At 38.4% G+C, this 72,089-nt stretch overlaps 2 protein-coding genes and 1 pseudogene across 5 annotated transcripts; 1 reads left to right on the top strand and 2 right to left on the bottom strand.

Moving 5' to 3' along the window:
- Positions 1 to 658: 658 nt before the first annotated feature.
- Positions 659 to 33,770, top strand: MRPL42 (mitochondrial ribosomal protein L42). Of its 4 annotated transcripts, none has more exons than XM_042992892.1 (7): positions 659 to 733; positions 3,766 to 3,924; positions 8,849 to 8,912; positions 10,574 to 10,658; positions 16,845 to 17,008; positions 19,774 to 19,942; positions 33,602 to 33,770. In XM_042992892.1, exons 2-6 carry the CDS (start codon positions 3,855 to 3,857, stop codon positions 19,895 to 19,897), a joined length of 507 nt encoding a protein of 168 aa, XP_042848826.1. In that variant the 5' UTR covers positions 659 to 733; positions 3,766 to 3,854; the 3' UTR covers positions 19,898 to 19,942; positions 33,602 to 33,770. The 4 variants fall into 4 exon arrangements, with proteins under 4 accessions (XP_042848826.1, XP_042848825.1, XP_007085680.1 ...); XM_042992891.1 differs by having other exon boundaries at positions 724 to 767; XM_042992893.1 differs by lacking the exon at positions 659 to 733 and adding an exon at positions 1,116 to 1,137.
- LOC102952937 (peptidyl-prolyl cis-trans isomerase A-like) lies at positions 29,788 to 30,361 on the bottom strand. Its single transcript, XM_042992890.1, has one exon. It carries the CDS (start codon positions 30,313 to 30,315, stop codon positions 29,788 to 29,790), a length of 528 nt encoding a protein of 175 aa, XP_042848824.1. The 5' UTR covers positions 30,316 to 30,361.
- A 22,036-nt stretch (positions 33,771 to 55,806) lies between the features above and the next one.
- Positions 55,807 to 58,657, bottom strand: LOC102953998 (annotated as a pseudogene).
- Positions 58,658 to 72,089: the final 13,432 nt, after the last annotated feature.

Here is a 72,089-nt window from a genome sequence, read left to right on the forward strand (position 1 = left end):
CCTTCATGGAGCTTGCATTCTAGCATAAGAGACAGACAAACAAGGAAAAAATGATAATAGAATGTTAAATAATGATAAATGTTATAAAGAAAAATAAAGGAGGGCAATGGGATAAGGGTAGATGAGGCTCTTTTAATGATGAGGTCCTCTCCGAGATGACATGTGAACTGGACCTGTATAAAGTAAGGCAGTGGTCATGAGAAGTGGTGAGAGAAAAGCCTTACTGTGGCAGTGAGAGCAGAAAGTGCAAAGGCCCAGGGGCTTCTCTCTGCACTAAATATAAGGCAAGGTCCAGGATTCTGCACATTTTCTTCTTCCGTAATGAATACTCAGCACAATTCTCAGAACACAGTGCTGGGGTTTCGGGTGGAAGGGCCTCCCCACTTCCCCATTTCAAACGCCAGATCCAAGCCACCAGCCGTCAGAGCTTCTCTGAAATACCTCTTCTCCAGGAAACCTTAACTCATCCACCTAGGAGCGATCTTGAGCTCATCTATTAATTTGTATGAACTTTAAAAAAAGGTAGCGCTTGTTTATTTCTAAGGATGTGTGCGTAAGGCACTAATTTTGTTTTTTGGAGGCGTAACGCCGCTGAAGTTTAGCCAAACGTCTGAAACTAAGCCCGGGAGCCCGTTCGGTGGAAACGCGTTCGGCCCTCGGAGACTACATTTCCCATACTGCCCCGCGGGCCAGGGAGGTGCGTGAAGCGGTGTCTCCTAAGACCCGGATTGAGGTAAGATGGCGGGCTCGTGGTGAGCGTCTGTCAGGTAACTGCTGCCTTCTCCTCCTGTGGTCAGGGAGTTCCTAGAAGCTAGACAGGCTCAGAAGCTTTATGGGGAGATGTTGAGGTCCCCTACCTGTCGTTCTCGGTAGGATAAAGCTGGTATCACCAGTCGCGGTCCATCCTGCAGAAGGGTTGGCATAATGGCCGTGCGCTTGTGGGGCTTTCCTCGTGCCTGGGTGGGTCACTCGGGAACCCCTCCAGTCCAAGTCATTTGGATCTGTCCCTGGGTCCTAGTCCCGGTGCTCCTGGTAGCCTGTTTCTCAGACCGCGCGTCCTCCGAGGCTCTCCGCAGCTTTTGTTTCGGGGTTGAAGTATGGGCCAAGGAATTGACTACCTGAATTTCTCGCCCTGGAGTGAGTAATCTGGCTTCCCGCTGGGGGTGCTTGTCCCGGATTGAGGGGACCTGATGTTCCTCCAGATATTTTGTTCCTTGGTTTGTGGTCAGAAAACATGGCATTGCTTTCCATCCGTGCCACCTATAAAGCAGGGGTAGAAGTGGACAAGTAAGTCGTTTGACCTCCCTGAGCCTCGGTTCTCAGCGTATAAAATGGAGATGCCTACTTCACAGACTTGTGATAGAACATATATTGTATAGAGAAACGTGAACTGCAAAAACCACAGTGTATGAACTCAGGGAAAGTAGACACATGTACTAACCGTGCAAGGCATCGCCCTGCATAGGTTAGTCCAGCGTATAAAACTATATCCCCATTCCATTTTATCACTGTTGGGGGAAGGGAACCAACAGTTATCGAGGCCATTTAAAAACAAGGGATGTAGCAATGGTTAGAAGTCATTTACTTACAAAAGCCATGGAGGTTGTGGTGGTTTTCCCCATTTTACCATCGAAGAAACAAAGGGTCCAAAGTTTCCCAGTTTCTAAGTGACTGATAATAAAGTTCTTGTAAGCAAATCATTTAAATTGTGTACTTTAGTTTCCTCATGAATGGAAATAAAGATACCTGTCGTGATTAATAGAATAAAATGGCAGTGAAAGCACATTGTTAAGTTAAAAACCTTGTACATGTATAAGAGGGTGAAATTTTACTTGGGACTTCAGAGAGTTTATATGTGTTCCCCTAAATCAGTATTTACTAGGCCAAGGATAGGACTTGTTTAAATTTAATCAGTAACAATCCTACTTCAAATGATGTAGTAAGATCTTGCGTATGGCACCTGAGAGGCTGTACACAGACACAATAATATGAGGGAGGACGCTCTGTGTAGCATGTGTGAGTGACTGTTTCTTTTCTTTTCTTTTTTTTTTGAGACAAAACTTTCTATTATTATTATTTTTTATAATTTACATCCAAGTTAGCACATGGTACGCCAATGACTTCAGGAGTAGATTCCTTAATGTCCCTTACCCATTGAGCCCATCCCCTGGGTGGGATGGGAGCACAACCCTTCCAGTAACCCTCTGTTTGTTCTCCATATTTAAGAGTTTCTTATGTCTTGTCCCCCTCCCTGTTTTTATATTATTTTTGCTTCCCTTCCCTTATGTACATCTGTTTTGTCTCTTCAAGTCCTCATATGAGTGAAGTCATAATGATTTTTGTCTTTCTCTGACTAATTTCACTTAGCATAATACCCTCCAGTTCCATCCACGTAGTTGCAAATGGCAAGATTTCATTCTTTGTGACTGCCGAGTAATACTCCATTGTATATATATACCACATCTTCTTTATCCATTCATCCATCGATGGACATTTGGGCTCTTTCCATACTTTGGCTATTGTTGATAGTGCTGCTATAAACATGGGGGTGCATGTGCCCCTTCAAAACAGCACACCTGTATTCCTTGGATAAATACCTAGTAGTGCAGTTGCTGGGTCATAGTGTAGTTCTATTTTTAATTTTTTGAGGAAGCTCTGTACTGTTTTCCAGAGTGGCTGCACCAGTTTGCATCCCCACCAGCAGTGCAAAAGAGATCCTCTTTCTCCGCATCCTCACCAACATCTGTTGTTTCCTGAGTGATTAATTTTAGTCATTCTGACAGGTGTGAGGTATCTCCTTGTGGTTTTGATTTGTATTTCCCTGATGATGAGTGATGTTGAGCATTTTTTCATGTGTCGGTTGGCCATCTGGATGTCTTCTTTGGAGAAGAGTCTATTCATGTCTTTTGCCCATTTCTTCACTGGATTATTAGTTTTTTGGGTGTTGAGTTTGGTAAGTTCTCTATAGATTTTGTATACTAACCCTTTATCTGATACGTCATTTGCATATATCTTTTCCCATTCCGTCTGTTGCCTTTTAGTTTTGCTGATTGTTTCCTTCACTGTGCAGAAGCTTTTTATTTTGATGAGGTCCCAATAGTTCATTTTTGCTTTGGTTTCCCTTGCCTCCAGAGATGTGTTGAGTAAGAAGTTGCTGCGGCCGAGGTCAAAGAGGGTTTTGCCTGCTTTCTCCTCGAGGATTTTGATGGCTTCCTGTCTTACATTGAGGTCTCTCATCCATTTTGAGTTTATTTTTGTGTATGGTGTAAGAAAGTGGTCCAGGTTCATTTTTCTGCATGTCACCGTCCAGTTTTCCCAGCACCATTTGCTGAAGAGACTGTCTTTATTCCATTGGATATTCTTTCCTGCTTTGTCAAAGATTAGTTGATCATACGTTTCTGGGTCCATTTCTGGGTTCTGTATTCTGTTCCATTGATCTGAGTGTCTGTTTTTGTGCCAGTGAGTGACTGTTTCTAAGAGGAGTTATGCATTTGCTGAATGCTCACTAAATGGAAAGAACTATAGTAAGTTCCAAGAAGTTTGCATTTAAGAAAAATAGTAATGGACATAGTTCTAAGGCTTTAGGTCTTATATTTTGGTGTTGATCTTTGTCCTATATCACAGGGAAATTTAAAGTTGTTTAAAAGTTTCTCTTGTGACTGTAGTTCTAGGTAGTGGTTCCTATCTTGTTCTTATAGTGTTCAATATATTGTACCACTTTAATTTACCATAGGTAGCACTAATTTTTCTTTATCTCTTACGCAGGGATGAAAATAGGTATGCCTGGAAGCAGATTTTAAAAGCAGTTTCTCCAGGTCATCTTTCACACCACCGGATAAGCATCTTGAGTCACCATGGTATTAGCAGCAGTAAAACGGGTGATATCAAACAGAACCATCTGGAAACATTTATTTCCGATTCAAAGTGAGATTTTTTTTTTTTTAATGTTTAAAAAGAGTTTTAAAATTTTTCAAATATTATAGAAATCCTTGTTCACTGTAGAAAATTTAGTGTCTAGTTATTAATAAAAAAATGTTTATTGTATATGCACTTAATAGCAGGAATGTTTGCAATAATGGAAAAGGGGAGAAAGTCTAAATGTCTATCAAAAGGGGATGGATAAATTATGGCATATCTTTACTATGAATATCATACAGCTGTTACCAACATGAAAAGATCTCTAAATAGCAGGGGATAAAAGTAGGTCACAGAACGGTATCTATTGTATGATCCCATTTGTGCATTTTAAAGAAGATCTACCATATATGTGTGTATGTGTATGTATAAATACAGAGTAAAAGATGTGTACCAAAGAGATTATCTGTGTAGACCACTACTGGGATTTAGCTGAGGGCAAGTGAGGGATTGACAAAGAGGAACTTTCTCTGGTCTGAATCACTTACGTTTACTATGTTTTCACACATTACTTTTTTACTAGTTCTTAAAATTAACAAATAAAGGGCAAATTTACAATTCCATCTTATAAAAATCATTGCTAATATTTTGGATTTCAGTTTGTGTTTTCTATGTACTAAGCCATTTAAAAAATATATTTATGTATAATATAAAATGTTTTATGTATTATAATACATAAAATATTTATAATTTATAGGGGCACCTTTCTGACTCATTGGGTAGAACTTGTGACTCTCAGTCTTGAGGTCATGAGTTCAGGCCTCATGTTGGGCATGGAGCTTACTTTTACAATTTTATAATTTATATAATATATAATTTGTACCTTTTTTTCCTAAAGACATGTGGGTAGTCTAATATTTTCTTCAGAGCCTATTAATACATGTTTGATAGTCAAAATATTGACCCATATAAATAAGTAGACTATTAAAATCTTATTTCCCAACTGGTCTTGCTTTCGCTCTCCCTTCCTTCTGTCTGTGAACTCTCTTCTTCCATTTCTAGAACAAACGTAGTTATAGTGTTATAATAGGTTTGCATTTTCATCTTTAGCTATGCTAGCCAAATTTTTTTTACACATCTCTGGTTGACCTTAATCTCTTCCTTCATGTTTCCTATTGATTGCAATTTGTAATTGAACAGTGGTTTATTGAGTTAGGGGGAAAGAGTTGAAGACTAGGGTAAAAACTGAGTAAAAGTATAATTAACCAAGTAAATGAAGGAGGAGATTGCTAAGAGACTTTAGATATAAACTAAAATCAGAATGAGAACAAAACAAAACTATAGTTTGCTCTTGATTACTTAGGAGCATTTTAGTTGTTGAGAATTGGGAGAGACCTCTGCTGTTTACCCTCCCCTTTGCCTTGACTAGAACCCAGCCTGAAGGCTGATGGGAAATCAGACCTAATCCATTTTTCCCTGGTCTATGTGCTGAAAGAGAGCCCTCACTGAGGTTAGTGTGAAAACCAGTTAATATGCTCCTCGATAAGTGAAAATTTTCCATATATACTTTATCCACTGGATTATAAATTTGTAGTATCTAATTTATTTTGGTTTCCTCGGTACCTCTCATACATGGTAGATGATAAGTGGTTGAACTGATTTGAATGGATTGGAGTTGTCAAAATGTGTAGTTAACTAAGAATTAATTTGCATTACCCCAGTAAATGAATCCATTTCACTCAGTCATCCTAGTATTTAGTGAATACCTCACTTCTTGCATTCTGAAGCCTCTTATTCTGCACAAGTTCTATTATTACTATTATTGAAGGTAAAGTATTACTATTATTGATATTTTATATGAAAAGGAAGAACATTAAGATTAGAGGCAAAGCAAAACCATGATTAAGGGAGAAAGTTCAGTGAATAGAAATAAAAAGGCCTCCCCATATGCCAGAAGGAACTTTTAAAACCTTTAAAAATATGTAGTCAAAATGGGAATGTATAATATTTTAGTTTTGTTAAGTGTACTAAGTCATTTGATCTTTACAACTTTGAATTTTACAACTTTGAATAATGGTAGGTATTTAATAAGGGTGAAGGAAGTTGAGTTCTCTGACCTCTCTGAAACCTAATCAAGTTTGTATATCTGATAGATGAGAGCCGTAATCAAAACTTAGGTCTTCCCATCTTGTTTAGCCTGATACACTTTCTCCTGTACCTTCTTTCCTGTACTAACTTAAAATATTGAGTTTTTGAAAGTTAGGCAAGACTATTAGTTCTTATAGATCTTAGCAGAAAACAATTGAACGTATGTATACATAACAAGAATAGCTTATAAGTTATGGAGAGCTGACTCTCTGAAATTCTTTTTAGTGCATTGAGTTGATTGATGTTAACTTTGGCATTAATTCTAGTTACATGTTAAAAACCTCTGATATTTACCATATCTAGAGTTTTTCTCTTGACAAAGTGTCAAATTAGTTTTTTAAATTATGTACTAATTAAGAAGTTAACATTGAGAGGCAGTTTGGGGATCACTTTTTTATTAGTAGTCTCTATAGGGGACAGAGTAATGATCAAAATTTGGTTCCTGGCCTTAAGGAACTTATTAATGCTTGTAGGTGAAATAGACATCTATGAAAATAAGAAATACCTGGAATATGAGGTAGAAGGCAATGTATGTCATGAGGGCACAAACAAATGTCTGCACAAGTGTAGGGTAGAAATTTAACAAGAGTTTCTTGTTCACCTGAAATACCATTGTCTTGAGTTTCCCCTTTGCCTATTTTTTTTTTTTTTTTAATTTTTTAATGTTTATTCTTGAGAGAGAGAGAGTGTGAGCAGGGGAGGGGCAGAGAAGGAGACAGAATCGGAAGCAGGTTCCGGGCTCCGGGCTGTCAGCACAGAGCCCGATGCGGGGCTCAAACGCAGGGCTCCAACGCCCGGCTTGAATGCGGGGCTCGAACTCACAAGCCGAGAGATCATGACCTGAGCCGAAGTCGGATGCTTAACTGACTGAGCCACCCAGGCGCCTCGTCCCTTCCTGCCTGTTTTAAAAACACTTAAGTCTGTCTGTCCTGCCTCTGCCACCCAACCCTATTTGTTTCACTGAACGTATATATCACCTAGCTCGTTTATATTCAGAGAATACAGACTTCTTTTAAAATTAATTCATATATGATTAGGAAGACCCCCAACAGTGTCAGAGAAGAAAATAGTGTAAGTGGTTTTTATGTTGTCCTCTGATTTGTCTTTTTGAATGCTTCTCTATATTAGCACAGATAATTGAAAATCAAATCTTTTGAGAGGTGAGGTTAAATTTCTAATTCTTTGTATTTTATTATTTTACATCAATAGAATTTTGGCATTGACATTTTGCTGAGCAGTCTTTTATGATAAAAGAGAGTTTTGCTAAGGTACTTTTTATGCTTTGGAGTAAGAATTTATATTTAGATCTATAAGTATATGCAGTCTTCGGGGAAAGAAGTATACAAAGATGGAAAATACACCTTTTTTACACATCTTTTGTACATATAAATAACTGACGCAGAAAAAAACAAGAAGGACCTCACAGAAGTTATAATAATGTCATATGAAACGTAGGTTGTGGGACATGCAAAATAGACCACTCTTTTCTCTGTGTTGGGGGTTGTGGGGCAGGGAGAGGAAAAAAGATTTCATGAAAGAGTATCATTTGACTTTGAAGGATGAGTGGTATTTGAACAAAGTGGGGATTTCACTCCATACTGAAGATCCAGAGGCGGGGTTGAAAGAAGTTGATCTTGGCTTTAACCAAGATACACAGTAGTTCACCCTTATCCCCGAAAGATACATTCCAAGTGTCCCAGGGTTGCTTGACACTGTGGATAGTACTGAACACTACGTTTTTGCCTATACATACGTGCCTGTGATAAAGTTAAACTTCCTAGTTAGGCACAGTAAGAGAGGTTAACAACCATAATTAATAATAGAATAATTTTAATAATATACTGTAATAAAAATTATGTGAATGTGATCTCTCAAAATAGCTTATTGTATTGTACTCACCTTTCTTTTTGTGAGGATGTGAGATAAAATGTGTATGTGCTAAGATGAAGCAAGGTGGATGACATTAGCATTGCCCTGTAGCTTTAGGCTACTGTTGACCTGACACTATGTCAGAAGGAGGATCATCTGCTTCTGGACCGAGGTTGACCTTGGGTAACTGAAGCTGCAGAAGGCAAAAACACGGATAAGGTGGAGGTGGCGGGAGGGAGGACTACTGTGTTCAGAACTGTTTTTAAGTTTACTGAGCTACATTTACATTTTTTCTTTATATTTAAAAACATCATTTCTCTGAACATACTTAACAAACTTAAAGTAGTTATGGCTTTTGAATTTGTAGGTTTTCTAAAAAAGGGAAAATATTCTATGAAATGTGAGCATTTTGATTAAGAAAAGTTAATTTTGAACAATTTATTTTATATTTCATCGCTAACACTCCCCCTTTGTGAACTGTGCACTTGGTCTCACAAAAGCTTTTATTTATTTATTTTTTTTACAGACGTTTTTTAGACTACCTAAATACTTCATGTTCTTTCTTACCTCTGTCCTTAGTACTTATAACTCTCTGCAAAGATCATTGTACTCAACCCCTACCAACTCCTGCTTATTCCTCCATCCTTTAGAGCACTGTAGACATCATCTCTACTGGAAGGGCATTCTTAAACCTGCACAGTCCTATTCTGTAACCTGTCCGGGTGCCCCTCTCGTGGTGCTTACCCATTCTAACAGGCTTATCGTTTATATTGGAATTGTTTGTTTATATTGGAATTATCTCTCACCAGACTTGTACCCTTTTTGAAAGCAGGGACTAGATCTTGTTGCTGAATCCCTGGTCTCTAGCACAGCCCTGTTTCCTGTCAGTGCAGTAAGTGTTGGCTGAATGAGTGAAACTAGCTTTACATTTATGTGAGAACGTATGCTGAAATTAACTAAATCCATTTTTTTGCAGACGGAGCTTTATATTGTGTTTGTCATAAATCTACGTATTCGCCTCTTCCAGATGACTATAATTGGTATGTATTTAAATTCAATTGAAAAAATAACAGTCTGTTTGTTGTATCTGAAATGATTTAATTTTATTTCTCCTTTTGGTATTTTCTGCTTTCTTTTCTGATTATTCTTTCTTTAACTTTGTATTTAAAAATTATTTCAATGGTCTTATTTACCCAGTATCTGGGCTCATAAATATTTTAAATAGAAATCATTATCATTGTGTTTCAGTGAATACTTAATTTGTTGTAAGACATGTTGTTAGAAATGCTGTCTTTTATCCCAAAGCCTTCCTTAGCTTTATAGAAAAGTTAATTAGTTTTTATAGTTTTTTTTCTCTTGGGGTTCATAGCTGTTAGCTTAAGCAATTATTTATCTTTTGTTTGATGAAGAATAATCCTAAATTACAAATAATTTAATGCAGTCACAATTTATTTGGTATTTATTTAATTCTTGTCACTATGTTAAGAACTAGGAATAACGTGAATAAAATGTTGGCTTTTTTTCTCTGTGGGAGAGTCTGATGTACAGAAACCGCAACATATCTTCTTAAGCTATGTTTTTATTGCAGATTTTGGTAAAAATGTATTTTCTGCCCTCTTGACGCTAGTTTTAGTTTTAAGTATATATTTAGTAAGTACTAAGATAGTGATGAGATTAGAGTAGGTAATAGGTTATACTTTCTGAACCTGAAAAGATTCAGTCTTACAGGTGTTTTGTATTATGTAAAACTCCATTCTTCATCAAAAATCATTGGGTAGATGCAATGTTCGTTATAGCTGTGTTACGTTATTCCATCTTAAAATCGTGGTGAAACAACTTGATACCCTATACTGTGTTAGCTAAAAGACGTTGTAGTGTCTAATTGCCACTCTGGTTCAAATCTGCTTGGTATTGAAGTCCTAGAAACTTATATTTATAGATGTGTAGAAAACATATAAGATTAATGAAAGCTGAAAGTTGTTCTCTTTAGAATGTATATGGATCTAAGTATAATAGTAGTTGCTGTGGTCTTTGACAAACCAGCGTGGTCAGTTGGTACCTGAATGAGATCCAGCCACAGCACTCCTGGAAAAAATATTTGGAGGAGTATTGCCCAAAATGTGTTTTTCTAGGAATATTAATGGAGGAAAGTGATACTATTCAGTAATTATGAAATTTATTTGACCTCAGAACTCTTTATGGGAGGCTACTTAGAGTTGCACTGTTCCACCAAAGGCACTTAGAGAAATGCTAATCCAGAAAAAGTGCTCAGCTATAGACTTTATGATTGGAAATTCAGGTGATCCTTTACCTGGAAGATTATTTACTTTGTTGATCTTTAATAATTCAACCAAGTAATGTACTTCTTACAGCTTTTTGAAGGTAGTTTTTAGATAAGGGGAAAAAAGTTCTAATAATAGTGATGAGTAAACATGAAAATCTCTTCCAAAGATTTGGATAGTCTACAAATAAATAATCTGAAGAATAATTTTGATACGATAGTGGGTAACGCATTAAGGGTTTGTTGTGGTAGTTAAGCTGACATATTTCGTGGGATGGTCAAGTTGTCCTCTATGATTTGGGTACCAGGTGCCATAGCATCATTCTTCAGGGGTTTAGGATTAATTACTTTTATCTTTAAGAAAATCATTCTGCCTTGAATACAGTATAACTCTTTCTAAAACATTTTTTTTTTTTTTAGCAAAGTAGAGCTTGCTTTGACATCTGATGGCAGGACAATAGTATGCTACCACCCTTCTGTGGACATTCCATATGAACATACAAAAGTATGTATGAGAAAATGTCTTGTAATTTTTAATTTGCTGTTAGAAGTATTCACACTTCCTTACAGTATCCAAAGAGAATAGAACTGTTTGATTTCCTTTATATGGTGTAGATCTTTTTGTTTTTTTAATTTTACCATTTCAATTTTTCTCATTTCTTTTCCATCTTCTTTCTTTAAAAGCTTTTTTCTATACACACAGTGAACCATTTAAATGCAATCATGGCATCAATTTTCTGGTCTAAAATCTGGTAGATTTTTGTATAGTGTAAATTTACAAAATACATTGTCCCATACTACTTTGTATTGTCATAAGTCATGAAGCACTATATTTTAGAATGCAAAAGTTTTATACCTTTTATATTGAATAGGATCTGATAATCCTTTTAATGTTTGGTGAATTTCCTTTTTTTTTTTTCCAGTTAGCTTTTTCTAATGGGACAACATGGACATGTATTTCAAGGACTAGTTTTTTTTCCATATTTCTTCAAAAGCCACACACTAGGTAGAGGAGGTTTTTTGTTTTCAATACAATTTATTAAAAAAAATTGTTTTTAATGTTTATTTTTTTGAGAGAGAGAGATCGAGCGTGAGCAGGGGAGGGGCAGAGAAAGAGAGAGACAGAATCTGGAGCAAGTTCCAGGCTCTGAGCTGTTAGCACAGAGCCAGATGCGAGGCTCCAACTTCCCAAGAGCAAGGTCATGACTTGAGCTAAAGTCGGACGTTTAACTGACTGAGCCACCCTGGCGCCCCTCAATACAATTTATTTTAGCTTGACCCAAGTCTTTTTGTTAATTTATCTTTATTTGAAATGCTTTCTCCTATGTCTCAGCCTTCTTTTACCATATTTGATAATGTTTGGTTTACTTTTTGAGGAGAAAATAACTAGATAATTCAAATCATGATGTGATGCATCTAGTTGTGCCTATTTTTAAAAATCATCATTAGGGCTAGAATACTGGTTGATTTGACAAAATAGATTGTTATTTTGCTAGTTTTTATTCCCTTTTTAACATCACCATTTTGTCTGCCTGCTTTATACTGCTTTGTATTCTAGCCAGGTATCATAGGCGATAATCCAGTGCCTCTTTTGTTTCATTTCTTGGGGCAATGTGTAGAAAATAGGTGTAAGTCACTGACTTTTATCTTGTAAACGCTCCAGCACATGCTATTTTGTGCCCGCCCTCATTGTTATTTTGAATTATATTTCTGGTTATGTGCTTTATCTCTGTTTTAGCAGTTCTACCAAGACCATGACTGCAAAGTCATTTCTCAACCTCAGACTCTCATCCATATATAGCTTTTTACATCCCTGAATCTGACACTTTTCCTTTCTTTCCTAACTCTCAAAACTTTGCACTGTACTTTTAGAACTTAACAGCATCATTAAAATCTTTCATGGTGTTAACTTCATCCAGAATTTTGCCTTCACCTCTGGCTCTACCAGAGACCTGGCTGTACCTGGGGTCATTGCTTTGCCAACCGTTTTTGTTTTTTTTTTTTTTCCAGTGATTGATGTTTTCTTCCCTATTCCCTTTTACTACTGGACCTCCAGGGGAAGTAGAAGTCCCTGTAGCTCCTTGTTGTCATATCCAGACCATTTTCCCTCCTTTCTAACAATTTCTAGCTTTGTAGTTTGTGTCATTAAACTGTAGCATCTACTCCCTTTTTTTGTTGCTGTTATCTCCTGTCTTTCAGTTCACTTCTCCTCCCCCCATCCCTTCACTCTTCCTTGAAGATTTTAGATATACTGTGACACCCTCCAATACTGTTTCTGTTCTAATTCTTTGTTATTTCAGTGTCTATATAGATAATCTAATATCCTGGCCTCTGTCTTGTCTTTTTCCCAACATCATCAGCCCCACTCCCATGGCTGCACTCTAGAGATGTTCTAGTCACAAATGCCTCCTCCTCCTTCTTGCCAATTTAGATTTCAAGAATTCCCCCAGCTCCCAGCTCCAAGAATTCTTCATCCCCTCATTGAGACCTACATCCGTTGATTGAACCCCTTTATCACAGCTGCCACACACCTCACACATCCTCACTTCTCTTACCTGGTGTAGATTCTGTGGTCCATCCTTGCAGTCACTCCTTGCATACATGTCCAGCTCCCGCCTCCTTTTTTTCTGTTGCAGTCTCTGTGTGGTAGCAGTTGTTTCCCCTCCTGCATCCTCAATATTCCTCTCTCATCTAGAAGATCACTCCTATCAGTTTACATGTAATCACTTCACTGCTAACCACACTGCTCCCCTGCTGTTATTCAAGTATATTAGGCTCCTACCTCTGGGCCATTGTAGTTCCTGCTTCCTCTACCTGGAATGCTTCCCTGCCAGAAACCTCATAGTTTATTCCCTTTCCTTATTTGTTAACTAGTGAGTAACTTTTGCATTTAAAGTAGTACCCCTGCCCCTGGACTCCTATTGTCTTTTCTCAATAGCTTTTATCATTTTTGGCACACTAGATATTTTCTTGTTTGTCTGTCTCCCACCACCAAAATGTAAGCTCCATGAGGGTAGGGCTCTGTGTGTTTTGTTCTCTGCTATACCCTTAGCATCTGGAATAGCACTCGTATTTGGTAGGTGTATAATATTTGTTGATTAAATGAATACATTTGTTTCTCCCTCTTCATGCTTATGGGTTTCCTGTTTTAAGGCTAAGAGACATTCATAAAGGGAAACATGGAATTTTTTTGTTTCTCAAGTGATAAATTATAGATTGGGCTGCATAGTAAGAAAACATTCTTGAAAACGTGTTACTGTTAGAATACAGTGTGTTCTTTTTGAATCTAGATTTACAAATCTTATGCAGGTAGTACATGATAGTAAATAAATATCTTCAAACATGACTTCAATTTTAGTATTGATTTTTTTTCTTTTCTCAAGGAGGTAGGGCTGCAACTCCAGCAGGCCCTTTGGTTCTTTAGGCCCTGGAAAGCATACTGCATGCAAAGATCCTAGTCATGTGTAGATATGCCTACTGAGACTGGCTTTAAGAAAGTTAAGTTGATTTGCATCTTTGGTGTTCTGGTAATCTATTTGAATCCAAAACATGTTGATTGTTTTCCACAGATCTAAGTAAAAAGATCCTTTTTTCTTCTTTTGCTGAGTATATACTTTATTAAAAGTACTAATATTCTTAAAATGTTTTTCTAGAATTTAGGATTGATTTCTAAATTTCTAAAGTTTAGGAAAATAAAGATATAATTCCAGGGGTAAAAAAATAAAGACTTGGAAAAATAAAGTAAAATGTAAGTACTAGACGGTTCTTTTTAGTGGCTGATTTAGTGGCAAATTTCAAAAGTCAAATTTTGAAAATCCTTAAGAGAAACAAGGGAAATTCAGGATGATAGTTCTGAATAGTTTTCAAAGTTGACATTCAGTTTTATTTTAGTTTTTCTTTTTTACTGAAACATTCACATATCCTTTCTTTGGTTAAGGAGATCAGATACTACCTAAAAATCAATTCTGAGTCAGCCAGAGGCTCTTGGTGTAGACTCGAAGAATCCATTAATTCCAATGTCTTTTATCTATGTGCCTGGTAAAGAAGTGTTTTTAATCATACAGAGCAGAGAGAATTTGTGATATGTTAGAATTGAGCCTGCTTGGGAATAGGAAGAAAGACCGTGAACATTCATTAACACTTGAAAACAACTTAACTTTTGATAATACTAAAAACATTTAATCTTTAGCATCAAGTATAGTAACCTAAAAGAAAATTATTATAGGCTCTAATCCTGTGTTTGCTAGATCCCTGAGGGTCTGATAGTAGCTTGCAAAGATGCTAATATTTTACTTTACATACAAGTGATGATCTTTTAAAATTACTTTAAATGTCTAAGGAGAGCTTTTTCTTTAAATTATAAATTTAAAGTTTTCTGTTTGAGGCCTTAAATCTTAGTAGCTACCTACCATTATTGAACTCTTAAGAGTACAAGGGACAGGGCCGTCTGGGTGGCTCAGTTGGTTGAGCGTCTGACTTCGGCTCAGGTCATGATCTCATGGTTCATGAGTTTGAGCCCTGCCTTGGGCTCTCTGCTGTTAGTGCAGAGCCCACTTAGGATCCACTGTCCCCCTCTCTCTCTGCCCCTCCCCTGCTCATGTGTGTGCTCTCTCTCTCTTTCACTCTCAAAAATAAATAAACATTAAAAAAAAAAAAAAAGAGGACGAGGGACAGCTAAGCATACTATATATGATTATTTCATTTAATCCTCATTAAGCCCTTATTGGGTAGGTATTATTTCTCTGGTTTTACGTAAATAGAAATTAAGACCTTAAGTAACTTGTTCAAGGTCAGGAGCTAGTAAGTGGCAGAATTAGAGACCGAAGCTCAAGTCCTTAACTTCTTTTATTATTCTACTTCCTAATTTTCTCCTACACTATGTAAGTGGTTCCTTATTTCTGCTTACCTCAAATTGTTACTGGTAAATCTAATTTGAAGACCTTTCATAATCTGGTTTCTCAAGATCCATTTTTAAAGCTTATCCCTATTGTATGTTCTTACCTACTTTCCTTTACTCATAATATTTGTTATACCTTGTAGAATATATTCTGCACTCTGACAAAGTTCTGACTTTGGCTCCTATTCTACTTCTCACTGATATCTTTGTTACTTTGCATTTCTGTAGTACTAAGTCAATTGTGTCACCTTCATGCCCATACATACTGCTTTTTAAAGAAGTCTTATTTTGTCATGTGCATATACCAAATAAATATAAGTATATACTGTAACATTTAATACAATGGTAGAATGTTGTAGTTGACATTAATAGTGTATGAATGTGAGGACTCTTACGTTTGAATTGTTTCCTTTCTGGTTGTAAATTCAGATTTTCATTGTATTGTAATATATATGGTATCTGTAAAGCAAGGCAATGTTCCCACCTCTGTTACATACAGTGTCATTTAATATTTAAAATATACATGACTTCACTTTCCAAAACAGTGCCTTTTTTTTTTTTTGAGAGAGAGAGAGTACACTTACAGGTTGGGGAGCGCAGAGGGAGAGGGACAGAGAATCGCAAGCAGGCTGCACACCTAGCACAGAGCCTGATGGCGATTCAGGGCTCAATCTCATGACCGTGAGATCATGATGTGAGCTGAAGTCAAGAGTTGGACACTTAACTGACTAAGTCATCCAGGTGCCCCCAAGACAGTGATTCTTTAAGGCTTTAATGAGCTAGTGTTACTGATGGGAATATGTCATATCACTCATAATGTGTTGTAGAGGAGATGAGATTTTAGTAATTGATGTCTTTGGGCAAAAAATTTCTCAAGTTACCATAAAGCATCATTTGATGACATTTCAGTCACGTAAATGAAAACATTGAAATTTTAAAAATTTCCTTTGGATATAAGAAATACCATTTCAATGAAATGTTTTTCACCGTGGGGCACCTGGGTGGCTCAGTCAGTTAAGTGTACAACTTCAGCTCAGGTCATGATCTCGCAGTTTATGAGTTTGAGCCCTGTGTCAGGCTCTGTGCCGATAGCTCAGAGCCTGGAGCCTGCTTCAGATTCTGTGTCTCCCTCTCTCTCTGACCCTCCCCTGCTCGCACTCTGTCTCTCTATCTCTATCAAAAATAAATGAACATTAAAAAAATTTTATTAAATGTTTTTCATTGTATTTCACTTTAATGATAAGCAAGGTTAGAGACTATAAACTTTTTTTTTAATGTTTATTTATATTTGAGAGAGACAGAGCATGAGTAGGGGAGGGGCAGAGTGAGAGACACATAGAAACTGAAGCAGGCTCTGAGATGTCAGCACAGATCTCAACGTGGGGCTCAAACTCACATACAGTGACATCATGACCTGAGCTGAAGCCAGATGCTTAACCGACTAAGCCACCCAGGTGCCCGAGACTGTAAACTTTTAAGTTAAAAAATAATGGGTACAATTTATAGTTTTAGGAATAGAAATTAAAATAATAAGTACTTTATTACTGGGGGAAAGTAACATTAAATAAAGAAATTTATTACTGGAAAAGAAACCCAAAACTTGATAGGAGAGGAAAAGTATTTCTGATTCTTTAGTGGATAATGCAACTAAAGCAAAATTCTGTTCTGAAAACTTATCTACCTTGAGGTACTGTAATAGATTCCTGAATATGGGTATTGTTGTATTGTGAACTCAGTGTACTGCTGGCTAACATTCCTACCTTTTGATGTTGTTCGTTACTTATTGTTTTGTAGCCTATCCCACGGCCAGATCCTGTGTGTAATAATGAAGAAACACATGATCAAGTGCTGAAAACCAGATTAGAAGAAAAAAAGGAACCCTTGGAGCAAGGACCTATGATAGAACAACTTAGCAAAATGTTCTTTACTACTAAGCACCGTTGGTATCCTCGTGGACAGTGAGTTCTATTTTCTTTTCTTAACTCCCACTCGACAGCTAAAAGAATACATAACTTTTCTTGCATTAACGAACTTCTGAGGTTATATTCTGTGTGGTGAAATTAACACCCAGTATGATCACCTAGTAAATTGTAGTTTTAGATGTACATACATATAAATGAAATAATACTTCTTTTTTCTTTTATTTGAGTGGGGGGATTTAACCAAACTTTCAGTGAATTTTGTAAGAATTCTTGAAACTTTTTCTATTCTGTGATACAGTCATTTGCTGTGTTGTTTTTATTCATCCTCCTGCCAAATAATTAATTTTGTCCTTGGGCCTTTATCCATTTATTTAACAGATTACGAGTTACCATTAAAAAAATTGGGGTACAGCAAATGATTGGGCAGTGTATATGGTTCTCAGTTCCTTTAGAAACTAGTTGTCCCTCTGTTTGCTAGTACTCATATTTTATTACATAGATTTTTTTTAACCTCCTAATTGACTCTGGCTTTAGTTTTTTTTTCTTCTTTTGATTCTTCTTTCTTTTATATCTGTCTTACTCCCTATCAAAACTGAGAGGTGACTGTTTTTAATCGTTTATGTTTGAGCAAATTTTGTTCTTACTCAGTCACCAGTCACCCATCACCCAGTAACTAAGTATATTAATGAATATATAATATATATTCATGTTCATTAAGTATATTAATGAATATACATTCATCTACCTGCTCTACTAAGTAAGTGCTGGGAGATCACAAACACAATCCTTGTTTGCGAGTTATTTATAGTCAAGGAGAGAGGGTTAACAAAATCGAGTGATTGAGCCTTGAAGAGTGGTTAGGAGTTAGCCATGAGGAATTCTGAAAAGGTTCTGTAGGCAGAGAGAACAGGATGTCATAGAGTATGCTGGGGAAATTGCAAGTAGTTCAGCATGGAGGGGACCCAGAATATGAGGGAATGTAGGAAGGGTCTTATAAAGGATTTTGTATTGTGCTGAGGAGTTTAGGTTTTATTTTCATTGCCATATTTTAAGAAGAAAGGTTTATGCATTAAAAAATCAAGGCAGGGGGTGACGCCTGTGTGTCAGTCAGTGAAGCATTCGACTTCGGCTCAGGTCATGATCTCACAGTCTGTGAGTTAGAGCCCTGTGTCAGGCTGTGTGCTGCCAGCATGGAGCCTGGAGCCTGCTTTGGATTCTGTGTCTGCCTCTCTCTCTGCCCTTCCCCTCCTCGCGCTCTGTCTCTCAAAAATAAATAAGCATTAAAAAAAAATTCATTAAGTGAGTTCTGTATTGGGATAAGGTGATCTATGGAAAGTTTGGAGTCAGGGGGCCTGTTTGGAAACTATTATAATAGTCTAGGTGAAATTTGTTGAAGGCCTAAATGAAAGGACCAGCAATGGGAATAGAAAGGGGGAACATAAAAGAAAGAACTATAATAAAAGGAGGAAATAAAAGGAGGAAGGAGGAAAATAAAAGAATTTTAATTAGCAGCACTAGGTCACTGATTAGGCATGGGAAGAGACAGGTGGCCTCTCAAGTTACAGACAGGTGTTTGGGTGGATGGTGGTGCCATTCATACACATGGGGAAACAGGTTTGACAGTGAGGAAGATGAACCCATTGTTGGTCATACTGAGTCTGAAGGGTCAGTGGATCAATCCATTTGGTAGGGAGCAAGTCTGAAAGCAAATGAATGTATGGATCTGGGGCTTGGTTTACTTTTTTAGTTTCTCTTTAGAAGATCCTCCCATTTTCCTAGTTAAAATAGAGATTCCTTGAGGCTTTGTCTCATACTCCATGTCTTGCTGAAAATCATTGCAAGAGCTTTAATTATATTCATTATACAGATGACATGCAACTTGCTCCATTATACATTCATTTATTTCCTTGATCTTATTCCCAGTATTTGTCCTTAGAAATTTCAAATTAAGTATCTTGTCCAAAGTTTTAAATTCATTATAACAAAAACACAGCTCTTCTTTTTCTGTCTTAAAAGAGCTCCTCTTTTAATAATCATTCTATAATAAAAGTGATCTTTCTGTATCAATTTCTCAAGAAGAAATTTGCAATATTTTGGCCACCATGCTGTCTTTTAATTCCTGCTTCTGTTCTTTCTTTCTTTCTTCTTTCTTTCTTTCTTTCTTTCTTTCTTTCTTTTTGTTGAAGTTTTGGGGTGCCTGGGTGGCTCAGTCAGTTAAGCGTCTGACTTCAGCCCAGGTCATGGTCTCACGGTTTGTGAGTTCGAGCCCTGCATTGGGCTGTATGGTGACAGCTCAGAGCCTGGGGCCTGCTTTGGATTCTGTCTCTTTCTCTCTCTGCCCCTCTCTGGCTCATGCTCTGTCTCTTTCTCTCTCTCAAAAATAAATAAAATAAATTTAAAAAAAATTAAAGTTTATTTATTTTGAGAGAGAGAGAGACGGCACGAGGGAGGGGGGAAAGAGAATCCCAAGCCCATGTGGGACTCCATCCTACAACCGTGATAGCATGACCGGAGCTAAAATCAAGAGTTAGACACTTAACCAACTGAGCCACCCAGGCATCCCAACCTACTTCTGTTTTTTATCCTCTTCTTTGGTTTTTCTTTTCTTATTTAGTACCTACTTTGTTTATACACTCTCTCTGGGTTTTTTCGTGTCTTTGTAATTGTAATTTAGGGTATGTGGAAACAAATTAGCAAACCATTTCTTAGCCCCATATGTATGCCATTACTGTATTCTAAGATTTCTTTCCATGATTCATAATGTCGCTCATGTTTCTCTTTTATTTTGTCTCATTATCCAGATATTTTAGTTCAGGCCCTATCTTGAAATTCTTCTGTAATGGCTTTCACTACCTGTTTTCTCCCGGCATGTTCCATACTGCTGTAATCTTTTGGCATCTTTTGTTTATAACCAAATTACTGTAGTTATGAAAATCTTGTAAAGGGGACTTAAAGGGGACAAAATTGAAGGTAAGAAGACCAGTACAGACTCTTAAAACCATGCATGTTATACTCATACTTTTATGTCTAGTATCCCACCTATATTTAATCTTATTTACTTTTTTAATCATTACTGCTAATTAGCTTTTGACTGCTAATTAATTTGATCTCCTGGTATGTCATGTCCCATCAGGATTACTAGGTTCTGCAGTTGTAAGCAGACTTCAATTAGATGCAGTTGATTATCCCAATATCTCTCCTGATAGTTTAGTTTTTGTTTTTTTTTTTTTAATGTTTATTCTTGAGAGAGACAGAGCATGAGTAGGGGAGGGGCAGAGAGAGAGGGAGACACAGAATCCAAAGCAGGCTCCAGGCTCCAAGCTGTCAGCACAGAGCCCGACATGGAGCTCGAACCCACAAGCTGTGAGATCATGACCTGAGCTGACATTGGACACTTAACCAATTGAGCCACCCAGGTGCCCCTCTCCTAATAGTTTAGCAGAAAAACTTCAGATACTAGCTTATGTGTATAAAGAAAATTTTTACTTGTAGGCATTGTCCTTGTGTGATGCATCATCTTTCAGAATTTTAAATAAGCTGAGGTGTGATCACTAATCATTCAACAAGTATTTATTTGTTGTCTAAATATTTATTTTGGATTAACATAAGCCATTTTTCAAGTGTTGATTTCTAGATGTCATTGAGCTCTTCTTAAACATTAGGCATGTATAGAAGGATATTTTACTAAATATTTCACAATTTTTAGGTTATGGCAATCAAAAGACTAGGACCCGTTATGAATTTAATAATTGGGGATATATAATATCTTTTTAAATAAGTGTGTATTAACAGATATAAAATGTTTGTTTAAAGTATTTTTAAACAATGCATTATTTTAAAGTATAAGGTAGAAATTTTCTTTATACTTACTCATGTCCTGTGTCCCATAGGTAAGCACTGTTAAACCCTTCTTATATGAATAGACCTATCTCATACTCAATATTGTGCTTTTTAAACTCTAGTAAAGTAAAACTCTTTTCTGAGTGTATGGCTTTGTTTTAAAGGGGCCTGGGCTTACTCAAATCATCTTCCCTCTGCTAGTTACTAGCTCTTTATTTAATCTTGTTATTTATTAAAGAAAATAGAAATAGTGCCTAATTTGCCTGGTGGTTTTTAAAAGTTAATTAATTTAATTCCAGTATAATTAATGCATTGTTATATTAGTTTCAGGTGTACAATATAGTGATTCAACAATTCTGTACATTACTCAGTGCTCATCATGATAAATACACTTTTAATCCCCTTTATTTCATCTGTTCCGCCATCCCCCTCCTGCCCCGCACTCCACCTCCCCTCTGGTAACCATCAGTTCTCTGTTTAAGAGTCTGTTTTTTGGTTCGTCTCTTTTTTCTTTGTACGTTGGTTTTGTTTCTTAAATTCCACATAATGAGTGAAATTATATGGTATTTCTTTCTCTGATTTATTTCACTTAGCAGTGTATATCCTGTAGATCCATCCATGTTGTTGCTATGGTTGAGTAATAGTCCATTGAAAATATATATACTACAAAAAAAAAAAAAAAAGAAAATATATATACTACATCTTTACTCGTCTGTATATACGTAGATATTTGGGTTGCTTCTATAACTTGGATATGTAAGTAATGTCACAGTAAACATAGGGGTACATATATCTTTGCAAGTTAGTGTTTTTTATATTCTTTGGGTAAATACTGCATGGTGGTTTTGAGATAAAATATGATCATATAAGTTAAACACCTGGCATATAATATATGCTTAGTGATAATATGGTAATGACAACTATTAATATTGTCTCCTACTCATAGTTTTCCTCTTAACTCTTTTTAAAGCACTTTATCTTAGATAAACTCTTTTGAGGTATAATTTACATACAGAAAAATTCACTGGTTTTAAGTATACACTGTGATGAGTTTTGACAAATTTATGTACAGTTGTATGATTACTACCACGAGCATAATAAAGACTGTTACATCACCCCCAAAAAGTTCTCATGCTCTTTTGCAGTCAGTGTCTTCCCTTTAATCTCCACCCTGGCAGTCACTGATCTCCTTCCTATCACTTTTTAAAATTTCCTGAATTTGTAGAATTTCATGTTTGCCCTTTCTAGAATTTCATGTAAATGGAATTATACAGTCTGGAGCCTTTTGTAAAGTCTGGCTTTTTTCACTTATTATAATGCTTGTGAGATTTATCTTTGTTGTTATGTTACCAATAGTTTATCCCTTTTTATTTTTGAATAACATTCTCGTATGGATAAACCACAATTTTTTTATCTATTCACCAGTTAATGGACATTTTGGATTCTTTCCATTGGGGCTGCTTTGAATAAAGCTGCATAAATGTTCAAGTACAAGTCATTGTATTGACATATTTTCATTTCTCTTGGGTAAATACCTAGGGTTAGGATTAGTTGGTCATAGGATAAGGACATGTTTAAATTCATAAGACACTGTCAAAGTAGCTGAACCATCTTTCATTCCCACTGACAGTTCTAGTGTTCCACATCCTCCCCAACACTTGGTATTACTAGTCTTTTTAACTTTAATCATTCTGTTGGATAAGTAGTAACATTTCACTGTGTTTTAAATTTATGTTTCCCTAACTGCTAATGATTTTTAGCATCTTTTCATGTGTTTATGGGCCATATATACATTTGGCAGGGTTTTTTTTTGTTTGTTTGGGGGGTGGGGGTTTATTTGTTTGTTTTTGGTGAAATATCTATAAACAGCTTTTGGCTATTTTTAAAAAGCAGATTAATTGTCTTACTATGGTATAAAACTTGTGGATCAAAGTCCTTTGTGAGATGTCTTGCAAATATTTTTGTCTGTGGATTGCTTTTTTATTTCTTTAATAGTGTTTTTTGAAGATCGAGTTTTTAAAATTGTGATGAAATCCAGTTTACAATTTTTTCCATTTAATTCAGGCTTTTTACATACTACTTAAAAAATCTTTGCTTGACCCAAGATCACTAATACTTTCTCCTGTGTTTTCTTCTAGAAGTTTTATAATTAGCTCTAATATTTAGATGTATTATCCATTTACAGTTAATTTTTATATATGGTGTGAGGTATAACTTGAGGTTCATATTTTTGGCGTGTGTGTGTGTGTGTGTGTGTGTGTGTGTGTTGCTCCAACACCATTAGTTGAATATACTGTCTTTCACCACTGAATTGCCCTAGCAACTTTGTTGCAACTCAGTTGACAATATATGTGGGTCTTGGCATCTCTTATTTTGGTCTGTTGTTTGTCTTTTCAATACCACTCTGTTTTGGCTAAATAGCTTTAAGGAAGTCTTGAAATCAGGTAAAGTCCTCTAATTTTGTTCTTTTTTTTAAAGTTGTCTCAGCAATCTTAGGTCTCTTAGATTTCCATATAAATTTTAGAATCAGCTTATCAGTTTTGATAAAAAGCCTGCTGGGATTTGAAGGAGATTGTATCCTGTCTCTAGATCAATTTCAGGAGAATTCTTGTCATAATGGTATCGAATCTCTTTATCCGTTAAAATAGTGTATTTCTCCATTTATTTAGGTCTTTAAAATTTTTTCACTTAATAGTGTTTTATATAATTTGCAGTGTATGAATATTCTACATTTTTGTTAAATTTATTTCAGATATTTCATAGTTTTAATACCATTATAAATAGTATTGGGTTTTTAATTTCAATTTCCAAGGTTTTTTGTTTGTAATACAGTTTTGTTGTAGAAGTGTGGTTGATTTTTGTTTACTGATGTTGTCTCTTGTGATCTTGAGAAGTTCTAGTAGCTTTTTAAATATATTCCTTAGGATTGTCTATTTAGATGATCATGTGTCATTGAATAAAGACAATTTTACTTTTCCTTTTACAATCTTTATGCTTTTTATTTCTTTTTCTTGCCTTAGTGTGCTGCTTAGGATCTTATATACAATGTTGCGATAGAAGTGTTGAGAATGGACATCATTGCCTTTTTTCCAGTTTTAGTGAGGGAAAACATTGAGCCTTTAAACATTAAGTGTGATGTTCAGTATGGGTCTTTATAGATGCCCTTTATCGGGTTGAGAAAAATCCTTCTTTTCCTCATATGGAGAGATTCTATCGCGAATGGGTGTTGAATTTTGTTAGATGCTGTTTTCTGTACTTATTAAGATGATCATTTGGTTTTTCTTTTTTAGTCATATAATGAATTATATTGAATGACTTTAAATGTTGTACCAATCTTTCATTCCTGGGCTAAACTTCACTTGGTTATGGTTACTTTATCTATCTATCTATCTATCTATCTATCTATCTATCTATCTATTTATTGTTTGTTTATTTTTGAGAGAAAGACAGACAGACACAGAGCATTAGCAGGGGAAAGGCAGAGAGAGAGAGAGAGGGAGACCCAGAACTCAAAGCAGGCTCAGGCTCTGCGCTGTCAGCACAGAGCTCAATGCTGGGCTCGAACTCACAAACGGCGAGATCATGACCTGAGCCGAAGTTGGACGCTTAATCGACTGAGCCACTTAGGCGCCCCGTGATATATTATTTTTTTTTAATGTATTGTTTGGATTTGATTTGCTAAAATTTTGTTGTGGATTTTTTACATCTTTGTTTATTAGGGTTACTGGCCTATAGATTTATAATATCTTTGTCGGGTTTTGGTTTCAGAGTAATGCCTGCAACAGAGTGGGTTTGGTAGTATTCCCTCCTCTTCAGTTTTTGGGAAGAATACCTTAGAATAGGTATTATTTCTTTTCTTTTTTTTTAACTTGTTTTATTTTTTATTTTTTAAAATTTACATCCAAATTAGCATATAGCGCAACAATGATTTCAGGAGTAGATTCCTTGATGCCCCTTACCCATTCAGCCCATCCCCCCCTCCCACATCCCCTCCAGTAACCCTCAGTTTGTTCTCCATATTTATGAGTCTCTTCTGTTTTGTCCCCCTCCCTGTTTTTATATTATTTTTGTTTCCCTTCCCTTATGTTCATCTGTTTTGTCTCTTAAAGTCCTCATATGAGTGAAGTCATACGATTTTTGTCTGACTAATTTCACTTAGCATAATACCCTTCAGTGCCATCCACATAGTTGCAAATGGCAAGATTTCATTCTTTTTGATTGCTGAGTAATAGTCCATTGTGTGTGTGTGTGTGTGTGTGTGTGTGTGTGTGTGCGCGCGCGCGTGCGTGTGTATACATACACCACATCTTCTTCATTCATCCATCAATGGACATTTGGGCTCTTTCCATGCTTTGGCTATTGATAGTGCTGCTATAAACATTGGGGTGTATGTGTCCCTTCAAAACAGCACACCTATATCCCATGGATAAATACCAAGTAGTGCAATTGCTGGGTCATAGGGTAGTTCTATTTTTAGCTTTTTGAGGAACCTACATGCTGTTTTCCAGAGTGGCTGCACCAGCTTGCATTCCCAGAATAGGTATTATTTCTTAATGTTAGAATTTACTAGTGAAATCATCTAGATATGGGATTTTCTTTGTGAAAAGATTTCTCACTGCATTCAATTACTGTGCTTGATAGATAGGGCTGTTTAATTTCTCTCTTTTTGAGTAAGCTTTGGTAGTTTGTATCTTTCAAGGGATTTGCCCATTTCACCTAAATTATTGAATTTATTTGCACATAGTTTATAATATTCCTTTATTATACACACTGCTACACTAGTGTGGTGATGTCACTTCTCTCATTCCTGGTATTGTTATTTTGTTGAGGTTTTTGAGAGTCAGCTTTTGGTTTAATTGATTCTGTTGTCTTTCTGTTTTCTATTTTTGACCCTTGTTATTTCCTTCCTTCTGCTTACCTTGGATGTAATTAGTTCCTTTTCTAGTTTCTAAAGGCTTGTTGTTTAGAAACCTGTCTTTTTTATAATTTTTTTTAATGTTTATTTATTTTTGAGACAGAGAGAGACAGAGCATGAATGGGGGAGGGGCAGAGAGACAGGGAGACACAGAATCCAAAGCAGGCTCCAGGCTCTGAGCTGTCCGCACAGATACTGACGCGGGGCTCAAACTCACAGACTCATGAGATCATGACCTGAGCTGAAGTTGGACGCTTAACCAACTGAGCCACCCAGGCGCCCCACCTGTCTTCTTTTTTAATTTAATCTTTTAATGCTATAAATTTCCTGTTAAGCACTGCGTTAGCTGCATCCCACAAATTTTGATATGTTTTCACTTTCATTTAGTTCAAAATGTTTTCTAATTTCTCTTATGATTTCTTCTTTGAACCATGGGTTACTTTTCTGTTAGTGGTTTCTAGTTTAATTCTGTTGTGATCACAAAACATACTTTATATGATTTCAGTCTTTAAATTGATTAAGATTTGTTTTATGGCCCAGATTATAGTCTGTCTTGGTGAATGTTTCACATACATTTGAAAAGTAGGTGTATATTCTGCCATTGCCGCTGGTAGTATTCTAAAAATATCAGTTAGGTCTACTTGGCTGGGAGTGTGGTTCAAGTTTTCTATACCCTTACTAATTTTCTATTTAATCAGTTATTATTAGAATGATATGGAAATCTACAGCTATATTTGTGGATTCTTCTATTTCTTCTCCTGATTCTATTTGTCTTCATAGATTTTGAAATTGTGTTATTAATTGTATATACATTTGTTATTGTAGCTTCTTGATGAATTGACACCTTTATCTTTATGAAGTCTTTTTTTTTTTTTGTAATGTTTACTTATTTTTGAGAGAGAGAGGGAGAGCAGAGGAGGGGCAGAGAGAGAGGGAGACAGAGAATCCCAAGCAGGCTCTGTACTATCAGTGCTGAGTCTTATGTGGGGCTTGAACCCATGAACAGTGAGATCATGACCTGAGCTGAAAGCAAGAGTCGGACACTTAACTGACTGAGCCAACCAGGCACCCCTGAAGTCTTCTTATTTATTGCTGGTAATATTTCTTATTCTGAAGGATAATTTGTCTAGTATTAATATAGCCTATCCAGACTTATTTTGATTATCATTTACATGATCTGTTTATGTTCCTTTACTTTTTTTTTAAGTTTATTTATTTATTTTGAGAGAGAGAGAGAGAGAGAGAGTGAGTGCAGGAGAGACAGAGAGAGAGGGAGAGAGAGAATCTCAAGCAGGCTTTGCACTGTCAGCAGAGTCCAATGTGAGGCTCTAGCTTATGAACCATGAGATTATGACCTGAGCCAAAACCAAGAGTTGGATGCTTAACTGACTGAGCCACCCAGGTGCCCCTCTTTTCTTTTACTTTTTTTTTTTTTTTAATTTTTTTAAATTTTTATTTAAAAAAAAAATTTTTTTTAACGTTTATTTATTTTTGAGACAGAGAGAGACAGAGCATGAACGGGGGAGGGGCAGAGAGAGAGGGAGACACAGAATCGGAAGCAGGCTCCAGGCTCCGAGCCATCAGCCCAGAGCCTGACGCGGGGCTCAAACTCACGGACCGCGAGATCGTGACCTGAGCTGAAGTCGGACGCTCAACCGACTGAGCCACCCAGGCACCCCTCTTTTCTTTTACTTTTAACCTATCTGTGTCTTTATTTTATTTTATTATTATTATTTTTTTAACGTTTATTTATTTTTGAGACAGAGAGAGACACAGCATGAACGGGGGAGGGGCAGAGAGAGAGGGGAACACAGAATCAGAAGCAGGCTCCAGGCTCTGAGCCATCAGCCCAGAGCCCGACGCGGGGCTCGAACTCGTGGACCGCGAGATCGTGACCTGAGCGAAGTCGGACGCTTAACCGACTGAGCCACCCAGGCGCCCCTCTGTGTCTTTATATTTCAAGTGGGTTTCTTAGAAGTAGAATTTTACTTTTGGGTTTTACTTTTTTGTCCAATCTGACTTTTCATTTCAGTCAAGCCATCTTAAATGCTGTTTCCTTTGATTTTTGGTACTTTCATTTTTCTGCCATTTGCTCTTAGCTTACTTTTTCCATGAAATTTAACTTGATTATAGTCATTTTGACTATAGCACATAGTTATACACACACACACACACACACACACACACACACACACACAGCTAATAGTTTCCCTGTTAGCACAACTGTATATAACCATAGATGGCTGGATATATGTTAATGTTATATTTGTATTTATGAGTAATTTTTTGTCTACATCTCCTGCTCTAGACTATTTTCTCTTCATCAGGAATACATCTTTTGTAGTTTTCCACATGATCTCTAATACAGAATTCTTAATACAGTGTGTGGGTACTCAGTTGCTGTCTGATGAAATATATCTTACTAATTATGTCCACAGCTTCTTGAAGGTGTTCAGTTTTTTTTTGAATGGTACTTTATTTATGATAGTTTTGGGGAAGGTCCACTGGTAAATTTCTCAGTGATTCTTAGAAGTTTTATTCCCAGAGTTTAGCTATCAAGTTATGTGAGTTTATTCAATTTTCATTTTATTTGATAGGGTCACAGGTAGAGTAAGTTGTTTCTTATTATCAAATTCTTAATCAAGGTCAGCAGTGGCTTTATGATCCCAGGGTGTTGCCTCACTTCATTCACTCCTGAACCTACATACATTTAATTAATGGCCTCCCCCAAAGTGGGTGGGTTGGAAGTGTAGGTAGTGTGACTGTATGCATTCGATGCCGAAATAGCCCAGTGGCCAAAAACATTGGTGATTAGATTATCTCAAATCTGGAAATCTAAAGTTAATATTGTTACTGTGAAATTTGTGAATTGCTTTTTGCCTTTTCCTAATCCTGGTGATCCTACTTACTTTGGGAAGGCAATTCAAAGATTCTTCCTAGGTTTGAGCTTAATGCTGAGATCGGGTGCCAGAACTATTTAAATTTTTAGTGTGAGAGGTAGATAATGAGGAAACCCAGGACACTGGGTGTGCAGTTAAATCGAACTTTTAGTTCCTTATGTTTTGCCTTTGCCTGAATGACTATTTTTATATTCATTTGTGCCGAGGTTGATTTTAATAGATAACCATGTGGTTCCTGCTACTTCCTGTTTGATAATATTACAGGTATGAAAACAAATTAAACTAGCTTAGCTATTACATCATATTCACCTGACGTCATGGGGCTTTGAACATGTTCTTTGAAGGATACCCATTATGCAAATCCATTTTTTTTCCGTATTCTCAACAGCAGTTTGCATTAGATATCTCCTTCGTAAATAGTTGTTGAGGACCTGATTCTGAGTGGCTTTGCCCTGCACAGCAGCCCCTACAGTATCTCCTGTTGGCCTTTAGGGTTGCTAGTACTCAGGAAGCAAGTATATCATCTGTGCCCTTATGTATATATAGCATTTGTGTACAGGATGTTTTCCCTTTCAGTCTTCCTCAGTTGGCATGAAAAACATCAGAAGTGATGGAACATTCTTTCTGTTATAACTGTTTCCAAAACACATCATTTTAGCAGTGTTACAGAGTCCCTAATAGTTGTATTTGGGTTATCTGTTATTTTTCTCATTAATTCAACCTTAATAGCTTCATTGAAACTATTTATATATATCTAAAGTTCATATACTAGCCTAGTTTCTCCTACTGATTCCTTTTCATATCCTTTATCAATAAATTTTGGAGTGCCCAAAGATCAGTCCTTGGTTCTCTCTTCTTTTCTGTCCCGTTTTCCAAGATAGTGATTTTATCCAGTCTCATGGCTTTAAATATCTTCTGTATGCTGATGGCTCCCAACTCTCTTTTTTGTTGTTGTTGTTGTTGAACTTTTATTTCATTATCATAATCTTCACTCTGAATCCAGCTAGACTTGGAGGGGAGTAAGGAAAACATGGAACCCGTGAAACTGCTGCAAGAACACAAACATTATAGGAGATTTTGACAGATGGAGGTGGAGGGGTGCTTTCCCAAGCTACAGAAGGAATGGTCTAGTAGTTAAGGTAAAACACAAGTCAAATTTTTTAGATTTGTCCACAGTCAGCAGTGGTGATCTTCTTGCTGGTCTTGCCATTTCTGGACCCAAAATGCCTCATGGCTTCCACAATATTCATGCCCTCCTTCAACTTGCCAGACACCACGTGCTTGCCATCCAACCACTCAGTCTTAGCAGTGCACGTGAAAAACTCGGAACCGTTTGTGTTGGGTCCAGCATTTGCCATGGACAAGATGCCAGGACCTGTGTGCTTCAGGATGAAACTCTCATCATCAAATTTCTCCCCATAGATGGACCTGCTGCCAGTGCCATCATGACATGTGAAGTCACCACCCTGGCACATAAATCCCGGAATAATCCTGTGAAAGCAGGAACCTTTAGAACCAAGTCCTTTCTCCCCAATGCTTAGAGCATGGAAGTTCTCTGCCATTTTTGGAACTTTGTCTGCAAACAGCTTGAAGGAGATGGAGCCCAAGGGCTCACCATCCATGGAGATGTTGAACATGCTGGGGTTGACCATGGCTGGGCAGCATGGGTGGCTCCAGGGTGGTGGCATCTGCAAAGCCCCAATTCTTTTTTTTTTTTTAACTTTATTTATTTATTTTGAGAGAGAGCTAGAGAGAGCACCAGCACCTGTGTGGGGGAGGGGCAGAGAGAGGGAGAGAGAGAATCCCAAGCAGGCTCCGTGCTGTCAGTGCAGAGCCTGATGAAGGGCTCAATGTCACAAACTCAGACCTGAGACTCATGACCTGAGCTGAAATCAAGAGTCTGACCTTAACTGACTGAGTGACCTAGGCATCCCTGATAGCTCCCCGTTTAATCTCTGGCCAAGCCCTGTTCCTTGATCTCCAGAACTGTATATCCAGCTCCAACTGTATATCCACATGTCTAATAGGCAACCCTAACTTAATATGTCTCTAACTGAGCTTCTAATGGTCCGCCACAAACCAGCTTCTCCTGCAGCCTTCCCTATCTCAGTTAATGCTAGCTCCATTCTTCTCATTGCTTGGGCCAGAAACCTTGGTGCCATTCTTGATTCTTCTCTTTGTCTCACACCCAGCGTATGGTCTCTCAGCAAATCCTGTTAGCTCTGTCTCCCAAAATGTGTCCACATTTGACCATTTATCACCATTCCTTCTGCCACCATCCTGCTCCATGTGACCACCCTTTGCCTGGTTTTTTGAAGTCACTTCTTAACTAGTCTCCCTGCTTCTGCTTTGCTTCCCTACTGTCTGTTGTTAGCACATTGCCAGAGTAACCCTGTTAAAATTTCACTTAGTTCTTACAATTTTTCTGTTGAAAACCTTCCAACAGTTTCCCATCTTACCCAGAAAAAAAGCTAAAGACCTTAACTATTACGTATAAGAACGTGTGTGATCTGATCCTCCATTACATCTCCATTCTCATTTTCTTTTGTTCTCTTCCTTGTTCACTCTGTTCCAGCCACGTGGCCTTTTTGCTGTTCCTTGAACATGCCTTTCCTTCAAAGCCCTTATACTTGCTGTTCAGTCTCCGTAGAATTCTCTTGCTGGTATCAGCAAAGCTAGCTTTCTCACTTTGGGTTTTTTCTTTCTGAAACCTTCCCTGGCTAACTTACTTGTTTTCCTGTCTCCTGCACTGGAATGTCAGCTTTATGAGGGTGGAGATTTTGTCTTGTTTTGTGTACTACAGAATTCTGAGCACCTAGACGTAGTGTAGATAGTAGATGTCCACATATTTAAAAATAAATGAATGAATAAATGATACTCATTCTCATAATACCTCTTAAAAAAGCAGATAGTAAGCTAACAGCACTACTAGATGTCAAGTTATGTTGAAAGAAAGAAGGATGGAAGGATTGAAAGGCTGGAGGGAAAGTAAGGATTTGAAAATAATTTGAAATTTCTCAAAATATAGGGCAATCCTATAAATGTATGAATAGCAGTACTACTTTATTTAAATAACTATTTTAATATTTTTCCATGGAGCCCACAAAAATTAGTTACTACCATCAGTAGGAAACAGATTTGAACATCCAGCTGTGGTTTGAACCAGGAGATAAAGTTCTGCTCTCGATTAAGAACTGTGGACAAGTATTTCAGATGTCACTGAATCATTGTGTAGTTGAAGAAGGGTAACAATATGTCTTGGTTTTCCAGGAAGAGTCTTGGTTTCATTGTTTTGTTAATTATTAATAGGGTGGGTTTTTAATTCTCTCAAGAGTCCAGGTCCGAATGGTAAGTTATAAGGGCACCCTATAATCAAGGTGCTTGCTTCTGGCTAGTGATTGTAGCAGAAATTGAAATTCATGCATCCTAAGAAATTGTGACTTCCCAAACCCCTATTCTGGTGACTAGTTGCTTTGAGAGACCCCACCTTTCAGGGTGGCACTAGTAAAACCTTGATTATCTGGCATATAACTGGAGACCTTAAGAAAATGGTGAGTTTTTTTCTGTGCCAGTATAAGTACATGTAGAAAATACATGTATATTACACTATATGTATATTATTCTCTAACTTAATGTTCTGTGTTATTGTAGATAGATGTACTTCATTTTATCAACTTAATTTCTGTGTTTTGTCAATTTTCAAAAAATCAGTATAAAAAAAACAACGTATAGGAAACTTGCCCATATGAAACCATAAGATAAGCAAAAAGAATGCTTTTGATATCTTAATCACAGCTAAAGAGCGCAAGATACATGGCTTACTATTTATGGTATAGAAATCCTTACATTGGGTTTCCACATTAGCAAAAAAGTAAATAACTCAGGCCAACTTGCCAAAATCTGGCCTAAAGGGAATTTTTGAAGAGAACTCATCACCATAAACACATGTACTCTATGCAGAAATTCTCTTAAGACAGAAAATAAGGAAATGCAAAGAAGCAAAAAGAAAAATTCTTCATGGTAAAATGACTCAATCACTGGTAACCATGCATTTCATATTTCTCTTTTAATAAGTTAGTTTGCCTATTTTTATATGGTCTTAATCCTACTGTATATGTAAATGTGCATCCTGTATCTCCCCCTCCCTGATTAATATTTAATATTTAAATATTTAATATATTTTAGTATTAAAATAGTTAATATTTTAACTATTTTTCTATGTGTTTTAGAATAGATTTCCAGAAGAGGAATTACTAGATCAAAAGTAAAGACTATTTTAAAAAGTTTTTTGATATATATATTGCCACACTGCTTTTCCTGAGTATTTTACCAATTAATACTTTAACCAATCATGTCTGATGGTGCTTATTTCATCACACCTGTGCTTGGGTTGGGAATTATGATTTTTTAAAATATTTGTGATTGCAAAAACAAGTAAAAGATTCCTCACTTTGAATTTGCATTTCTTTCATTTTTTTGTGACCTTGTACATTTTTCTGTAAACATATTACTGATTGTATCCTATTGTATATTAAAATATAATTTTGTAGCTTAAGAGGGCTCCATGTAGGGAAAGACATTGCCTTTTGAATAAAACTTTAATAGACATGCTCAGCACGTTCATGATGTGCTGTTTCTTTACGATAAAGACAATTATTCGTTTTTAATTAAGGATTAATTACCCAGGTTACCATATTGAAATTAACCTCAACAGCTGCAAAATCCTTTCCAAAATGCTTAATTAGTAGAAAACAATTCCCACAGTGGGGAAATGTGGCTTCCTATTAAGAAATATTTATCTAGCTAAGTATGTATAAACTATATCTAACAGCGTATATGTGTATATATGTATTAGGTTTTGTTGATTTCATTGAGTGCTAATGAACAGCAAACTAATCATAGAAATTTTATATTTTTATCAGGAACAGTTAACATTTACTAAAATAATATCTTAAATATTTTCTTCTTTTCAAGGTATCATAGACGTCGTAGGAAACTGGATCCTCCAAAAGACAGATGATATTGAGGTTTTCAGGAATCAAAGAGATGTTATCTTGTGTCTTATTTGCCATTTGAGAAAATGCAATTGAGTGTATTCACTGTTATGTAGCAAAACAATAATAAAATGTCTTTTTATGTCTTAGAATGTCTTAGAATGTCAATTTCTTTATATATCTTACGTAATTGTGGATTTGACATTCTTATATGCAGAAACCTACTTCATCTTATCTTGCCTTTGAGATATTAAGGTATACCATTTATTTTTATGTATCTAGTTGTGATTAAGTATTTTTACATTATCAGCCAAATATTGTTAGTAGTATAAATATGATTCATAAAAATGTGCATGGTTCTCCTTCACAGGGAGATTTTTTAATTGCCTTTGGAAAGAAACTCATGGGGTCCACCCAGAAAATAAATGTTATGATGTTTTCTTTCTTGTGGCTTCTAGGAAATAAATTCTAGTTGACCCTTGAACCACTTGAGTTTGAAGTGGTCTGCTTATACACAGAATTTTTTTTGATAAATATAGTACAGTACTGTAAATGTATTTTCTCTTAAGATTTTCTTAGTAACATTTTCTTTTCCCCAGCATTATTGTAACAATATAAAAATATAAAATACATATAACATGCAAAATACATGTTAATCAATTATGTTAATCGGTGAGGCTACCAGTCATCATAGGCTATTAGTAATTAAAGTTTTGGGGAGTCAAAAGTTAGACATGCATTTTTGACTGCAATGGGGATTGGTACCCCTAACCCCTTTGTTCAGGGGTTAACTGTAGTTACATTTTAATTAGTTTCTACTGCTTGCTAGGTCCTTTACATATATATACATTATTATTAAATTCTCACAATAATCCTTTGAAGAAAGATCATCATTCCTACTTTATAGGTAAGGCCAAGTGACTTTGAACTCCACTTACCTAGCAAGTGGAGTGGGAGAGCCAGGATCCAAATGGTCTGGTTCCAGAGCCTTTCTACTGTGCATTACAGTGACAAAGGGTTATTTTCTTTTACCTAAGAATGTACTTTCCTAGAAAGGATATTATAGAATTTGTTTTAATTTTTTTTTTTTTCTGGCTGTTTTAGAAATTATGCTAGCTTCAGAACACATGCAACTCTGTGGTTAAAATGTTAATATCACTAGTGTGATGAGAATGTTAATTGATTATTTTGCTGTTGGTTGTCACTACCACCTTATATGTGATCCTTAATGGCATTGCTGCCCCTGTGATTTCTGTTTAGGACGTGAGGAATCTTTTAAGAAGGTGGAAAGGTGCTTTATTGAAACTTGTAAAATATTTGTGATATTTTAAAATCTGATGTGGAAAATGATTTCATTGAAGTAAAATTGAAATGAAATTCATTGAAATGAAAACTTATTTAAAGTCTGTTGTTTTGGGATGCCTGGGTGGCTTGGTCGGTTAAGTGTCTGACTCTGCATTTTGGCTCAAGTCATAATCCCAAATCTCAGTTTATGAGTTTGAGCCCCACATCAGGCTCTGCACTGACAGCATGAAGCTGCTTGAGATTTTCTGTCTCCCTCTCTCTCTGCCCCTCCCTGACATGTGCACACGTGCTCTCTCTCTCTCAAAATAAATAAAAACTTTTAAAAAATAAAATAAAAAGTCTATTCTTTAATCTAGTTCTTTTAATAGAGGAACTCTCTCTGAAGTTTCAAGTATTCAGTAAAAATGTAAGGAATAATAAATAGGAAAGGATTAAGGAAGTAATAATGGCCACCCTCTGTTACCAAAAGGAAATGTTTTTAAGTGGCTTCCTTTTATCATTAATATATTAATGTGGGGGAAAGAGCAAAGAAAAACATGTTGATAGAACTTACTAATCAGAAATTTTAAATATTTACCAGCCATGTTCAGTGACATATTTTTGAAAATGATTAGATTTTTTTCTGGTTGATTTATATCCACATTTTTACAAAGATTGAAATATGCCACATTATAAAAGTAGGAAGAATAAAGAACAATTAAATTAATTAAAAACTTTTTTTCTAAGTACAAAGATGTACTAAATAGAGATTGTTTGATTGTAAGATGCCCAAACCACACATCCACATGTCAATGCTTTGGAGAATTAACTTTGATTTTATTGTACTGGAACTACAGGTTAATACTGTAGATGCTAGAATTTTGGCTTTCATGGATTGCTGTTATTTAGTTTGCTAAGTAAGTACATATTCCATCACCACCATCACCTCCTTCCTCTCTGCTCCTTCCATTCTCTACCCCAGGGGTAGTAACTTATCCACCATCACAAACATTTTAGCAAAGGTCCACTTACTTGTCTCCTTTTTTCTAGAAATTTAAAAACTGCATAAGGTGGGATGGTCCTTTAAAGGGAATTCATTCAATCGTTAAAAATTTTCCGGTTCCCATGTTTCCATTGATGAGGTGGATTAAGACACCTCAAGCTGATATAAAAGCATTGTCAGTGAGCCACCAGAGGGCACTCTTAGAGTTCAATTCAAACACTGCTTACCCAAAGGCAGTAACAATGTGCTTAATTACCAGAGACTATTTGGATGTTCTTTAGGTAAGAATGTCTAGTAGAATAAATGGGAGTAGTGAAATTATGTGTTGAGATATTCTGAGGCCATTATTCATTCTGTTGATCTAGTCGTCAAGGATTTACCAAACCCCTAATACATTTGAAGAGGCATTATACTTTTTGCTAGGCCAACAGCAAAAAATGGTCCCTTCTTAAGGATGATAGTATCTACTTAACTAGTATCTACTGAGCCACTTAATTTTTATAATGATGTTTATAACTTTTTAAAAATGTTTAATGTTCATTTTTGAGAGAGAGAGAATGAGTGGGGGAAGGGCAGAGAGAGAGGGAGACACAGAATCCAAAGCAGGCCCCAGGCTCTCAGCTGTCAGCACAGAGCCTGTCACGGGGCTTGAATTTATGAACTGTGAGGTCATGACCTGAGCCGAAGTTGGACACTTAACTGACTGAGCCACCCAGGCACCCTTATAATGTTTATAAACCATAAACATAATGCATTATTATTTTTTAATTAAAAAATAAATAGAAAATAAAAATTACCCATAATTGTCCCTTGTAAAGATAACACTTCAAGTTTTGCTTCCCTTCTTCCCACTTATTTCACTGCATAAATATATTTCAAAGAGTAAAAACAGTATTAATTATGCATGCTGTTTTATAACTTGCTTTTTTCATTTAATAGAATTTTTTTGCCATATCATTAAATACTCTCATTTAATGAATGCATATTATTCTATAATCTGGATGTCATAATTAACTTCCTCACTGCTTTTAGACATAATCATTGTTTCTCTTTGTTCCCTATTATAAATAATGCTGTTGGAGTGCCTGGTTGACTCAGTTGATTAAGCATCTGACTTTGGCTCAGGTTATGATCTCACTGCTCATGAGTTTGAGCCACACGTTGGGCTCTGTGCTGACAGCTCAGAGCCTGGAGCCTGCTTCATATTCTGTTTCTTTCTCTCTGCCCCTTCTCTGCTTGCATTCTCTCTCTCTCTCTCAAATATAAAATAAAACATAAATAATGCTGTTATTAACATTCTAGTGGATATTTTTCCTTTTTTAAAAAGACTTCATTTTTTAGAACAGTTTTAGGTTCACAGCAAAATTGAAAGGGAGGTACAGGTATTTTCCATGTCCCCACACATGCATAGCTTCCCTTGTTATCACCATCACCCACCCGGATGATGCATTTGTTACAATTGATGTACCTACATTGACACATCATCACCCAGAGTTCATAGTTTACATTAGGGTTTACTCTTGGTATTGTACCTTCTGTGGATTTTGACAAATGTAGAATGGCATATTTCTACCATTATATTATCTACAGCATAGTTTTATTGCCCTAAAATTAGTGTCTGCCTATTTATCCTCTTTTCCTTCCTAACCCCTGGTAATCACTGATCTTTCTTGTCTCCACAGTTTTGCATTTTCCATAATGTTATATGTTAGAATCATACAGAATGTTGCATTTTCAGGTTGGCTTCTTTCATTTAGTAGTATGTCTTTTCATAGCTTGGTAGCTAATCTCTTTTTAGCGCTGAAAAACAGTCCATTGTCTGGACATACTATGCTTTATCCACTCACCTACTGAAAGGTATGTTGGTCACTCCCAAATTTGGGAATGATAAATAAAGCTGCTATAAACATCAGTGCACAAGTGTGGACATAAGTTTGCATCTCCTTTGAGTAAATACCAAGGAGCATGATTATTGGATTGTAAGGTAAGAGTAAATTTAGTTTTGTAAGAAACTGCCACGCTTGTTTCTAAAGTGGCTGGACCATTCTGCATTCAGACCAACAGTGAATAAGTTTCTGTTGCTGCACATCCTCACCAGCATTTGGTGATGTGAGTGTTTTTGGATTTTGACCACTCTAATATTAGAGGTGTGTAGTTGTATCTGATTGTTTTAATTTGCATTTCTTTGATGCATGACTGTGGAGCATCTTCTCATATACTTATTTGCCATCTGCGTATCTTCTTTATTGAAGTGTCTGTTAAGGTCTTTGGCCCATTTTTTAGTCAGGTTATTTGTTTTAATCGGGTTATTTGTTTAATCAGGTTATTTAATTGGGTTATTGTTGAGTTTTAAGAGTTCTTTTTATATTTTGTATATTAATCTATTATCAGGTAGGCCTCTTACATATATTTTCTCCCAATCTGTGGCTCGCCTTTTCATTCTCTTCACACTGTCGTTTCACAGAGCAGAAATTTTTAATTTTCATGAACTCTAGCTGATTAATTTTTTCTTTCATGGATCATGCCTTTGATGTTGTATCTGAAAAGTTATCATCAAACCCAAGATCATCTAAACTTCCTCCCATGTTATTTTCTAAGAGTTTGATAGTTTTGCATTTTACCTTTAAGTCTGTGACCCTTTGTGTGTGTGTGTGTGTGTGTGTGTGTGTGTGTATGATCCATTTTAAGTAAATTTTTATGAAGGATGTAAAGTCATTGTCTAGATGATTATTATTATTTTTTGCATTTGTAGTTGTTCCAGCTCCATTTGTTGAAAAGACTCTTTGCTTCATTGTATTGCATTTACTCCTTTGTCAACAATCAGTCGACTGTATTTATGTGGTTCTGTTTTAAGGCTCTCCCGTTCTGTTCTGTTGAAATATTTTGTCTGCTCGTTCACTAGTACTGCACTCCCTTGACTGTAGCTTTGTAGTAAGTCTTGAAATCAGACAGTGCCAGTCCTCTCACTTGGTTCTTTTTCAATACTAGTGTATTGCATTAATTGATTTTTTAAAGTTGAACTAGCCTTATACACCTGGCATAAGTTCCATTTGATCATGGTGCATAATTCTCTTTTGCACCTTTTTTTTTTTAGATTTGATTTGCTAGTATTTTGTTGAGGATTTTTGCATCTATATTCATTTTAGATACTAGCTAGTGGTTTTCTAGTAATGTCTTTGTCTGGTTTTGGTCTCAGGGTAATGTTGGCCTCATAGAATGAGTTAGGAAGTATTCCCTCTGCTCTATTCTCTGAAAAAGATTGTAGAGAATAGGTATTATTTCTCTCTTAAATGTTTGGTAGAATTCATAGTGAATCCATCTGGGCCTGGTGCTTTATATTCTGGAAGGTTATTATTGATGCAATTTCTTTAATAGATACAGGCTTATTCAAGTAGTATGTTTCTTGTGTGAATTTTGCCAGGTTGTGTCTTTCAAAGAATTGCCGCACTTTATCTAAGTTATCTGAGGGTATAGAGTTAGTTGTCCGTGGGAATTGTAATAATGTCCCTTGTTTCATTTCTGATATTAGCAATTTGTGCCTTTTCTTTTTTTCTTAGCCTGGTTAGTGGCTTATTAATTTTTTTTATCTTTATAAAGAATGAGCTTTTGATCTTATCAATTTTTCTATTGATTTCCTGTTTTCAATTTTATTGATTTCCACTCTAATTCTTATTATTTCCTTTCTTCTGCGTACTTTAGATTTAATTTGCTCTTCTTTTTCTAGTTTCCTAAGGTGGGAGCTTAGATGGTTGGTTTTAGATATTTCTTTTTTTTTCTAACATGTATATTCAATGCTAAAATTTCCCTTTAAGCATTTGTGGCTTACACTGCATCCCACAAATTTGGTAAGCTGTGTTTCATTTTCATTTAGTGCAAAGTACTGTTTAATTTCTCTTGATATTTCTTTTTTGACCCACGTGTTATGTAGCAGTGTATTGTTTAATCTTCAAGTATTTTGGGATTGTCCAGCTGGCTTCCCATTAATGATTTCAAGTTTAATCCCACTGTAATCTGAGAGCACACATTGCATGATTTCTGGTTTTTTTAGTTAATTAATTAATTTTTAATTTATATTCAAGTTAGTTAGCATATAGTGCAATAATGTTTTTAGATTCCAGTGATTCATCTCCTATGTATAACACCCAGTGCTCATTGCACCAAGTGTCCTCTTTAATGCCTCTTGCCCATTTAGCCCATCCCCCCACCCACAGCCCCTCCAGCAGCCCTCAGTTTGTTCTCCATATTTAAGAGTCTCTTATGTTTTGTCCCCCTCCGTTTTTATATTATTTTTGCTTCCCTTCCCTTATGTTCATCTGTTTTGTATCTTAAATTCCACGTATGAGTGAAGTCATATGATATTTTTCTTTTACTGACTTATTTCACTTAGCATAATACCCTCTAGTTCTATCCGTTTGTTGCAAATGGCAGGGTTTAATTCTTTTTGATTGCTGAGTAATACTCCATTGTAAATATAAACATCTTCTTTATCCATTCATCCCTCAATGGACATTTGGGCTCTTTCCATACTTTGGCTATAGACATTGTATGATTTCTATTTTAAATTTGTTAAGTTGTGTTATATGACCCAGATTGTGGTCTATATTAGTGAATGTTTCATGTGAACTTGAGAAGAATATGTATTCTGCTATTGTTGGTTGAAGTAGTCTATAGATGTCCATTTTATCTATTTGATTGATGGTGTTGTTGAGTTCAGGTATGTCTTTACTGATTTCCTGCCTGCCGGATCTGTCCATTTCTGATAGAGGGGGTTAAAGTCTACAATTATAATAATGGATTCATCTATTTCTCTTTGCAGTCTCATCAGTTTTTGCCTCACATATTTTGGCATTCTGTTGTTAGGTGCATATGCGTTAACAGTTGGTATGTCTTCTTGGAGAATTGATCATTTTATCATTATGTAATGTCATTCTTTTCCCTGATAGCATTCTTTGCTCTGAAGTGTGCTATGTCTGAAATTAATATAGCTGCTCCTTTTTTTTGAATAGTGTTACTATAGTATATCTTTCTTCCTTTATTTTTAATCTGTATGTGTTTTTATGTTTTAAGTGGGTTTCTTGCAGATAACATAGAGTTAGGTCTTGTTTTTTTATCTAATCTGGCAATCTCTGTCTTTTAATTGGTGCCTGTAGACCATTGACATTCAAAGTGATTGTTGATATAGTTGGATTATTTTCTACTATATTTGCTACTGTTTCCTATTTGTTGCCCTTGTTCTTTGTTTCTATTCTATTTTTGTTTTTTACTTTTTCTGCCTTTTATGGTTTTGATTTATGTGACTCTGTTTTCTCTCCTTTCTTAGCATATCTGTTACACCTTTTTTCCCTTAAGGCCTTCCTACTTGCCAGGCCCTGTTGTAATATACTTCTTTTTTAAAAATCCTTTTTAGTGGTTGCCCTAGAGTGGTTGCATATATACATTTGCAAATAAGCCGAGTCCACTTTCAGGCAACACTATACTGCTTCATGGGCAGTGCAAGTATTTTATAAAAATGAGATAATTCTAATTCCTCCCTCCTGTCTCTTGTATCATTGTGGTCATTCATTTCTCATGCATAAGCGTATATACATATAATCAGATATACTGTTGTTTTTTTTTTTAAACAAACTGTTATGTTAGATCAGTGAAGAGTAAGAAAAAGTTTGGGTTTTGTCTTCACTTATCCTTCACCACTGCTCTTTATGTAGATCTGAGTTTCTGACCTGTCTTGTTTTCCTTCTCTCTAAAGAACTTCTTTTAATAGTTTTTACAAGACAGGTCTATTGGCAACAGATTCTTTACATTTTTGTTTGTTTGACAAAGTCTTTATTTCTCCTTCACTTTTGAAGGATAGTATTACAGGGTACAGAATTCTAGGTTGGTGGGTTTTTCTGCTCTCAATGCTTTAAATATTTCCCTCCATTCTCTTCTTGCTTACATGGTATCTGAAGGAAGTTGGATGTAATTCTTACTCTGTAGCACTTGATCAAAGTTTTTAATTAAGCATTTGTGTGTGTGTGTGTGTGTGTGTGTGTGTGTGTGTGTGTGTGTGTGATTATTTGATAAATATCCATCTTTCCTACTAAACTCAGCTGTGTAACTTGCAAGGTCCCTGACTGGCTTTGTTTACCACTGTGTCCTTAGTGCCTAATATGGCCTGGTACATTCATATAACCACAAACATGATGTTGTAAAAGATTTGCTGTAGTGCAGAGCACTTTAACCTAAGAATTTTACAAATGGGATTTGGGGATAGGTGATATCTATGTGTAGAATTTTGAGAATATATATCTGTGTGTTTTCCTGGGGATAGAATCTGTTGTTTTTCAGTTCATTAAAGGCTCTAGCACATAATGCCCTAGTTCTTACTTGCCTGCAGCTAAGTACATAATAACATTAGTACTGGAGTGCTGTTGATATGCAAGATAGGAAGTTTGGTTTCCACATATTCTAAGAAAGCAACCTTAGTTAGATTCCAAGCATTTTTAAGAACAGAAGAAAACAAGACAGCATGTACCTCCATTTTGGAAAGCTCTAGCAATGTATGCAAACCCTTACTTACGGAATATTTTTCAGTTGTGTATTTATGATTTCCAGAAAGGAATCAGCTGAAGTATCAGCACATAAGCCCAAGAGGTTAGCAAATTACTTTATTTGCTGAAGGCATAAATAAATGTCTTCATTGCTTACAGGGAAAGGGAATGATTTCTTAGATTTTTTTTCTCAGAAGTTCAAAATGACTTGCTAATATTCTTAGCAAAATAATTTGCAAATACTGTCCCAATTACAGTTTGGCCATTAGCCCCCTACTAGTTTTTAATATGCTGTTTAACCTTCTGAAAGAAAAGATATTTTAACACGCTGGGAAGAAATGCCCAGGTAGAATATGTATGTAATGTGCTTTCTAGTTTGGCACAAAGGCATCTACTTTGATTTAGTCACATCATCTTCATATTTATATAGCATCTTCCTGTAGGATTCCTGACATGCTTCACAGTTATGATTGCCTGAATTCTTATAATGTTGCTTATAAACATTTTTAGATGGAGAAGCTGAGGCAGAGTTCCACAATTACATATGGAAATTACAAGTAGAATACTGAGTCAGTCTTTAATTCAACAAGATTGTATTTTCTTTCCAATTTTCTCTCCAGGTATATAATTACTTCAGCACATTTTATTAAGCCCTTGTAGAGTTCAAGCCACTGTATATTCAAAGATGAGACCTTATTCCTGATTGACAAAATATCTTGCCCAGACCTTTCCTAATCCCCTCTAGTCAGAATTCACCTCTTCCTTCTCCATAGTCCAAAGCACATTGAATTACTAGTGTATTGCCCTCTTTAATTTATCTTGAATTAGAGCAAAAATTGTGGTTGGTAACATGGTCAGTGTGCCAATTTTAATTAATCCTGTTGGTCTTTTTCATCATTGCCACCCAGGTATAACTACCATCAGTAGGATCATAGAAGATAGAAATAGTAGACCCGAAAATCACCTTAAAGATGATTTTGAGGCACATACTTTGATTTTATAGATAGGGGAACTGAGATTCAGTAAGACTAATTGACTTGCCCAAGATCACAGCATGGCAGAACGAACCAATGTCTTCTTTAAATATTAAGGATATTTTTATATGTGTATTTACGCACACACATACTGATGAAATTTGTCTGCAACAGCAGATGTGTTCATTCATATACTGTGAACTCTGGCTCTGCCTGGTGATGTTTGCCAATTTCCATGGTGCACATATTCTCATCATGGCTGATTTAATCTACCAAAAGTTTAACAACTGGCTCACAAAATTTCTGAAAATTTAATAATTGGATATCAGGTTGCTATGAACCAGCTCTAGCATTCCACTGGATGTGCCCCTGAAATCATGTATTTACAATTAAAACATTCGACCATTTTCTTACTCTTTCTAGTTATCCATTCAGAGACACTTTACCTTATTTTCTGATTAATATTTCTGTGAGGAAATAAATTATTCCTAACATGTCAGCTTTATTTTTTTTTAAGTTTTTTTTTTTTTAATGTTTATTTATTTTTCAGACAGAGAGAAACAGAGCATGAACGGGGGGAGGGTTAGAGAGAGGGAGACACAGAATCCGAAACAGGCTCTAGGCTCTGAGCGGTCAGCACAGAGCCTGACGCGGGGCTCGAAATCGCGACCACAAGATCATGACCTGAGCCGAAGTCGGACGCCCAACTGACTGAGCCACCCAGGTGCCCCCTCCCATGTCAGCTTTAATCTTCACTTTAAGGTGTTTTTGTTTTGTTTGTTTTGTTTTTAGGATTTAATAACTTGTTAATAAGTGTTTAAAACTACTTGAGGCTCTGTCTATTAAGAGAACTTTGGATGAATCCCTGAGTATCAGTTATCTATTGTTAGGTTACAAATCTCCCCAAATACTTATTAGCTTAAAACAACAACCCGGCACGCCTAGGTAGCTTGGTTGGTTGAGTGTCCAACTTCAGCTCAGGTCGGGCTTTGCACTGATAATGTAGAGCCTGCTTCCGATTCTGTCTTCCTCTCTCTCTGCCCTTCCTCTGCTCACACAAGCACGCTCTCTCAAATAAGTAAACATTTAAAAAAATTTTTTTAAAGAAATTAAAAAAAAAAAAACCCTATAGTTTACGGTTCTGGCTAAATCTTGTCTAGGTTGGGCTCACCTGATCCTGATGGGGTTTGTCCATGCATCTGAGGTTGTTAATGCGACCCATTAATTGGGTTGATGAGGCTGGCTGGTCTTAGCTGGTGTCACCCATATGTCCAGTGATAGAGTGGCTGTTGGCTGAAGCCATAAGGGGAACTTTGTGTTTCTCACTATCCAGTGAGTCAGGCCTGGCCTGTTCACATGGCTTCAGGGTTTCAAGGGTACAGAGTGAAAACTACAAGGTCTCTTAAGGCCTAGTCTCCAAACTGGTACATGACTTCCACAAGTCCATCCCAGTTCAGGGAGTGGGGAAATAGACTCTACTTTTTGAAGGGAGAAACACCAAATAGTGTGGCCATTCCATTCCATTCCATTACTGATTTGTTTTAAGGTTTAGATCGTTACGCCCATGGGACAGAGATGAGTGTACATGGCATGGTTGGCCTTCAGTCAGAAATTGATTAGGGGGCCAGGGTGGCTCAGTCGGTTAAGCATCTGACTTCGGCTCAGGTTAAGCGTCTGATTTCAGCTTAGGTCATGATCTCACAGTTCATGGGTTCAAGTCCCACACTGGGTTCTGTGTTGGCAGCTCAGAGCCTGGAACCTGCTTCAGATTCTGTGTCTCCTCTTCTCTCTCTCTCTGCCCCTCTCCCACTCGCACTCTGTCTCTCTCTCTCAAAAATAAACATTTAAAAAATTTATAATAAAAATTTTAAAAAAGAAATTGATTAGAGTTTTCTTTTCCAGTGTTTAAAAGAAATTAATAACCTTTACTTATAAACCATCTCTACTTGAATGATCACTCACTGATACACTCAACAACTAATAATTTCCTTATCAGTTTAATTCATATATTTTAACACTCTCTTCCGCACACACTAGGTGGCTAAGGGTTGGGTGGGGGCAGAACTAAACAATAAGGCAGTATTGTCTGCCTAACAATTGGAGACCAATATAAGACATTAAGTAATAAATTGATAAATTTTATACCATCATTCAGGTTCAGGAAAAGAAAGTCACTGGAGAAGAGATTAGTTGGGGAAGATTGCTTCATAGAGAACCACTATTTATTTATTTATTTATTTATTTATTTATTTATTTAAAATTTAAATCCAAGTTGGTTAACATATATTGTAATAATGATTTCAGGAATAGAATTTAGTGATTGATTACTTACATATAACACCCAGTGCTTATCCCAACAAGTGCCTTCCTTAATACCCATCACCCATTTAGCCCATCCCTCCACCCAACACCCCATCAGCAACCCTCAGTTCTCTGTATTAAAAGTGTCTAATGGTTTGCTTCCCTCTCTGTTTTTATTTTACTTTTCCTTCTCTTCTCCTATGTTCATCTGTTTTGTTTCTTAAATTCCACATGAGTGAAATCATATGATGCCTTTCTCTGACTGACTTATTTCGCTTAGATAATACATTCTAGTTCTATCCACGTTGCTGCAAATGGCAAGATTTTTTCTTTTTGATCATCAAACAATATTCCATTGTGTGTAAATACCACATCTTCTTTATCCATTTGTCAGTTGATGAATATTTGGGCTCTTTCTATACTTTTGCTATTGTCAATAGTGTTGCTGTAAACATTGGGGTACATGTGCCCCTTCGAATCAGCACTCCTGTATCCTTTGGATAAATACCTAGTAGTGCAATTGGGTACTTTTATCTTTAATTTTTTGAGGAACCTCCGTACTGTTTTCCAGAGAGGCTGGAATGCAGTTTGCATTCTCACCAGCAGTGCAAAGGGGTTCCTCTTTCTCTGTATCCTCACCAACATCTATTGCTTCCTGAGTCATTAATTTTAGCCATTCTGACAGGTGTGAGGTGGTATCTCATTGTGGTTTTGATTTGTATTTCCCTGATGATGGGTGATGTTGAGCATCTTTTCATGGGTCTGTTACCATCTGAATGTCTTCTTTGGAAAAGTGTGTATTCATATATTTTGCCCATTTCTTCAGTGGATTATTTGCTTTTTGGGTGTTGTTTGATAAGTTCTTTATAGATTTTTGGATACTAACCCATTATCTGATATGTCATCTTCTCCTATTCCCTTGGTTGCCTTTTAGTTTTGCTGATTGTTTCCTTCACTGTGCAGATTTTTATCTTGATGCTTTTATTTCCCTCGCCTCTGGAGCCATGTTAAGTAAGTAGTTGCTGTGGCCGAGGTCAAAAAGGTTGTTACCTGTTTTCTCCTCTAGGATTTTGATGGCTTCCTGTCTTATGTTTAGGTCTTTCATCCATTTTGAGTTTAGTTTTGTGTATGGTGTAAGAAAGTGGTCCAGGTTCATTCTTCTGCATGTCGCTGTCCAGTTTTCTCAGCACCATCTACTGAAGAGACTGTCTTTATTCCGTTGGATATTCTTTCCTACTTTGTCAAAGATTAGTTGGCCATACGTTTGTGGGTCCATTTCCGGGTTCTCTATTCTCTTCCATTGATCTGAGTGTCTGTTTTTGTGCCAGTACCATACTGTCTTGATGATTACAGCTTTGTAGTACAGCTTGAAGCCTGGCATTGTGATGCCTCCAGCTTTGGTTTTCTTTTTCAGGATTGCTTTGGCTATTTGGGGTCTTTCTTGGTTCCATACAAATTTTAGGATTGTTTGTTCTAGTTCTGTGAAGAATGCTGGTGTTATTTTGATACAGATTGCATTGAATATGTAGATTGCTTTGGGTAGTATCGACATTTTAACATAGTTCTTTTTCCAAACCATGACCATGGAATATTTTTCCTTTTTTAACGTGTGTCTTCTTCAGTTTCTCTCATAAGCTTTCTATAGTTTTCAGCATATAGATTTTTCACCTCTTTGGTCAAGTTTATTCTTAGGTATTTTATGGTTTTGGTGCAATTGTAAATGGGATCGATTCCTTGATTTCTCTTTCTGCTGCTTCATTATTGGTGTATAGAAATACAACCAATTTCTGTACATTGATTTTATAACCTGAGACTTTGCTGAATTCATGTATCAGTTCTAGCAGTTTTTTGGTGGAGTCTTTTGGGTTTTCCACATAGAGTATAATGTCGTCTGTAAAGAGTGAAAGTTTGACTTCCTCCTTGCTGGTTTGGATGCCTTTTATTTCTTTTTGTTGTCTGATTGCTGAGGCTAGGACTTCCAACACTATGTTGAATAACAGTGGTAAGAGTGGAACAATGAGCAAGTTTTTATTAATCACTCTTTTTCCCTTTTATCTTTGTTCTAATTCTAGTTGCTGAAATGTAATGTTCATTGAATCAGATAATAAAAAAAATAAAGCTTGGACTTTTAATTTTTTTCACTTCTACTTATTTCATTTTATTGTAATTTATTAAAGTGTTAGACCACAAGAGATTAAGGAACTGTCCCTTCAGCAGAAGATTTGACAACTCCCATTTTATAGTATACTTTCCAGACAATTATTCAGCTTTGGCTTGAACCCTTCTAGTAACTAGGAGCTCATTACCTTTCTAGGAAGCTAATTCATTATTGGACTGTTCTGATTATTAGAAAATGTTTTCTTAGACTGAGTAGAAATCAACCTTCCTATGATTTGTAATCCTAAGACTTGATCCTGCCCCTGGAACTATACAACATAAATTTACTCTCTTTTAATGTATGACAGATCTTTGGGTATTCAAAAACACTTGTCATATCCCTCTTTAGTTTTCTTTAAGCCTCACTTTTTCTGATTATCCATATGACAGTTTCCAGAACCTCCTTGTCCTGATTGCCCTTTTCTGGACATACTCTTTTAATAATGTCTTTCTTAAGATGTATTACCCAGAACTAAATGGATCATAAATTTCTTGTTCTGGACAATAAATATACTTCTGCTAATGGTGCCAATAATGCAGTAAGTTTTTTTAGCAGTCCTGTCACTCTGTTGATTCACAATGAGTCATAATTTCTTAAGAGGGAATCAGAACTTCAAAATAGTCTCCATATTCAGCTGATTCCTTGTGTAAATACACTGGTCTGCCTTTTTTGATTCCTTTTAGGGAGGAAAGAAAAAAGTTAATTTTCATTTCTAACCTCACTGATTTTTAATTTTTCCATTTAAATATTAGCAACATGGCTGGTAACGTAACAGCAGATTTTAAGCAGGGGTGCTATATTTAGAAACATCATTGTGGGTAAAGGGTGGAGGGTAGCAGATGAACTGGAACAGGAGGGAGATGAAATGTTGGACGAACTGTTCAGTGACTGATATAGAAACTCAGATGACAAATGACAATGGCCTTAGTTAGAGAAGAAACAAAGAAGATGTAGAGAAGGGAACAGAACCCAGAGATATGTGAGTAATAAAAATTAATAGGACTTGACAACTAATTTATATGGAAATGACAGAGAGTAATGAGTGAGGAAGGGGGAATGGCAGCTCCTGACATTTAGAAGCTGACCTGGCATTTACAGGTAAGCCATGTTATTTCCTGTCGGGCGTAAGAACTTCACAGAATACTATTCGATGAGATTATTCTGAGGCCATAATAACATGAGACAAAACAGGTCCACTCCATGCTTTTGTCTAAGTGTAGACAAAAGCAGTCACTGTGCCATCTACAAAATTCCAAACACCTGCTTCTTTTGACTGAAATGAGTGTTGGTACTTTTTACCAATTATAGCATTGTCCTTGCTCTGGGCTCTCCTTCCTGTACAGAAGATGTGTTGAGATCACTATCATAAAATTTCCCCTTTCTGACAGCATCCAATCTAGAATGGACCACTGCTTCCTTAGACTCTTTCTCAAATTACTCAAATAGCAAATCCTATAATGGGTTTTTTTGATGCTCTTATACTGAGTTCTATGGTTCCCTATGCTGTGCATTCTTTACTGCAAATGAGCCATAAACTCACCTCATTCAACTAGAGATGGGTTCCTGGTTGTCTCCAGCTGAAGGTCATTAAGAATAATTCCAGAGTTTCTTGCTTGGACAATAGGTATAGAAATAAAGTATACTTTATTTAGTATAGAAGTAAAGAATACTAGATGAGAGGAAGGTAATGTCTTCAATTTTTAACAGCTTATCTTTGAAATAATAGTGGTTTAATCTCAGTGGGGATATCTAGGAGGGTTTTGGTTGGATATATGGCTCTGGGGCTTAAGAAAGATGTCTTTTTAAAAAAAATATTTTTCTTTTTTTTTTTTAAGTTTACCTATTTATTTTGAGGGGGTAGGTGTGAGTGGGGAAGGGGAAGAGAGATTGGAGAGAGAGAATCCCAAGCAGGCTCCACACTATCAGCGCAGACCCCGACTCAGGGCTCAGTCTCACAAACTGTGAGATCATGACCTGAGCCGAAATCAACAATTGGATGCTTAACTGACTGAGTGAGCCACCCAGGCTCATCTTAAAGGTTTTATTAATTATTATTATTATTTTAATGTTTATTCACTTTTGAGAGAGAGAGAGAGAGAGAGAGAGAGAGAGAGAGAGAGAGCGCACAAGCGGGGGAGGGGCATAGAGAGAGGGAGACATAGAATCTGAAGCAGGCTCCAGGCTCTGACCTGTCAGCACAGAGCCCAACGTGGGGCTTGAACTCACAAATCGTGAGATCATGACCTGAGCTGAAGTCAAGATGCTTAACCAACTAAGCCACTTAGGCACCCCAAGATTTTATTTTTAAATAATCTCTACACCCAGTGTGGGGCTTGAACTCACAACACTGAGATCGAGAGTCGCATGCTCTAATGACTGAGCCAGCCAGGTACCCCTAAGTGAGATGTCTGTGCTGAATGTATCTATTTCTCATCTTTACCCATACATAAGTATACTCAGAAATATATATTTGAGAGCCATTGTTTATATAACAATTGAAGCTGTGGGGTTAGCTAAGGTCAGCAGGGAGGGAGAAAATGAAAAGAGAAAAGCCTGAGGACTGAACCCTGAGGAACACCTATATTTATGAGGTGAGCAGAAAATGAGGTGCCCAGAAAGACTCTTGGGGGAAGCTGCCATTAAGAAGAGAATCAGAAGTAGAAAAAGACCAGAAGTTAGAGAAGGAGAGAGTTTTAAGAAGAACAATGAGATTAGTTCTATATGCTGCTAAGAAGACAAGTGAAATAAGGGGCCCTTCAAGCCATCTGACATGTTCCATTATTTTTTTAAGCACCTCTTTACTTTCTGGCACAATAAGATGTCTCACGTTCCTCTTATTCTTCCCTACCCTAACCCTAGCATCAGCCATTTGTCTAAGAATTCCTGTTTCCTTTGAGTGGAAAATGGTATTTAGAAACCATGATCTGGGATATTATTCCTTCTAAGAAGCTTGTCTGTGAAGGCCAATGGCTATATGGTGGTCACATGGGGGAATGGAAGGATGGAGAGAGGGGGAAACTTGGCTTAAGTAAAGATGAGCAAACCAGAGATCTGATTATCAGACCTGAAGCTTAAGGTCAGAAGCAAGATAAGGATGATTTGACCTTGAGTCCCGGAATGGCATATAGAACTCCAAAGGTTAGGATTCATTTTAGGAATCTGCGTGGAGCTCTGCCTTTCAACATGCATTAAGAGAGGCCATCTGCCAGGGTTGCACACCAAAACAAAGCTTGAAGCCACCTGTGAAATATTTGGGTTATCTCCTGTGCCAACCATTTTTCCTGGCATGTGGGCTTTAGTGGTGCAATTGTAACTCTCTAATTATTAAGGTGATAATTATGTTTATTGACTTTAAATATTCTTTATCATTAAGAAAAGAATTGGACATTGGTATAAACATCTCTGGTTTTGTTGACCAAGTATTCCACCTCTCTTTCTTCCAGAAAATATCTATTTTCTTACCACAAACATAGGGAATCCCAACTCCTGGCTGAAGTTTTTGGACTAAAGATGAGTAACCACATCAAGTAGGGCTGATCAAAATACTGTGTTTTGGTCCTGAGTGAGCAGGTGACCTGAACCAGGTCAATGAGAGTCTTTTCTTGGGGGTTGAAAAACTGATGCTGGGAAAGAGGCTTACTCCCCCTGTCAGACAGAGAGGTGGAGAATCAGTTTGTTTGTGGTAAAATTCCCAGGAAGAAGCCAGTGTAAGAGAAACAGAGATGCGAGATGCCACTCCGAGTGGCATTTGAATCTCTCTGATCCCTTGTCTGTGAGGCCCAGGTGCACTCTTGCCATCTCAGAACTGGAGGAGCCTGCTAACACAGATTCCTTTTTGCCTAAGCTAGTTTTGACTCGAGTTTCAGTCACTTTTCACCAAAAGAGAGAGACCTCACTCATACAATGACTTCAAATAAGTCTCATTTGAATTTGTATTGTCAGAAGCTTATGACTTCATTGATACTGTCAAGAGTTAACTTCACCCCCCCCTTTTTTTAACCTGAAGTATATTAACATACAGTGTTATATTAGTGTCAGGTGTACAATATAATGATTCAACAATTCTGTACATTTCTTCGTACTCATCAAAAGTAAGTGTACTCTTGATCTCCTTTATCTATTTTACTCCTCCCCCCACCCACCTCCCCTCTGGCAACCACCAATTTGTTCTCTGTATTTAAGAGTATGTTTTTAGTTTGTCTTTTTTTAATTTGTTTTGTCTCTTACATTCCACATATGAGTGAAATCATATGGTATGTTTCTTTTTCTGTATGACTTATTTCACTTAGCAGTATACCCTCTAGGTCCATCTTTGTTGTTACAAAGGGCAAGAGCTCATTCTTTTTTATGGCTGAGTAATATTCCACTATTATATATAAGTGTGTGTATATCTATATCTATATCTATATCTATATCTATATCTATACTTATATCTATCTTTATCCATTCATCTTTTTCCACATCTTTATTCACTTATCTATCGATGGATACTTGGGTTGCTTCCATATCTTGCCATATCTTGGCTATTGTAAATAATGCTGCAGTAAACATAGGGGTACATATATCTTTTCAAATTAGTGTTTTTGTTTTCCTTGAATAAATACCCAGTAGTAGAATTACTGGATCATAGGGTAGTTCTATTTTTAACTTTTTGAGGAAACTCCATACTGTTTCCCACAGTGGCTGCACCAATTTGTATTCCCATCAAAGTGCATGAGGGTTCCTTTTTCTCTACATCCTTGTCAACACTTGTTGTTTCTTCTATTTTTGATTTTAGCCATTCTGACATGTGTGAGGTGATATCTCATTGTGGTTTTGATTTGCATTTTCCTGATGATGAGTGATGCTGAGCATCTTTTCAAGCATCTGTTGGCCATCTGTAGGTCTTCTTTGGAAAAATGTCTGTTCAGGTCCTCTGCCCATTTTTAAATTGTATCTTTTTTTTTTTTTTTTTTTTTTTGGGTGTTCAGTTATATAAGTTCTTTATATATTTTGGATATTAACCTATTAATGGATATGTCATTTGCAAATACCTTCTTTATTCAGTAGGTTTTCTTTTTGTTTTGTTGATGGTTTCCTTTGCTGTGCAAAAGCCTTTTGTTTTGGTGTAGTCCAAATAACTTAGTTTTGCTTTTGTTTCCCTTGCCTGAGGAGACTTATCTAGAAAAATGTTTCTATGGCTGATATCAAATAAATTATTGCCTTTGTTTTCTTCTGGGATTTTTATGATTTCAGGCCTCACATTTAGGTCTTTAATCCTTTATCCTTTATCATTTAAAATGAAGTTAACTTCATTCTGACAAGGATTTCAAACCACCCACTCAAATAGTAAGAAATAAAGTAACCACAAATGGCTATTGCGTTTTTCCTAATAAAAGCAGCAGTTGGGGGGCATCTGGGTGGCTCAGTCCATTAAGCATCCAACTTTGACTTTGGCTCAGGTCATGAGCTCACAATAGGGAGTTTGAGCCCTGCTGAGAGTGCAGAGCCTGCTTGGGATTCTTTCTCTTTCCATCTCTCTCTGCCCCTCCTGTACTTGTGCATCCCAGAAGTTGTTCAAAATGATTTTTTTTCCTACTTATGCCTAATAGTAGAACCTCTATCCCAGGTGGTCTCCCAAGGATCTTTTTCTTATTAACAACCTTAATTTAAATTGTATTTTCTATTCTTCACTTTCTGCACTTTATTGCACTGATTGTATATTATCTTGTTACTTTGTTAAATCTCCCATTAAAAAAAAATTTTTTTTAACATTTATTATTGAGAGAGACACACAGAGCATGAGCAGGGGAGGAGCCAAGAGATGGAGAGACACAGAATCTGAAGCAGGCTCCGGGTTCTGAGCTGTCAGCACAGAGCCCGACGCTGGGCTCAAACCCACAAACTGTGAGATGATGACCTGAGCCGAAGTTGGATGCTTAACTGACTGAGCCACCCAGGTGCCCCTAAATCTCCCATTTCTAAAGCAACAAGAAATAAATGATTTGTAAGAGAAAGTATGTATACTTTCTTATCTTTCACCCCTTTAGTTACAACCTACCAAGTGCTTACTCAGACTTACACTTTCCTAACTGAAGAGTTATTTTGACAGGTTTTACTATCTACTCTTTAGCTTTTCTAGTCCGTAAGGATAAGTAGAAGCCTTAATCCTTATGTTTACCCAGACATTTGCAGAATTCAAGGACAGCAATCCAAGTTGGCTAATGGCTTTGTACTTTAAAAAGAATCTGGTTAGGGTTCAGTGCTTATAATCACTCAATGCATTCAATGCATTGTTAGTCATTGCATTCCATAGTTTTTCTTTGCCAGCCCCTCCTTACAGAATTATCCTCTAGTTTTCTTCTGGGGATTGACCTTTCCCCCACTTTGAGTCTATGAGATCTCAGTGCACTCTGATCCCTGTATCAGAGCCCAAGATCAAGATCCTTGAGCCATGACCCAGGCCCAAGACAATCTGCACGTGTTCCAGAGGTAGGTACTTCACCTAACCCAGTACAGTCCGAGCACGTTTCGGGATATTTGTTAATGCTACCAGCAGATATATTTTTCTTCTCCCTTGAATATGAACTTAAGGGTCTGTGAGGCTGGGATTTCTGCAGCCATCTCATAAGCATGAAGGGATTCTCTGTCTGAGGACGGAGCCAGCCTGAAAGACACGGAGCTGAAAGAGAAAGAGGAACCCACGCCTAATTACTTGAACCAAAAATTAACTTTGTGCTCGAGCCCATTTGAATGAATCTTTCTGTTACTTATAACCAAAAGAATCATTTTTTTTTCAAAAAGCTTATTTATTTATCTTGACAGAGAGAGAGAATGAGTTGAGGACAGGCAGAGAGAGAGGGAGAGAGAGACAGAGAGAGAGAGAGAGAGACAGAGAGAGAGAGAGAGAGAAATCCCAAGGGGGCCTTCTGATCATCACAGGGCTCAGTCTCACAAACTGTGAGATCAGGGGCTGAGCTGAAATCAGGAGTCAGACACTTAATCCTACAGGAGAAAACAGGCAGCAACCTCTTTGACCTTGGCCACAGGAACTTCTTGCTTGACATATCTGTGGAGGCAAGGGAAATAAAAGCAAAAATGAACTATTGGGACCTCATCGAGGTAAAAAGCTTCTCAAAAATAATATAAAAACAGGGAGGGGGACAAAACATAAGAGACTCTTAAATATGGAGAGTAAAAAGAGGGTTACTGGAAAGGTTGTGGGGGGATGGGCTAAGTGGGTAAGGGGCATTAAGGAATCTACTCCTGAAATAATTGTTGTACCATATACTAACTAACTAGGATGTAAATTAAAAAAAATAAATTAAAAAATGGTTAAAAAAAATAAACATAAAAAAAAAGATAAAAAGCTTCTGAACAGCAAAGGAAACATTCAACAAAGCTAAAAGGCACCTGGTAGAATGGGAGAAGATATTTGCAAATGACATATTGGTTGGTATCCAAAATCTGTAAAGAACTTACCAAACTGAACACCCAAAAAACAAATAATGTACTGAAGAAATGGGCAAAAGACATGAATACACACTTTTCCAAAGACATCCAGATGGTAACAGACCCATGAAAAGATTCTCAACATCACTCATCATCAGGGAAATACAAATCAAAACCACAATGAGATATCACCTCACACCTGTCAGAATGGCTAAAATTAACAACTCAGGAAACAACAGATGTTTGTGAGGATACAGAGAAAGAGGAACCCTTTTTAACTGCTGTTGGGAATGCAAACTGGTGTAACCTCTCTGGAAAACCGTATGGAGGTTCCTCAAAAAACTTAAAAAAATTACCCTATGACCCAGCAATTGCACTACTAGGTAATTATCCACAGGATACAAAAATGCTGATTTGAAGGGGCACATGTACCCCAATGTTTATAGCAATGTCATCAACAAGAGCCAAATTATGGAAAGTCCGGGCGGCTGGCCGGGCCATCCGAGTGTCCATGGGGCTCCAAGTCCCCGGCCCCACCCGCCCTCAGTTGTGGTCAGACTCCTCCTCCTCCGCTTCACGAAGCCACTTGAAGAAGGCTGTGACAGATTTAAGGGCAACGCCCTTGCCCTGTTGCTCAGCGGGGTCCTTGCTACTCTCCCAGCTATAGAAGGCCTCCTCTTCCACCATGTCCTCATCATACAGCGCATCAAAGAACATCCGAAGCAGGCTGGCGGGCTGTTCTAAGGTCACTACAAGGGCCTGGAGGGTGTAGATCACCTGCAACTCCTGTTCATCACATAAGTATTTCTGTAGCAGTTTCGCTCAAGCTTTCAGCACCGCCACATCCACTCGGAGGGGCGTCTCAAAGAGAATTGCTGAATAGCAGACAGCTGTCATGAGGGCAAAAACCAGTGTGTTGGATGCTACCTGCTGCTGACTCAGGTTGGCCTCTATCCAGTCAAACACCCGCTGGTTACTGCTGCCCTCCTTCAGCAGCTTCTCCAGCTGTCTGCTCAGCTCCCCAGAGGAGAGCATCCTCTGGCCAGGGGCTTCAGACTCCTCGCCCAAGGTGTACTCCACCTTCTGTTCAGCGACGAATGCCCTGACGTCCTGGCCTTCAGGTAGAAATTCTTTCCAGCTGAGTCCAGCTTCTCGCCCCAGCATCCCCACCTTTTTGGGACCCATGCTTTTACACAGAAGCCCCCGGATGTCCAGCAACAGAGAAACAGCTTTGCCCAGGGGTCTCAGAGGTTTTGTAATCTCCCTGAACAGCTCCCCCATAGGTCCTCCACCTTCCTGCAGAATGGGCATCACGAGTTCTGCTCGTAGAGCCACACATGGGGGGGGGGGTGTCAATTTCCATGTCTTCAGCCAATTCTAGGATTTCATACAAACCTTGGTAGTACTGAGCAGTGGAGAGGTGCCCGGCAAAGAGCAGCTGGTGCAGCAGCCGCCCCATATGCCCACGAGCGATGGTGCTGCGCTCCAGTGTCGACTGGATGCCGTGCGGCACAAAGGTGAAGAGCAGGGAGGGTGAGGCCAGCTCCTGTACGCACTGCCTCCTTCATGTCATTGAGATGGAAATGTTCTTCAATAATGGCCTTGGATTTCTTTTTCCAGCTCTTCCTCAGAGAGCGCAGCCTTTGGGGGGCTCGCCGGGGGCGGGGTGGCTTCTCGCTTCACAGCATCCCGCCCACAGTCCCCATCCTCCGTGAGGCTAGCTGCCTTGCGCGGTGCCTCAGGCTGGGAGGGCCGCTCTCTACTCCGCTCTTCCTCTTCCTGGCTGAAGCTCCGCTTGGTGGCAGGTGTCCGAGAGCGATCGAGCCGGTCTCCACGCTCACTTCCCCGTTCACTCCGCTCTAGGCGGTCTCCCCGGTCCCCAGCTTTCTCCCCTCTTTCCCGGCTCAAGCTACTCCTCTGTACCACACGTCTGCTGTCTGTGTTTTCTGTAGGTACTGCTTGTTGAAGGGCTGAGAAGCCATTCAAGGTACTAGTAGCTGGACGAGCAGCTGCTGGTGCTGCATCAGAGGGCTCAGGAGCCTCCACTGCTGCCCTTGCCGCAGCTCGATCGCCCGCCAGGTGCAAAGAGCTGGTTGTGAGAATCAATGGAGCCGGGCTTCGTGATCTTGGTGAGCCGTGAGGTGTCAGTAGGTGTCAGCAAGGCTGCCCTTGCCGATGGGGACTGTGTTCCAGCCACCATCATCCACAAGTGGGAGGCCTCGGCTAATGGGTGGGCCTGGAGGGCCACCCCGTCGCTTGTCGCTGCCCTTGGCCATTAGCTGCTGCACTTTTACGTGCTCCCAGTGCTCCTCCATCTCAGCCTCCTTGCGGATCTGGTCAGTGGTCTTGGGACCCTGGTCCCCACGGCGTGGCACCCGATTGCTCCGTCGCAGATCCAGCACGTCTTGCAGCATAGAGCGGATTCGGGATGAAGTCTTCTTTTCCTTAATGATTTTTTCCGTCTGGTTGAAATACTGATCCATTCGGGGCTTGGCTTTTTCAAAGTCCAGATCTTTGCCAATGGTAGTGAGCAGACGACAAAGGCATTCAAGAGACTCTTCATCATGGTTCTTAAGTAGTTTAACCACACAGCCATGCGTTATTGCCTCCGTTAACATCTTCAGCTTAAACGACTCCCCAATAAACTTGATATTCCCTAACGAGCGCCGCCAGGCTATGTCTCGAGCCTCTTCCAACTCTTCCTTCAGGCGTCCTCGTTCTTCTGCCGTAGCAGCTTCATCCATTTCTTTTTGCTTCTTCTCAAAAACCTCATCATCATCTTTGTCTTTCTCAAACTCCTTCTGACATGGATTCAATAATAGTTTTCGGAAGTTCACAGTCACTGTTGGCTTTTCTGTAGTGGGCACTTTCAGCACCATGAGGCAGCGGCACATGTTGGCAAAGGCCACAGAGAAGCTGGGCTCTGAAATGGCCTTGTCGAAGATGAGGTCTGTGAACCCTTTGAGGCGTTCCTCAGTGTCGATGGCCCGCTGTGTCACCTGCTTCATCGGCTGCTGGAACATCTGGGGTGTCAGCTTATTCAGTATGGAGTGCGCCCTGCGGAACAGGTCCTGGGTTTTGCTGGTCTACCTACTTCCATTCTAGGCCTTTCTTACCCTTCTCCAGACCACAGCCAGAGGGCTCCTTTCACATTTCAAATCTCCTATTACTCCTGTGGTTAAAACACTTTGCTGTATGTATTATACTTTAAAAAAATAGTAAGTTTGATGTATATTATACAAATAACACAATACACATCAGCATCCTCTTCCCCTCGATCCTTATCAGCAGCCATCCGCTTGCTGCTGGGTTTTTTAAAGTTTTTATTTATTTATTGGAGAGAGAGAGAGAGATTGAGAGAGAGAGCGCAAGCGGGGGAGGGGTGAGAAAAGGGGGACAGAGGATTTGAAGCAGGCACTGCACAGAGAGCAGAAAGCCTGATGTGGGGCTCAAACTCATGAACCATGAGATCGTGACCCGAGCTGAAGATAGATGCTTAACTGACTGAGCCACCCAGGCGTCCCTTTTTAAAGATTTTTAAAATGTTTTTTATTTATTTTGAGAGAGAGAGCGAGTATAAGCGACCATGAGTGGGGAAGGGGCAGAGAGGGGAGAATATCTCAATCTGGCTCTGTGATGACAGCACAAACTGTGAGATCATGACCTGAGCTGAAATCAAGACTAGGATGCTTAACCGACTGAGCAACCCAAGCACCACACTCCTATTACAATCTAACTTGGATCAGTGAATGGGAAAAAAATCTCTGCTCCACAGAGTCATTCACAGAACCCAGGCTCCTGCCAAGGTGTGGCTCCACCATCCTCTGGGGCCTCAAATCCTCTACTGGATCCTGTGTATCTAATGGCAGGCCAGGGAGAAGAGTGAGTGTGGAGAAGAGAGGCTTGTGTGCCAGGTTTTAGTCAGCCCCCAAAGAGGGGGCTTCTGCCACATTCCATTGGCCACAACTCAGTTCTCTGCCAGCCCATCCTACCAACTGCAAGAGAGCAGAGATCTGTGATCTAGTGGCATGTCCTGGAAGAGGAGAAACTTGAACATCGATAAGAACTAGCTTTCTCTGCGCCACCCTCTGAGCCCCAAGTTTTCTTCTGAACAGAAAAATTAGTAATTGCTATTTGCCAGCACTTTATGACGATTGAATGAGGCGACAGGTGTGGACATACTTGGTGAAGTGCTAATCAAATGCTAGTTATGAATACTCCTGGGTAATTTTGTCCCTTTACCTCTGCATTTCATTTGTGAAATGTGTAGATTGATATGCTTTCTAAGAATCCTTCCCAACCCCGAGATGCTTAGATTCTGTAGTTCTTTTAAACTTTCATCAAGCAGATGCCTCTCTGACTTTGCATTGGTGCCTTAGGATTCTACACATGATTCTATAACCCAGTCCCCCCGCCCCCAAACCCTCCTTCACTGCTGTAATATTGCCCCTGTTCTTTCAGAGTCGTAACCTCATTCTCACCCCATGTTAATTCTGTTCGTTCTAACTGGATAAAAGATCATTTTTTGCCTTCCTGTTACATCAGCCAGTTCCAGCCTGCTAGATTTCTTAATTTCGGAAGAAACTTGTAGATGTGGGGAAGAGAACCTAAGAAAGCATTCACCAGATTTGAAATATTCAAAACACACATGATTACTTTAATCCTGTCTTGAAAGATCCTATGTAATAGTCATTTGGTTCAATCTAATTCCTTTGTCTGTGGTTGCCTTAGTTCTCTTAGCCCAGTGTCCCAGCTTTTTTGCTCCGGCTAAATTCCTTTTGCACAATTCCTGGGGGATGTCAGCGAGGGGAGGTCTGAATTCTCCTTTTTTAAAGGCTGATGAGGGGCTGATATGCCCCTCAGGAGTATTCTGGCTTCTAGGTCAGTCACATAAAGCAGAGGTAACTGGTCTACCTACTTCCATTCTAGGCCTTTCTTACCCTTCTCCAGACCACAGCCAGAGGGCTCCTTTCACATTTCAAATCTCCTATTACTCCTGTGGTTAAAACACTTTGCTGTATGTATTATACTTTAAAAAAATAGTAAGTTTGATGTATATTATACAAATAACACAATGCACAGATGTTCAGTACAGTTTGAGGAGTTTTGATAACTGAATATGCCTGTGTGAAATCACCACCCCAAATAAGATATAAACATTTCTTTCTTTCTCTTGTTTCATTTCTTTTTGCCTCAGAAAGTTCTCTTGCCCCCTTTTTTCCAGTCATTGGCCCCCTGCCTAGCCTCCACTCCCAGAGGCAACCACTTTCTGATTTTCATCACCACAGATTAGTTTTGCCTGGTTTTGGATTTGATACAAATATAATCACACGGTATGGACTTTTGTGCCTATTTTTACTCAATGTAAGTTTTTTGAGAGTGTCCCATGTTGTTGTGTGTTCATTCCTTTAAATTAAGTATGAGTATATTCCACAGTTTATCCATTCTCTTGTTGATGGACATTTGGGTTGTTTTCAGTTTTAGGCTATTTTAAGGCTTCTATGAATATCTAAGTCCTCTGAGGATGTGAGTTTTCATTTCTCTTGGGTAAATACCTAAGAGTGGAATTGTCACCAAGTAACATGGGGTTCAGCAATCTAAAGATCCATTTAGGATGAAGACCCAAACCCTGCATGGCCCTGATCACCTCTCTGCATGCACCCCCTTCTGCGTGCACCCCCTTCTCACTGAGCTTTGGTCCCTCTGTCCATGCTCTTCCCTCTGCCAGAAACACACTTCCTTCCCACAGCTGCCTATCTTCCAATCGAGTCATTCTTGTCATAGGCATTCACAGCTCTTTGTCCGTGATGCCCCAGAACTTACCAAGCCTGAAGTTTTATGTTTCTGGGCACAATCATTTGTTTACTGTTTGCCTCTCACTCAGCAGCAAGCTCCATGAGGGCAAGTTATCTGCCCATTTTACTCACACAATGCCCCGCCTAGTTTCTAGCCTGTACTGAGCATCCAGTACTCATTGGTGGGTGAATGAATCATGGCCATTCTGTACCCACCACAGATTCTGTTCTCCACTTTGGTAAAAACCCTTTTGGTCAGCCAGAGAAGGAACTGTGCCCTCATGAGGGATTTTCCAACAGTCTGGACTCAATGAGAGGGGGAAACACCCAGGCAATCAGTTGTGTTCAGGCTGCCTGACTCCCAGGAAAGAGAAAAGCTTGAATTTCAATCTTACTAGATGTTGTCCTAAGCAGACCATTATCAAAACAAAATTCCTGCTTAAAGGGGCTTCTGATCCAAATAAGATAACAAGGCAACACAGTTAGCAAATACGCTGCCTCGAACTAGACCAAAGGGGACTTGCTCCTGGTTTTGTTTCCCCTAGATTTTCTTTTTGAGCACCATGTCCGGGGGCATTCTCAAGATGGCACTGGTTTTCTTGGAAGGCAGAATTTTTTCTTGGTAGACAGGAAAATGAAGTTATTCCAGAAAATATTAGAGGACAAAGAACTAGGTGATGAAATTTACTTCTAAATTGAAAAGCACCCCTGTGAGGTATTTTTAACGTTTGACTTGCCAGAGCAGAGATGCTGATAGCTAGGAAGGGCTGCATTTTGAGCTTTGTGGGCTGCAATTGTGAGCAAGGCCATTCAGGGGTGTGTTTAGGATACATTGTCACTCCCTCCTCCTCAGAGGCCCCAATACGAACGGTAATGATTACTATAACCTTACATTCCTTTGTATGATTCTGTATTTCTCGTGGGTGATTTCCTTCCCAGGTTGACTTCTCATCTGCCTAGAGTGATAATAACGAGCAGACGAGTAAACGGATACTCTTTCTTGTGTGAGTGTTTTGTCTTTGCAAAAAGAGTGCAGAAATGTGATCCTAGACAATGGGTATGGTACAGAAAGGACTAGAGGTATTCAAGAAAACAACCTGATTACTTTTACTGCCATTATTTTAGGAACCAGCAAAACTCTACAGAAGGAATTGAATACGTTCTCCTGTCTTTAAATGGGGGTGGGTGATTCTTCAGTTGAAGGGGATTTGAGGAAGTCAAAGGTGATAATATGCATTAGAAAGTCTGACAAATATTTGTCAAGAAACTCAAGTGTTCATACCCTCCAATCTAGTAATTCCACTCATAGACGTCTGTCCTGTAGAATTAATCATAGATATGGACAAGTGTCTATTACAAGGAGGATCACTGCTGCCTTACTTATAATAGGGAGAAATTGGAAATGGTCTAAATGTTTAACAAAACCAGAATGGCTAAATAAATTCTCAGGTCTGCTTATTATAAAATATTATGATACTAAATCATGTTTGCAAAGAGATTTAATAACATGGGAAGATTCTCTGGCCAACTAATCTTTGACAAAGTAGGAAAGAATATCCAATGGAATAAAGACAGTCTCTTCAGCAAGTGGTGCTGGGAAAACTGGACAGCGATATGCAGAAGAATGAACCTGGACCAGTTTCTTACACCATACACAAAAATAAACTCAAAATGGATGAAAGACCTAAATGTAAGACAGGAAGCCATCAAAATCCTCGAGGAAAAGCAGGCAAAAACCTCTTTGATCTTGGCCGCAGCAACTTCTTACTCAACACGTCTCTGGAGGCAAGGGAAACAAAAGCAACAATGAACGAACTCCTGGGACCTCATCAAAATAAAAAGCTTCTGCACAGCGAAGGAAACAATCAGCAAAACTAAAAGGCAACAGACCAAACGGGAAAAGATATATGCAAACGACGTATCAGATAAAGGGTTAGTATCCAAATCTATAAAGAACTTATCAAACTCAACACCCAAAAAACAAATAATCCAGTGAAGAAATGGGCAAAAGACATGAATAGACACTTCTCCAAAGAAGACATCCAGATGGCCAACCGACACATGAAAAATGCTCAACATCACTCATCATCAGGGAAATACAAATCAAAACCACAAGGAGATACCACCTTACACCTGTCAGAATGGCTAACATCAACAACTCAGGCAACAACAGATGTTGGCGAGGATGCAGAGAAAGAGGATCTCTTTTGCACTGCTGGTGGGAATGCAAGCTGGTGCAGCCACTCTGGAAAACCGTATGGAGGTTCCTCAAAAAACTAAAAATAGAACTACCCTACGACCCAGCAATTGCACTACTTGGCATTTATCCACAGGATACAGGTGTGCTGTTTTGAAGGGACACATGCACCCCCATGTTTATAGCAGCACTATCAACAATAGCCAAAGTATGGGAAGAGCCCAAATGTCCATTGATGGATGAATGGATAAAGAAGACGTGGTATATATATATATATATATATATATATATATATATATACACACACACACACACACACACACACACACACACACAATGGAGTATTACTCAGCAATCCAGTAAGAATGCAATCTTGCCATTTGCAACTATGTGGATGGAACTGGAGGGTATTATGCTAAGTGAAATTAGTCAGTCAGAGAAAGACAAAAATCGTATGACTTCACTCATATGAGGACCTTAAGAGACAAAACAGATGAACATAGGGGAAGGGAAACAAAAATAATATAAAAACAGGGAGGGGGACAAAACAGAAGAGACTCATAAATATGGAGAACAAACTGAGAGTTACTGGAGGGGTTGTGGGAGGGGGGATGGGCTAAATGGGTAAGGGGCATCAAGGAATCTACTCCTGAAATCATTGTTGCACTATATGCTAACTAATTTGGATGCAAATTTTTAAAAATAAAAAATAAAATTTAAAAAAATAACATAGGAAAATTCTCCTAGTGAAAGAAGTACCTAGAACAAGGCCTGAAATATTGTAGGCACTCAGTAAATATTTGTTTCATCAATACATGACTGGATTACTGCCAGAGAAATGAAGGTTAACATTTAAAAAAATTTTTTTAATGTTTATTTATGTTTGGGAAAGAGAGAGAGAGAGGAGGCGGGGGAGGGAGAGAGAGACAGACAGAGAGCAAGCAGGGGAGGGGCAGAGAAAGACAGAATCTGAAGCAGGCTCCAGGCTCTGAGCTGTCAGCACAGAACCTGATGTGGGGCTTGAACCCACAAACCGTGAGATCATGACCTGAGCTGAAGCCAGACACTTAACCGACTGAGCCACCCAGGTGCCCCTGAAGGTTAACACTTTTAAAAACTATAGGTAGGGTTAATACTCCTGGAAAGGCATTTTAGAGGGGGAAAAGAAGATAAAAAAATAGATCCCCCCGCCCCCACAAAGAAAGACCACCAACAAAAAACTTGATCTTGAATCTAAGTCAATGGAAAAACCTCTCTTCTGAGACATTGTAGTGTGTTTCACTAAAATGAAATTCTGTTAACCTACTAGTTCTTGAGCAACTATTCGTGTGTGTGTGTGTGTGTGTGTGTGCACTAAAAATTTTTCTGAGATGTTAGTTTGAGGGACTTTTCTAATTTAAAAGAATTTAATACTTTTCCCGTTTTGTTAGGTGAAGAGTTGGAAATATTTTTATCTCATTAAACAGCTTCAATTCCAAACACCCAGACAGAGCACCTGCCACGTAAGCCTGTTTCCTACTCTTGTCCTCTAAGGTTAAGACTGGCAGCTGTGGGCGTTCTTGAAAGTGTGTGCCTTGTAGATTTTAGCTCATATTGAAAAACTGGCTCATTGCCATTCTGCACTCCCACTTGTGATACTTAAATAGGAGATTGAACTGAGCCAGATATAAAAGGGAGAGAGGGAGAGAGAGAAAGAGTGAGTGTGTAAGGTGACAGTGGGGAGAGGCCCCAGAAAGAAAACTAACAAAGATATATGAGTTGGAAGCCATACTCTGAGCCAAGGGCTGCACTTGTTGAGTGGAAATTGGGGGTCCACCTACAACCTGAATGTTTCAAAACTAAGATCAGGACAGAAGCATCATCAATACCCAAGGACATCCTGAGGGATATGTAAGTTCTTTTTTTTTTTAAGTTGATTTATTTTGAGATAGAGAGAGAGAGAGAGAGAAAGAGAATCCCAAGCAGGCTCTGCATTGTCAGCACAGAGCCCCACGCAGGGCTTGAACTTACAAACTGTGAGATCAGGAGCTGGGCTGAAGTAGAATGCTTAACCGACTGAGCCACCCAGGTGCCCCTGAAGTGAAAAGCACTATGCTTCATGGCGTGGGAAGACTCGGCTTTGTGAAGTGAAAGAAAGCGTTATAATTTTAGAAACATTCTTTGAGAAAATAATACAATTTTAGGATAGAATACTGCAACAAGGAGACACAACAGTGCTTAAGAAACATTTAAATATATCCACTAAACCCTACAACATGTATCCCCAAGCCAACTTTCCTTCAGCTAGATCCCATAATGTCTAAGGCCACTTCAAAGCTCTCTGACAGGAGGGAGATTGTGATGGAAGGAAAGTCGGAGAGCAAAGACAGAGGTCTTAACTGATCGTGGTTAAAATACCATAAATTTGCAAATGTAACAAAAACATGTGCCTTTGTGAACACGTTGTTAGGGCTCCTTCTCAGGCCTTGCCAAGTTAGGGGCCTTGAAACTCAAGCTTCGTTAACTTTGAGAGAAATGCTCCTCTGACCAGCCCCACCCCTCCTAGCATTTTTCTGTAGATTAAATCCGACTAAACTTAAAGGCAGCCAGTGGGATGAGTAGAAGGCAGAAATTATAGAAAGATCACAGTGGGGACTCATATTCCTCTTGCAAATATCGAGCCCTCAGGCTGGGAGATGATGAAGGACACATTAGGTCTTCGGGAAGATACATAAAGGAGTCTTTGGGGCTGACAGGCCTCCAGAGGTAAGCATTAGCACAGACTGGAAAGTAAGGCTGTTTCAACCCAGTGGAGAAGAGAAAGTGACCTAGGAGGGCAGGGGGGTTATTTGGAGGTAAGAGAGCAAGGAGACAGTGTCTTGCCCAGATGCCTTAGTTTGGGATCTACAAGGAATACTCTCACTGGGCACTCAGTGCTGGCTTTGCAATTCCCTCCAGGCTGGCCAATGGAAAACTTGCACCAAGTTTCTCTGGAGAGGGCTACACGTAGGAAAAAAACAAAACAAAACAAAAACCAAGGTTGACTTTTGGGTGAACCTTAAATACTGGGCCGAGCCAGGCATTGGGGGTGAGTCGTGGATGGAGGGTTGATGAAGGACGCACCTGCAACTCCAGGAATCCCGTGGCAGCCACAGCAGAAACAGGGAGAGCGTTGAGTATCTGGTGTTGGGTGGGTGGGGAGGGAGGCAGGGAAGACCCTTGAATGAAAGATAAAATCAGACCCTTTAGGTAAATTAAAAGTACAATGCATGTGAGAACACTCAGAAACGGAAGGAGGCAAATTAGATACATCAGAGGGGCTGCCTATGGGAAAGGGTTAGGAGTAAGAATCAGGGTTAAAAGAGAACACATTGCTCACTCAGTCACTCACTCAGTCCACAATAAACAAGAGAGGACCATGAAAACAACCAACCAAACGAAACACTCCAACAGCAATGAGAGAATGTCAGGGTTGTTCTTGTTGTTGTTTTTTTTTTTCAAAATGAGGAGATTCCCAATAATAATGCTTGGTAGGGTGTGCGTGGAGTAGTTTCCGACTCTTGGTGGTTCCAAGATTGTGGGGCTTTAGGAAACAGGGGCTCCCTCTCATGCAGGAGAATTGAAGGGATATTTTTATTTTATTTTTATTTTTTATTTTCTTTTATTTATCTGAGAGAGAGAGAGAGTGCATGAGCAGGGGAGGGGCAGAGGGAGAGGGAGAGAGAGAATCTTAAGCAGGCTTCATGCCCAGTGTGGAGCCTGATACAAGGCTTGATCTGAGGACCATGAGATCATGACCTGAATGGAAATCAAGAGTTGGACGCTTCACCAACTGAGCCACCCAGGCATCCCTAGAAGGGATATTTTTAAAAACTACTTCGTAGTTTTGGGGAAAACAATGATAATGCTTTTGTTTTTTAAAAAGATGCAAATAATACAGATTATTAAATGAGTTGAATCCACAGAAAGTACTTAAAAAGAATACCTGACACATAATAAGCCCTCAATAACTACTACAAAAATAACCTGAAATTCCACCACCCAGAGAGAACCACGATTAAGATTTTGGTAAATGTCTTTTCTAGGAAATGTATCAGTTAACTTACTTGTACATAAATGAGATCAAAGATCATTTCATGTCTAGGAATATAGACTATCCTTATGCTTTCTAAAGTCTAGTATGTATTCCATTGTACAGATGTTCTATAATTTACGTAACCTGCTCATAATCTGTGACATTGAAGATGCTTCCAATTTTTTATCATGATATGTAACATTGCTGGACCATGTACATATATACCCGCCTCTTTGTACTTGTTTGAATATTCTCTTAGAGTAAGCTCCTAGAAGTGGAATAGTGGGGTCAAAGAATATGCACATTTGACATTTTAATACTGCCAAACTGCAGTACAGAAAAATTTGTTGGTGTCTGTGCCCCCAGCAGTGGTGTGTGAGTATTCTGTTATCTCTCAACAAAGGGTGCAATTCTTTTCAATCTCTGGATACCTGCTGAGTGAAAAATACCTTATTGTCAATTATATTTGCTTTTTTGTTATGAATGTGACGGTTAATTTTATGTGTCAGTGTGGCTAGGCTTTGGTGCCCAGTTTTTTTGTCAAACCCTAGCCTAGATGCTGCTGTGAAAGCGTATTTTAGAGGAGATTAACATTGAAATCAATAGCTCTTGAGTAAAGCAGACTACCCTCTGTAATGTGGTGGGCCTCATCCAATCAGTTGAAGGCCTTCAGAGGAAAAACTTGGGTCAGTTTTTCCCTGGGTCTCCAGCCTGCTGTCCTGCCCTGCATGTTTTGGACTTGCCTATCCCCACAATGGCATGAGCCACTTCCTTAAAATAAAGTTCAATTTCTAAATATACACATATCTTGTTGGTTTTGTTTTTCTGGAGAACCCTAACTAATACAATCAGTGAAGTTGCCCACGTCAACTGTTTATTAGCCATCTGTATTTCTTTTCTCTTTTCTTCTTTCCTTCTTTTCCTTCTTTCTTTTTCTCTTCTTTTCTCCTTCCTTCCTTCCTTCCCTTTCTTTCTTTCTTTCTTTCTTTCTTTCTTTCTTTCTTTCTTTCTTTCTTTCTTTCTCTTCCTTCCTCCTTCCTTCCTTCCCTCTCTTTCTTTCTTTTCCTTCTTTCTTTCTCTTCCTTTTTCTTTTCTTTCCTTCTTTCTTTCTCTTCCTTCTTTTCTTTCTTTCTCTTTCTTTTTTCTTTCTCTTTCTTCCTCCCTCCTTCCTTCCCTCCCTCTCTTTCTCTCTTACTCTTTCTTTCTTTCTTTCTTTCTTTCTTTCTTTCTTTCTTTCTTTCTTTCTTTCTTTCTTAAAATTATCTCCTCACCCTGTGTTGGGGTCTTTTTCAGCCCCTCTGCTCATGCCTGACATGGGGCAATATGACCTAGGACCCTACCAAAGTGATGGCTTCTGCAGTATTCTCCCTGATTTTTTTGACGAAGGACTTCTACTACAAATGATTTAATGTAAATAAATAGATTGAATAAATAAAGCCAAGTAATGGAGGATGCCGCTTCATTAAGGGAACTTACTTAAAAACCAGTTCCTCCTTTGCCTATCAGTTAACAGCTGAACACAGAATTTCCTGTTGTTTTTCTTCTTTCCCCCTCATAGAGGTTGATGTCATCACAGCCACAAAGAAGAATGATTTCCTACAGCAATAGTGGATCTATGACGGCATCAGGATTACAAAAGCTGGTAAGGAAATTTGCTATCAGTACTTATTATCAGAAATTACAAAGAAAATTAATTTTAAACTTTCTGGGAAAGGAGCTGTTCAGTGAAACTGGAAACTTTTCTGGATTTATTATATAAAGAAAGCCTATCTCCCATCTACCAGAGAAAGAATTTCCTACAACCTCAAGGGACCAAATATATAGGACTGGCGTAAGAAACAGATGGTCCTACTTTGGTAGGTTACTAATCTGTGCCAAAATGGTAACTACCTTCATATTGGATAGGCTGGTGCCCGGACTATTTTTCAAGCACCAGACCTGCCCTGAGGAAGCTTTGAAATTTCCTGTTTTCGATGTCTTAGGTCAAATCTCCTAAGCAGTGTTCCCCCCTCCACCACCCCCATTAGAATGGAAGCAGGATCGGGGCTCCTGGGTGGCTCAGTCGGTTGAGCGTCCAACTCTTGACTCCAGCTCAGGTCATGATCTCACGGTTTGTGGGTTCGAGCCCCGCATCAGGCTTCACACTGATGGTGTGGAGCCTGCTTGGGATTCTCCCTCTCCCTCTCTCTGCCCCTCCCCCACTGTCTGTCTCTCACAATAAGTAAACTTAAAAAGAATGGAAGCAGGATGTATTAGTTTCCTATGGCTGCTATAACAAATTATCACAAGCTCGGGTGGGGGGAGGAGGTTTAAAACAACAGAATTTATTTTCTCACAGTTCTGGAGGCCACAGGTCCCAAATCAAGGTGTCAGGAAATCACACCTGAACTATGCAAACTGGGCGGGGCAGCTGCTGCCAAGAAGAGCAATACTGTCATCAGAAGGAGGCGGACCCACACGGCTGAGCAGGCTCATGGTGCAGAGGAAGGTGGGGAGTTCCATCTGGACGTGCCGAGTTGTGACACAGCAGGTGAGACACCTGAGAGTGATGTCCCCTGTCCGTTAAATGTGGCAGTAGGTGTATCATTTTTAATTTTAGCAAGAATACTTTCAGTGGAGCGTGGAGCAAGGGGACTGCTGAAGGGAGTTGACGAATGGACGGGAACTGAGCAAAGTCGAAGCGGGGCTGGTCAGAAGCCAGAGAACTAGGGTCTCACCATGACGACAGTGTTGCTGAGGCAGCCTTTCAGGAGGCAGTGCCCTAAAGCAGTAGTTCTCAAAGGCTGTTACCCAGATCAGCAGCATCAGGCAGCTGGGAATTTACTAGAAAAGCAAATTTTGAGGACCCATCCAAGACCTACTGAATCAAAACCTCTAGGGTGGAGCCCTAAAATCTGTGTTTAACAAGCCCGCAGGTGACCCTGATGTGGGCACTCCGGCCTCTGGAGCCTGGAGGAACCAACTTTGACAGAACTACTGGTGCCGTGTGTTCAAGGAGGCGCACGTGGGTGGTAGGAACATGTTTACTCCAGCTGGGCTTGCTTGGAAGCAGGGAGTCTGGTTTGGGGTGGGGGTACATGGGGGTGCGGGGTCTAAGGGCATGAATTTTTGGAAAGCAAGGCAGTGAGGAAAAGGACTGGTTCCTCCCCAGGGCAAGGTCCCTGCAGCTGGAGTGTGAAATACACCTGTTCTGATCTTTCAAGCAGATCAGCAGCTTGACATCCTCCCACTCCAGAGCCAGCAGCTTTCTTGAAGGATGGGGCTAGTGTTCGGCTGAAGCTGTCACAGAGTGGCATTTCTCACAATATTTTAAGAGCCCCTGGGAAATGTTAACCAGAAACTCGGTTGGCTCTTTGACTTCAGTCTTTATGGTTGAAAACCTTTCTAAAATGGATCTGTCTTTTTGCCACTTTAGAGACTAGAATAACATCTAAAGTAGCAGAGTTGTGAAAGATTTATTACTTTTACAATGCAGAGTGGGTTTAAGATGAGCGCTCTGATATTATCACTCTCACCCTCTTGCATTTCTGATTTGTTTCTGAGAGATTGGGGTGGATGGAGTTCCTGGTGACTGCTGGGATTTGCATGTGCCCCGCACCCGACAGTGCCTATGACACACTCTGCTATATGTGTCTGCCTCTGATGTCCCCTGAACAGCTGTGCATGAAAGTCATCTGTCCAGTGGGCAGATAACAGGAAGTATGGCACAGTGTGAATGCCACGAGGGCAGGGCTGGTTAGTTCATGGTTTGACCTCTAAATCCTGGAATTATAACAGTACCCAATAAGCATGTTGAATGCATGAAAGAACATGGTTATTGTAATTGGATTGGGGGTCATTTTGGAATCTATAGGTCTTAGGGTTGCCATTCTGAGCATTAGTCCTCACTATCTGGGACCATAAATATAACATGTATAGACAGGACTGGCTACATAATTTGTGGGGACCAGTGCAAAATGAAAATTTAGAGCCCCTTATTCAAAAATTATTAAGAACCTCAAGACAGGGACAGCAGAACATTAAAGCAAATATGGGGTCCTTCTGAATGTGGGCCCCCATGCTCCTGCCTGAGTCCCATGAAGTCAGACCTAAAGGTAGGAGATGGAATGAAATTTTACTAATCCTGGCAACTTCTGGAAATAGCTTTCAGAAAATTTTTGCAGAAATCCTTGAAATGACCTTTTTATGTGGTTTTCTCTTTTTTTCATGAAAGAAGAGGGCAATATAAAGATGGAGGGTGTCTGGGGGTGCCTGGGTGGCTCAGTCGGTTAATTGTCTGACTTCAGCTCAGGTCATGATCTCGTGGTTTGTGGGTTCGAGCCCCACATTGGGCTCTGTGCTGACAGCTCAGAGCCTGGAGCCTGCTTCAGATTCTGTCTCCCTCTCTTTCTGCCCCTCCCCCCCCTCAGTAAATGAACATTAAAAAAAAATTTTTTTTTAATGGAGGGTGTCTGTGATAGGACTGGATTATTCTAATTCTTCTCTTCCCCCTTGGAATGTGTCCAGTCTTTGCCATGATACTCTCTCTACCTTGCCCCTCCACCCCTCACCCCCCTACTGGAGAGACCAGAGTATATTTTCCCATCCACTGATGTTGGACTTGGCATATGGCTTGTTTTGGCCAATGGAATATATTAGCGGACATGATATGAGCAGAGACTTTAAACATGCTCCTGTAGTTTGGCTTGACCTCTTGTCCTTCTGTCCTCTACCATGAGAACTGTCCCTGGGGTGCCTGGGT

The sequence above is a fragment of the Panthera tigris genome, chromosome B4 (genome assembly GCF_018350195.1).
Source record: "Panthera tigris isolate Pti1 chromosome B4, P.tigris_Pti1_mat1.1, whole genome shotgun sequence".
In the NCBI taxonomy this organism is placed as follows: domain Eukaryota; kingdom Metazoa; phylum Chordata; class Mammalia; order Carnivora; family Felidae; genus Panthera; species Panthera tigris.

Excerpts from the sequence above, each read along its gene's own strand:
- MRPL42 (XM_042992892.1), top strand. The coding sequence starts at position 3,855 with ATGGTATTAGCAGCAGTAAAACGGGTGATATCAAACAGAACCATCTGG. Across the intron at positions 8,913-10,573 it reads CTTCCAGATGACTATAATTG|CAAAGTAGAGCTTGCTTTGA; the intron begins GTATGTATTTAA and ends TTTTTTTTTTAG. Across the intron at positions 10,659-16,844 it reads TTCCATATGAACATACAAAA|CCTATCCCACGGCCAGATCC; the intron begins GTATGTATGAGA and ends ATTGTTTTGTAG.
- LOC102952937 (XM_042992890.1), bottom strand. The coding sequence starts at position 30,315 with ATGCCACCACCCTGGAGCCACCCATGCTGCCCAGCCATGGTCAACCCC.